The sequence below is a fragment of the Punica granatum genome, chromosome 1, assembly GCF_007655135.1.
Source record: "Punica granatum isolate Tunisia-2019 chromosome 1, ASM765513v2, whole genome shotgun sequence".
Lineage (NCBI taxonomy): Eukaryota > Viridiplantae > Streptophyta > Magnoliopsida > Myrtales > Lythraceae > Punica > Punica granatum.
The window spans coordinates 7,725,689-7,783,779 of NC_045127.1; the positions used below are offsets into that span (position 1 = coordinate 7,725,689).

The window sequence follows — 58,091 nt, forward strand, 5'->3', positions numbered from 1 at the left end:
TTGCTACTTTTTTTTCTTTTTATACCTCTCGTGATATATTACTTACGATCTCAATGAGCTTGTTTCTTTCTCTTGAGAAATGCATGATTTGTATATGTAATAAGAGAAAAGCATGAATTGTACGACAATGTTTGGTTCGAGTATTAGTAGATTACACGAAATGTAAAAATCAAAGGGAAAGTTTAACTATGAAATTTTTTTCTTGAATTAAAAGTTGAAATGTGAGATTGTTTTGCTTGGTAAAATATAGTGAATTAGGAGAAATGCGTGTAATAATATAATATATTATTTATTTTTATAGAGATGATTGTGGGTTTTACGACTGCAATTTTTGTTGTGATCTTACAATTTCACTTGTTTTAAATGTGTCTTTTCCGATCGCACTGTAATGCTTTAACTTGAGAAAATGACTATGATTGTTAACATTTACTATCTCTATAAATAAACGCAGTAAAATATTATGTAATGTTCGACCTTCACATAAAAAAAATGTCCTCTATATGTAATAACAAGATTATGCAGGGACGGATCTAGGAATTTCATTTTAGGGAGACGAAATTCAAAGAAAATTTGTATCGCAAAATCAATGGAACAAACTAATATAATTTCATTAAAAATTTGATAAACTCAATAAATTTTTTATAAAAAATTTGTAACTTTTTTCGAGTACAAGGGCGGCCACCGCCACCGCAGCCCCAAACAGATTATGACAGAACTTATCAAAGAAAGTAAAACCAAAGATTATTATGATAGAAGGAGACAGCCTTTTACCACAGGAGTCAACTAGTAAAAGGTTCAAACTGCGGTCGGCAAAAATTTCTGTTTCATTTTGGGGAATTTCTTTTTTTTTAACATAATTAAATTATCAAATTAAATCTTCTTAGTAAAAATGTCAATTATTAAATACTTCAATCCACTTCATTTAAACACTCCCTCTCTCTCTCCCCCCCCCCGTCTCTTACCTCTTCCTTCCTCTGTCTGTCTCTCTCTCTCTCTCTCTATCCCCTCTGAAATCGTGTTCTGGTGCTTCTCTCTCTCTCTCTTTGAGTCGCTTGGAGCAATGGAGCCGCCGCTTTAGAAGACATCCACGACTTGAATCTCAGCGCTGTCTCTCACTTCCTCGTGCTGAGCGCAAAGTTCCAACCTTTGGTTTTATCCGTTTTCACACCGTTCATTACTTCTGCAGCGAATCTTCTGAATCTTCTCTTCTGCTTCATTCATCCGAAAGTAAAGCTGGCTGTGATCCTTTCACGAAGTCGCCTGCTCTCTGAAGTCGAGGCAGCTCGAAAACCCTAATTGCCCTCCTCCTCTCCCTCAGCTCAGGGCAGTAAAACCTTCGCCAACCGATTTTTTCCTTTTGGACATGGAGAACGCGTCTTCCTTAGCCGTCTCTTCTGCTTCAGTGGAGGTAGCCACCGCCTCCTCCTTGGCGGAGCCGTCGCCCAAGAAGAAGCGCAACCTTCCCGGAATGCCAGGTGATAATTCGCGAAAACAAGGAAAACCCACTTTCGTAGCTAAACCCTCCATCAGCCTCTTCTCTTCTCTGGCCGGAAGTTGCTCTCGACCACCGACAAAAATCTCTGCATAACTCAAATTCCCGGCGAACCTGCCATTTCTCCTCCTCAACCGACAAAAATGTCATCGTTTCAGCATTTTCAGCTGAAGATGCAATCTTACCATTCCCCCCCCCCTGTTTTCCATTTTCTCGGAAAACGAAATCGGAGAACTGGAAAAGGGAAGAACTTTTCCGACACGAAAAAGGGGTTTTTTTTAAACTCCCTTCTTGTTTGTGCGTGGGCTGTTTTCACTTTTCCTTTGGCGCGAGGAAAACATTTTCTAGTACTCTGTCCGACGATAATGTTTTTGTTTCCTGCAGATCCCGACGCGGAGGTGATCGCCCTGTCGCCCAAGACTCTGCTGGCGACAAACCGGTTCGTGTGCGAGATCTGCAACAAGGGGTTCCAGCGGGACCAGAACCTGCAGCTCCACCGGAGGGGCCACAACCTCCCGTGGAAGCTGAAGCAGAGGACTGGGGGGAAGGATCAGGTGCGGAAGAAAGTGTATGTTTGCCCCGAGACAACCTGTGTGCACCACAACCCGGCCCGGGCACTTGGGGACCTCACGGGGATAAAGAAGCACTTCTGCCGGAAGCACGGCGAGAAGAAGTGGAAGTGCGAGCGGTGCTCGAAGAAGTATGCGGTCCAGTCCGACTGGAAGGCCCACATGAAGACCTGTGGCACCAAGGAGTACAAGTGCGATTGCGGAACCCTGTTCTCGAGGTCCATTTCCACTTCCAAGTTTCAAGGTTTTTCTTGCATTTTCGATGTTTCTCGTGAAAATCGATTATAGGGCAGATTGGGAGATGCTGGTCGAGTTGAAATAAAGGAGAATTTGTGTTGGTCGATGTGGTGATTCTCATGTTATAACCGCTCAGCCGGTCCTTATGAATGAATTGAGCGGATTCGGTAGATTTACCAGTAACTCTCCTGTGATTGGAGCGGAAAGTGAGACTGCTGATTAAATTTTCCTTGTACTGGTCAATAGGAGGGACAGCTTCATAACCCACCGAGCGTTCTGCGATGCCCTTGCGGAGGAGAGCTCGAGGGCCCAGAACATGGTGCAACCACTGCCGGAGGGAAACCTTAATCGGGCAAAGGCTGCCAGCAATGTGGCTTCGCCTCCGCCTCCGCCTCTCACTCCGTCCACCACAGTGGTCTCTCCGGTTCTGTCCATTCAAAGTTCAGGTAAAGAGATAGTTAATGCCCCTCTCGGTCGACAAGCTGTGCGAGTGCCTACCTTTATAATATGCATTAAATTTATTAATTAGGTACATTTGGTCCATTCAAAGCTCATGTTAGATCCATCTACTGGGTGTTTTTATAGATATTTAATTTTGTCTGGTCTTGTTGTCGCTCTCTTGGACATTGGAGTAGTTGGTGTCGACAGAGAGAAAAAGAGAGATTTTTAAAAGTTAGTTTTCGGATTTGGATTCGATTAAAGGGCAGTTAGTTGTTGGCATAATGCATGGGTTAGTTAACTCTCGACGATGGATCTCCACAGGCGGCAGACTTAGTTTCTTAACAATAGTTAAGGACAACCAATAGGGGGTGAAATGCCGGAATTACTAATGTGAAATGTGAAAAGAGGAGTTGTGTGGTAATTTCAATGGTGTATCTCGATTACTTCGGGACCTATTGTTGATCTTGATGATCAAAAAGTAAAAGAGGATGATATCTGAGGTTAAAGGGCGAAATTATTGCTGCTTTTCTGATTACTGTTAATTATTGTTTTGCGCTTTTCGGAAAAGCTTGCGAGTTTTTTAAGCTGTTTGGTAGTGTTAGTTCTTTCCAGCGAGCACTTGAAAAGCCCCTTGATTTCAAAAGAGAGCTCTCCTTTTGCTGTTCTCTTTTCTTCCTCAACAGTTTTTGGGATCCTACTCGATTCCCCTTTTCGGTCGACTTTTCTGGTGTCCCCTTCAGTGGTTTGCTTTACCTGATCTTTTATCGGTTTGGTGGCTGTAGATTTGCCCGAGAATGCCACTGATGTTTTGCCACCTGTACCGGCCGTGGCAGCTCGAGCAACTAGCAGTACTGGCACCGGTGGAGCCCCTGTAGATGGTGGTGGAGGAGGCTTTGGAAGCACATACACGAGTCCAACCCAGCTGCTGCCACCACAACTTCTGCCTCAGAGGTCGCCCTCTTCGCTCTCCAACATGGTCTGCCCAGCGGTCCTCCCGGATCAATGTGGCTCACTGCCTTCACCCTCCACTACGGAGCCTACCTCACTCTCTCTGTTCCTCTCCAGCACTGCCTCATCGATTTTCTCGAGGCCGGAGCAGAACCCTCGCCTTTTTGCCCCCTCTCTTCAGCCCGCCATGTCCGCCACCGCGCTGCTCCAAAAAGCTGCCCAGATGGGGGCAGCTGCCTCAAACTCATCCCTGCTGCGTGGCCTCAGCCTAGCAATGTCATCAACATCCTATAGTAATGATACCACTGCTTCCACCTCCAATGCTACCCACTGGGGTGGCCACCCAAAAGCCGAGAATGATGATACTGCTGGTCATGGGCTCGGGCTCAGCTTGCCATCTCAGGAAAGCTCCGACATGTCTGGTCTTATGATGGGCCAGTCTTCGTTGTTTGGCACCAAGCCTATGACGCTCGATTTTCTTGGTCTGGGTATGAGTCCCAGTGTGGCAACCACAACTGGCCTCTCAGCCTTCCTCACATCCCTGGAAGGGGGTTTCGGTGCTGCCCCACCTACCTCATTTGGAGGAGGTGGGGGTCCACAGAGTTCGGTTCGAGCAGCATGGGATGGCGAACTGGAAAGAAAGCCCAGCGGGACCTCCTTTCTTTAGTCAGGCTCCAGTAGTTCCTGAGCTTCTACATTGCGGTAGAGGGTCCTTTGCCCATAATATGCTCGTCGGTGTAGATTGTTAGTTTAGTATTATTACTCTGCTGTGGGAAGAGGATCTCAAGCTCCATCCTCGCCCAGTATAATTCTCTGGTGATCCGGGAAGGTCAGGAAGCGCATATGAAGACAGTTTAATTTTGTTTAATATTATCATGTTCTCGTTTATTATTTTGTCGAAACTCGAAACGCTAGTTTTTGCCATTTGTAAATATATATCTTGAAGCCGCCCTTAAACAAAATTCATTACTATATCCGGTTCCCTTTGATCTAATTTTAAGTGTGGTCCATCTCTTGGAGTATTCGATCCGTATACGCATGCTTTTTATTTTTTTGTTCATGCTTGAAGATCAGATCGAGTGTGGGACTACAGCTGTTACGAGGTCTCGGGTTTGAGCTAATTGTTTTCGATTAATCGGTTTTCACCGGCCGTGATAGTTTCACATTGGGTGGACAAGAGGAGTTTTAGCTGGATGGTGTCTTTTTACGTCTTCATCGTCATCATGGGGGGCCGAGCGGAGAATTTCTCACCAGCAAAATTCCGCTTTTTTAGCAAAGGTCCGGTGCCCAAAGTCTTCACAAAGGCGTTTAGGATAATGATGGAAGCTTTGAAGAGGTCTCTTTTGCTTGAAAACGATCTCCGGATGCCCTCTCATCGATGACATGGTCATATACGGTTGGACGGCGATATTGGACAGCACGCTGCGGGCCCCTAGTCGCTGTCTCGACCCGAATTTATTTCGATTAGGTCAAAAATGTTACGATCAAGATGAGCAAAGTAATACTTGCTTCTGTGCCCGACATGCGCGTAGACTTACGTATTCATATGGAACTCTGGGAGTCTTTCAATGATTTGCGTCTATATAGTTCCAACAGTGATCCGATAGATCGAGGTAGGATTACCATTATTCATCGAATGATACAGACCCGAACAACTCGATATTTATGCGCCGAGCCCTACCATAATTAGTTGGCAGAGGGCAATGTGGGGGCCGTTCCTCCTTTCAATGGAGGGAGGGGGCAATGGTCTTGGCACGGCGGTTGCTTCATCCTTCTGTCCATCTTAAGTAAGTAGGGCCCGGCGAGCACTGACCTTTCCTTTTCCATCTTTATTTTCCACACTCCGTCGAAATCTATCCATAGTCCAAGATATGTGAATATAGAGTTATTCACCATGTTTACGAATATAATTGGAGTTAGTTTATCGAGATTAGGTTAGTTTGAATAGGTTTTTAGTTTATTTTTATCGCTTGCATTTTTAAAGAGTTTAGGAATTTTTATTAGTTCTTGGTTTGTTTTTTAGGTGATTTTGAGAGTTCGTTTATTAATCGATCTTTTGCAATATCTAAGTTTGCCATGTTTTTTGACAGGTCAACTCAAGTTTTTGGTGCAAATTGTATGTGGATGGAGAATTTATCGAGTTAGAAACGTAACGGTTCAGATGGTTCTTTATTTGGAGTTTGGACGAAAAAGATATGACAATTTGAAGTTTGGCGCGCGAAACTGTTTTATAGATCCGAGATGGCCCAGGCCGCGAAATTGAAGCCTATGCCACCCCAAATCATTCCACTCGCCCAATTTTCGATTTTTCTAATATTTTGTGTGGGTCCCGGGCATATTTAGAGGAGAAAATTAAAAGATAGATATTTGGATTTATTTGAGTTAATATTCTTGGATTTAAGGAAGGATGATCCTTGAAAACTAAATTAGGAAATTGATTTTTGATTATTGGGAAACTAGATTTGGAATTCCATTTGTAGTTTTGAGCTTTCTCCCTATTTAAGCACATGGGGGGGTGGGGGGAGAGTGGACAGCAGTGGAGAGCAAGAAGAAATCGACTTGGGTTTTAGAGAATTTTCTTAATACTTTTGTTGATCTCTTTTGAATTTAATGTGTGTTGAATTTGTCTACGTGTTTTCTAACTCTCATGGGCTAATTTTATATGCAGAATTGCAATTGAACCCGCATGTTAATTTTTTTATTTTTGTTTGATCTGATGAGTTTATGATTCTAATCTATTTAGTTTTTTTCCTGCTTAATGCTAATAATTGCTTGATCACTAATTGTATTGACCTTAATAGTCTAAATGAAATTGAATGGGGAAATTTAGATATAGATTAGGGGTAGCATAGCCTAAGATCGGCTTTGTTAAATTCGAGCAATGAGGGCCTCATCGGGGTCCACCGTCACCCTATAAGGTCGCTGGCGACCTCGATAAGGGTTCTGGTCATAAATTCTCGTTTAAATTAACGAAAAGGTTGAGGCGTGCTAAAATTGATATCAAATTGATAGATCGTGCATTTTTAGGTCGAGAAAAAAAGTTCGTGCTAGAATTAATAAAATTTGAAAAATTTGTGTTTTTTTAGGCAGTTAACCATATAGTTTATTTCCCTACTTAATACTTGCAATTGCTTGATCACTAATTGTATTGATCTCAATAGTCCAAATGAACTCATAAGGGGGATTTTAGATATAAATTAGGGATAGCCTAGCCTAAGATCGGCTTTGTTAGATCATTTTGAGTGTAGATTCGAGTTTACAATTGATTTGTGGTATAATAGAAATATATCTATTCACCTTAGGTAGCCGAAGGGTTCATACTTAATGAGTTTGCATGAATTCGATAGCCATAGAAATATAGAGGATCGGTTAGTATAAATATTTTCTTGAGTGATTCGAAAGAATCTTAAGAATAGTTAAGAACCCATGTTAGCAGATAGGATTTTAAGCGAATTAGAGATAGAGGGAATTACTCGAGTTAGCTATGTGTTTTGAGAAATTGTAATTCTAGGTTAACTCACTAATTAATTTTTCGGTTGTCTTTAATTTACATTGTATTTTTAAAACCGGTTATAATTTGCTTGATTTCGACTAAGTTGTGAATTTTGATTGCTAGCAGAGTATTAGTTCAAGTTATCATGGGAACGATACTCTATTCATCACTTGATTACTTGTCACGATCCGTGCAATTGCAGGATTTAAAAACCGTCAAACAATGTCTCTGTAGTTAGAAAACAGTGCCGTCTCGGAATCAAGAGATTTCGAGTTCGATATTTGCTAGTAAGATTTCTCGTGCTTCTTTATTCGCTTTTCCTTTTCTTATAACAAGTCGATGGGGATGGCCTCTCTTGTCCCCCGATATCTCTACAAAGAAAAGTGTAATACAGTGAGATCTCGCCTTTCCATCCATATACGTGAGGATCTATGCTGCAGTAAATGGTCTATGGACGCGCTTCACCCTTGGGCTGGCGATATGCTCGCTTTCAAAATGAATGTGGATCATAAGATGTCAATCACCGGTCCCGTGTACTTTTAATGTTTTGATTTAACAACTGTGTTTTGATCTACATCGCCAAATACGTGAGGAAGTGTCAATCGAATTGCAACAAGAGAATGAGTGATAATTGCTCGAGTATTTCCATAATTATTCTTAATTGTGATAATTTTCTTGATTATTTATGATTACATCATTTGAGTTAGGATCATTTAAGATTTTGTCTTCACTGCACCACATAGTGAATATGTGTATCGCCAAACTGGGGAGGTCTTGACCTTATACCTCGGTGAAGATTCGAGATGTGTTTGGTTTTAGAGTTAAGTAGAGTTGAGTTTTGAATTTAATTGGTCTGTTATGTTGTGTTGTTGAATTATGAGAAAAAAGTGAAATAGTAATGAATAGTTACGAGAATTTAGTATTAAAAAATGAATTAAATGATTAAAAATTTTTAAAAATGAAAATAATAATAATTGTGTTGTTAATTTTTATTGTGTAGTGAGTAGGGTTAAAATTTAAAAAACATAACTCACAAACCAAACACAGTTGTCTGAAATTGTTTCTACTTTCTAGAACTGCCAGGGAAACAGGCATTGTCATGCCAACCGCACCGATTTCAATAACAATTGGGCTCCCCCTGCGATGGGCCGGATCGGTTGCGGTATCCCTGGCTTTGTTTGGTCCGCCGGCAGTGTTCTCACATCAAACGAAAAACAATAACAGATGGAATCTCTGTCAAAAGTGATTCTCCACTTTAATAACACTTCATTCTTCCCTCTTTCTATTTTTTTAACCAATTGGGCGTATTACAGAAATTTTAACATCATCGCATCCTCAGTATATATTAGTTCGGGTGATTCAATATCTTTTTTTCTTTAAATAAAATCTTATATTTGAGTATTATAAATAGAAAAATTTTGCTACACATTTTTTAGTGATCTTAGGATTTATTGGACTTTTGAATATTAACACGTGCACAGTAGAAAAATATTATTGTATCTTTATTTTCTCGATTAGAAAAAAGACTTGTATGTAATAAAAATGTGGAAGAACTGAAATAAGAGAGTACAAGCTATTTCAGTGACCAAAATCGAATGTAGAATATCATAATTATAGACAATGACCTGCCATTGCGCCACACTCCGTTAAGAGGGCATTTGGTATGGGGTAATCAATTTGAATTGTTGGGAATATGATATTAAATTCTCTAGGTCAACTAGATTATCATGTTTGGCTAAAGCTTAGCAATCACTGTATCCAAAAATACTTTCCTTATCGGAATGATGACTATTTAGATTATGAGTAATTTTAAAAGTGAGAATCTAAATTATCAATGATCTCAAATGGTAATATATCAAAAGTCACTTAACTTATTTATCTTCCTCAACCCTCGTCAAAAAAAAAATCAAATCTAGTTTTTCATATGAATAAAAAGGAATTAAACCGAAAAAGGAAAAAAAATTTCAAAGAACAGCGCGAGAATAGGAGCGTCCCATTGGCTAAACTTTTCCGCCCAAAAAGGACGAAAACGGGAATATACATACTCCGTCGAAAATAGCATTCGAATGACTACAATACCCTTATAAAGATCTGAACAACTGAATCCCCTCTTCTTTGTATTTAAGGTCAAAACAGTCATACCGTAGTCGGTTAATTTCGGAAAATTCAAAGTAAAAGAAAACACCGTCAGCTTCAGCCGTCACTTTCTCTCTTCTAGGGTTTGGGTTCTGTCTGTCTGTCTCTCTTCTGCGTCTCCTCACCAACGAATTTTCTCGAGTCCCATTTGCCATTCAGAGCGACTCACATGCTTCGCCTTCCTTTTGGAAGGTTAGGGACAGCTCCCACGCATCACCTACCCAGCTTCGCTCCTCATCTGCTAAAGCCTCTGTTTCCAAGGTCGAGCTTCTCCGTCTACTTGGGGGCTGCGCAGTTCGATCATCGATTGGCTGGTTCCAGCTCGGCTTTGTGATTCCCGATAGAAGATTGGCTGACTGGAGGTACGATTTTTGATCCTTCAGCGGGGAGTAGTTCTTGTTTGGGGCGTTTATTTCGGGTTCTGGCTGCCGCTATCATCCGCTGTGAAAGTTCTCTGTAGGGTCGATTCAGTAAAGGGCTACGGATGCGTCTCCATGTTTTAATGTTAGATTGGTTTTCTGGCTGTTCTGGTTTTTGGGATGCATAACTTAGTGGTCGAGCCTTTGAAGTTGTCGCAGGTTATTGGTGCTTGGTGATATACTGAAGGCTTAGAGGGTGGATAGAGACGAGTGTTGATTTTCTTGGAGATAGATGTATCGTGAGTTATGGTAACATCTTTTGTACATAGGAGTAGAGGGGTTCAACTTCGGAGAGGAGGTGCTCTGTTCGATTGGCGAAGATGCCTTCTTCCTATTTCTCAAAACTAAGGTCTGCTGTTCAGAATGGTATTCAGAAATCGGCTGTAGGGCATGATGGTGGTGTGCAGAGTTCGGTGGAGGTTTTAGTTGGGCAAGGGAAGTTGTGGTTCGGAAATTCAAGGTTTTTCCACTCCGTACCATTCTCTGCGGTATCCGAGTTGAATGTGCTTTTGCGGCCGGGGACTGTTTCTCCTGCAAGGTCCGATTCTCAGTTAACTAATCGGAGAAGGAACGTCTCTGTTGTTGGGGCCCTGTCTCGCACGTTTTCGATTCCATCAGTGTCAGGTCCCACATTCCAGGTCTGCGGATACCATATTGATCGTCTACTCTCCGATTCTGACCAGTCGGTTGAGAGCTCCAAGTTTGAGAGTAAACCGATGGCTTCTTGCAGTTCCAGAACTCTGCCAAGTGATTTCCCCGTAGATAGACTGTTCTCAATGCGACAGAACATCTCGGCATCAAAGAATTTTATTGTAGCTGCTTCTTGTAATAGCAGCTTTGACAGCTGTAAAAGAGCCAGCATGAGTTTGATAAACAAAGAGCAGCCTAGTAAATATCAAATTTATGGATACTTTGTCTTCAATGCTGCAAAAGGGAGATGGAACTTGAGCCCGAACGTAGAGTCAGGGCTCCAAGACTTATATTTATCATCTTGTAGATATTTCTCTGCTGGTACTGCTCCTGATGTGTCCTTCGACAGTTCTTCCCGTGATGAGCAGCTTGCAAGTTCTACTGTTTCATCTGAAGAGTAAGGACTTATTTTAATATAATCTCTTTTATTATTTGATAGCGATGTTTTATATATAATCACTTTGTTGGTGATTCCACTATTATTTGTGACTCGACATATTATCGTTCTGTTGGTTTCTTGATGGTATCCTACTAGACAATGCAAAATACAGAGAAGAGAAACTTAGTTGTAAGCTAGAGCTTCCCTTGCTCAGTGTCTGGTTGTGATTGGAATAGTTTCAATAAAGTAGTTTCTTATTCCACTTAGAGGTTTACATTCATAATCATGGTAGAGTGTGTAAACGTTGCCAAATCCGGGATAAGGCATTTAATGGAGTATTTCATGTTTATTGCTATTGGAATTACATACTTGAGAACTTAAATGTTGATATTGTTATCTGATGATGGCTACAGAAGAAACTTTATGGGAAAAGACCTGCAACTAGTGTCGGGATCTTGTTACCTCCCTCATCCTGATAAGGAAGAAACTGGTGGAGAGGATGCCCACTTTATCTGTTCAGATGAAAAAGCAATAGGTGTGGCGGATGGTGTTGGTGGATGGGCTGATTATGGTATTGATTCTGGGCAGTACTCACGGGAACTCATGTCTAACTCAGTATCTGCTATTCAGGAGGAGCCAAAGGGCTCTGTTGATCCTTTCAGGGTTTTGGAGAAAGCCCACTTCAGCACGAAGGCAAAAGGCTCCTCAACAGCTTGTATAATTGCACTCACGGACCAGGTAAGATGGTTCTGCTTTGTCCACTTCTTTTGTTAAACTATCTTCATATCCGTTGCTCTAGCATCAGATTAACACTTTGTTGGATTTATTGTGAAATGCTATAAAGTTCCTCAGTTCATTAGTGGTCTATATTTAAACTTAAGGCATTTCATGTTAAGATTAATCCTCCGAATTTTATAGTATCAATGAGTTTATTTGTAGAAGATGTTTAAGTTCCCAGCCAATGGCATTATAATTCATTAATGCTCTGTGTATTGTTTGACCTATGCACCTCCTTAGTTAGTTTAGTGGTGAGGTTTTTAAAACATTTATGTATAATGGCTTAAACTTGATGATTCGCTCATGCAGGTGGAGGAAAAAGTGATAAATAATACTGAGTTCAAATTTTGAGGCACTGGTCCTTTGTCATGGTCAGCGTGGCTAATGATGTGCTTGTTTGTCTATTGTTTTAGGGCCTACATGCGATTAATCTGGGGGACAGTGGGTTTATGGTAGTCCGAGATGGCTGTACTGTCTTTCGGTCTCCTGTGCAGCAACACGACTTTAATCTGACATATCAACTTGAGAGTGGGTACAGTGGCGATTTACCAAACTCTGGACAGGTCAGTTTGATATATTTCCTGCTATCTCTACTAATTTTTGACATAGATAGAGTTAATAACACTACTGTTGATAATAATAATTCGTCTAATGGTATTAGAATAATAATCTGTTTAATTTGCCTATTGTTTGAGCTGATGATCATCTTAAGTATATGGGCTTTGGGCATGGATGATCTAAATTTGTGAATATAAATGCACAAAAGATCCCAATTTCAAGTAATCATGTGAATATTTTGATCCTTTTCCTGACTGTATCTATTCATAACCTTCTTTGCTTAATTTTTGCGATCTTGTCTCTAAAATTCCTGACATGGTTTCATTAGCGTCTTGGAAATCATACTGGATGTCAGAAAATGTGAAATATCCTTGGGACTACAGAGATGTATGAATACAATTAATGTTTTAGTCAAGAAAACACTCATAATATTTTACGATATCTTAAATTTCCCATGGTCTCTTAACATATAAACAAGTTAATAACCTCTCTTTGGTTAGGTTTTCACAATACCTGTTGCCCCTGGAGATGTCATAATCGCTGGTACGGATGGATTGTTTGACAATCTGTATAATAATGAGATCACAGCTGTGGTGGTTCATGCCACGAGGGCAGGCTTGAGCCCACAGGTGACAGCTCAAAAGATAGCAGCATTGGCCCGACAAAGAGCTCAGGACAAGGATCGGCAAACTCCCTTCTCAACCGCTGCACAAGATGCTGGGTTCAGATACTATGGTGGCAAGCTCGATGACATCACTGTGGTCGTCTCATACATTACCAAGGCAAAAGATGTATGATACTCTTATCTCCATTCTGTCCACACAAGAAAAAATTGCATTTTCTTCTCCCGCCATTGTTTCCATGTGCTGTGCCTAAATTGTTTACCTAGGAGCATGATTAGGTCTGCTGAACCCTTGGCTACGATTGCCATACAATTGTCTGGGATCATTTAGTCCAAGAAACTTCTTTTAGTAGTTTTTATCACATTTTTCATAGTAGTCGAGATTAGTCTCTTTGCTTTTCTTTTATCTGAGGTCCAGTAGTCTATTGAATTAGTTCGAGAGACTCAGTCTGAGAACTTGCCAGTCAATGCACTGTTTGTCAACTTTTTCTTTTTCTCCTGATATCGATCTCCGGTTCCTGATGCTCGGTTTTTCTTCTGCAGGAAACCCAGTCTTCACCTTGAGATCTGGATCTATGCTCCTTGTAGCAAGTAGCATAGGACAATATTACTCATCGGTTTTTGTTGTGCTTCCAAGCTTCCTGGTTTTGTCATTCAAGCTAAGTGGTGTTGGTTATTCTCCTGTAGTAGTGTACACTACTACGACGATGGAGCTATCTTTTTGAAGCAAAACCTCTGTAAATAGTTTGTCAATTTGTAATATAGGAGACGATGGTAGTGAAGATTGATGCTAGTGACGAACTCTCATCAGCGGCACGAGCTTCCATCTTCTATCCCTGCAAGCTTTTTTCTTCTATCTCATTGGTGAGAGTAACTTCTGGGGTGCTATTTGAGCAAAAGATAGTCTCATCAGGTGAAATGTTTGATTAGAAGTGGAGGATAAGATCATCTCATAGTTGGAATGTTAGATTAGAAGGGGAGGATACCGGAGGCGCGATGTTCAAATAAGTGGTCCGGGCATTATAAAGCAATCTGATTACTCACGCGAAACATCGGAGCAGTAAGGCCTTTCGAGTATTTTTCATGAGCATGTCACCACCTAGAAAGCTACCTCCTACGTAAATGATGAGTAAAAGGTTGGTTTTTCTTGGTTGGGGGAACGAATCTTGGACCGAGGCAGTCGCGTCTTTAGCGGCTGCTTCTTGTCAAAAAGGGGGATGTAGTGGTAGCGGTTGGGACGGAAATCCAAAGCATTGCTTGAGGTGATCTCTTCCGGCCCGATTCTTCGTCGCATCAACCCAACTTTTTGCTGTTCGGTCCGTCTGTCGAACGTCGTTTTCCATTGAAGCCGATCGATTGTAATTTACTGAAAATGGATTCAGATCGATTACTCCCTTGGATTTAATTCCGAGAGGCTTCTGCACATGGGAATTAATCTGTCCAAAAAGGAGGTGAAGCGACTAATTATGTGCTTTTAGAGAAAGGCTTCAAAGAATCTTCTTCACAGTAGAACATTGGAGGGGGTCCAGTCCATTAATTTAGGGGGTTCAATTGGGTTTCAAATTCCAACTCAAGCATATAGGGAATAAAGCCAACTATTCCTTCCTTCTTGACATGAAATGCCTCAAAACATAGCCCTGCAAAAGCGAATGTGTGCGTATGTATATGTCTATCAATTTTTTTTTTGCCCAAGATGAATAATGATGATCCCGACCCTCTTCTTACCCACTCTCCCGTAAACAAAATAAAAATATATATATATATATATATCTTTTTTAGGTTCATTAATTCTATTACATGAAAATGGAAAATCGAAATCATTTCTCCATACAACTAGCAAATGCCTCGTTTTTGCTTTTTATCGGGTACTTTATATGGTTTCCCACGGGAAAACTTGTGAACTTTTTGTCTTCGAATTGAATGGCCTCCTTCCGATATCACGTGCACTAATATCCTTCCAAATAAAATATAGTTTTCTTTTTTAGCTCTTTTTTTTTTTCCTTTTAAATTAAAGAAAAAGTTTGGCTGAATAACAAAGAATCGATGAGGAGATGTCTACATCTTCAGATGAATCACAATTATGGAACTCCTACTTTACTTTCATACCCAATACACTGTTCCCGACTGTGACACTGCAAATTATTTTCATTTTTATTTGCTCCTAAAATTGCAAACCCACATTTCCATGGGGCCCACCTGCTCAAGATGAATAATTATTTCTGGAAAATTTTTCCACTTTTCCTCTCTTCTTTACTTTTCTCTTGAAAAAAATTAATAATTGACGGAAGTTGTCCTTTCTGGAGTTAAATATATTTATATCTGTTATACTGTTACTGTTAGGTGTGGAGGGGAAGAGGAGCCCGTGCGGGTTGTCCGGTTCAATACAAGCTTTAATGCTTTGCAGTAAAGCTCTGTCACGTTCTACTTTGCCTTCTTTCAACCCGAAAATCGGATTCTCCACGAGTTCGTCCCGAAGTTCCGGACCGTAGATATGTCGTTCGGATCGAATGGTCTGCTTTGAATCACCCCGTATCATGACTATCTATGAACCATAGATGTTATGATATCTCTGCATAACTCATAACAGTCATATTGGTACGATGCTTGAGACTAGTTATCATGTTAATGTACATTGGGTTTGTTGCCTGTTCCGGTTCAACTTCAAGTTCTAAGTCCATTGTGCTGTCGTAGCTAAACCATCGATCGTGGCCTGAGCTATAGACATGTCCTCGAGCCAAATTTTATTCCCAGTGCGGGCATTGTTTCATGAAATCTTGCCTGGCTTCATACTCTCTCTAGGCACAAAACTCATGCCAATCTCAGGTCACTTTCAAGTCAAGTTTCGATTTTCCGCATGTTTATAAGATGGATCGGATTACTTATCTCATCAACGTGACGTAACAACATCAATATATTCGTTTCAAATTTTATTCCTAAAAGGGATTCGAGTATAATAGTAACGTAATAAATAAATAATAATAAGAAACATGCGTCCCGTCATTATTATTTATCGAATGTCAAGTTGAAAGTTAATCTCAATCAATCAACTACCACTCTTGTATAATTCGAAAAGGAATGAAAAACGAGCTATGCAAGAATGTTTCAACCTCGAGCTCAATAGTTTTCGAACTAATTTATGATCCATAATTGCTGGAGATCAAGTGAGTAGCCATCATAGGGAGGGATGACCAAATCAGCACGAAGATGCTAATTGGGGCCTTTATGGGAGAGGGAGGGGACCCATAGAGCAGCTGTACCTGAACAAGTAGAGTGGTGGCAATAATACATAACTCCTTATCTTCATCATCACCATCATCATCATGATTATCATCATCATCATCATCATTTAAAATAAAAATTATGGAAAAAAAAATCATCAGGGAAAAAATCTATTGTAGGGTCTTCCTCCAATACATCAAAATACAATGTGCAAATTACAAACTAATTAATAAAGGAAAAAAAGAGAAGATCTCACTGTATATTCAATATTGGCGTTGTAAATAAATATGTAAATACTTCTTTTTTTCTTTTTTTCTTTTTCTGAATAGCATTGTAATATAAATATAAGTATGCATGTATATATATACTCATGGGGGTTGACGGCTGTCATTTTATGCACCCAGAATACCAGCAGGGCATGAAAGTATAATAAATAATAATAAAAACAATTCCATTAGTTTCTTCTTCCATTTCTCATGAAAACTATGAGTCATCATAATGCATCAATTGAGACTAATTCGCGTCATATCGGCTTTAATGTTATTTCCAAAAGATGCTTTTTGGTACGATCGGACCCTCTACAATAGAGATGAAATCGGCTCAAATGAAGTGTGATCTGTCAGCTGCATCATAGTTTGTGGTTATTGTCGGCTTTTATTTACGTCGTTTCTTTATTTTATTATGGTAGTCATTTATTTTAAATTTTTTCCCCATTTACCGGTATTAAGAAATTTGATATGCCCGAGTCTTTATATTCTTTTGCTCCTTCCCTTTCTTGTCCTTTTATGACCCTCTATATAATTGGGGGGAGAGAGGGAGAGAGAGAGACCGAGGAGAGAGAGAGAGAGAGAGAGTTCCGTGATCTAAGCAGTGAGAGAGAGAGAGAGAGAGAGTAAAGAACAGAGCTAGAGAGAGAGAGAGGTTCTCGTTTTTTGCCTTTTGGGGAGGTCTCTCTCCTGTGAACGTGAGTGAAGACTCAGATTTCGCAAATTTACGATTTTTATTTCCATCTTGTTCTTGTTTTGCTAGAAAAATGAGGTGGGTATCTCTGTTCTGAGCCCAACGGGTGGGGGAGGGGGGGACTGAGCTCTGTGGTGTGGTGCTGCTCCTGAGTGTGAAGCTCTCTCCTGCTTTGCTCCCATGGCCTCCTCTGAATCTGTAAGCAATCTCCACCCTCGAGTTCATCTCTGTATTGAGAGCTCAGCAACCGAACTTGCAAAGCTTCAGAGGCTGCATTTGGAATTGGGAGGGGGGGGGGGGGGGGGGTGGTGTTGGTGTCTGTGTTGGGCTGTTTGGTTTCTGTTACTCTCTGCATTCTGTAGTTAGATCTCTGCTTCCATTTGGTAGATCTAAGTTGACCCTTACTGTCTTTGACAAGATTTGCTTCTTTCTTTAGCTTCACCCACTTCCATTTTCTCAGCAGAATGCTGCTAATTGGATATTCTTGCCTTCCCTGGAAGGCAATGGAAATCTGGGCAAATGGAAAATGAGGTTTTGTCATAATGGTTTTAACATCTCACCAAGAAATTATTGTATTTTGTCAACTGCCCTTTAGCAGCCCTGCACTCTCTCACCTCCAGATTTCTGTGGAAGACTAGGTTGTGTTTTTTACATGTATGTTCTTCAGGCAATGATGTCTCCTGTTTCGACTTCAATCTACTCATGAAGATAATAAATCGTCGTGGGTGGTCAATTCTCATTAGTTGCTACTTTTGATGCCTGCAATGATCACCACTAGGCCACTCTTTCTGGGCTGAAAGTGTCACGATCAATCATTTGATCCTCAGCATTTGTAGCTGGTAGTTAAGAAGCTTTTAAAAGGTGTATATATATATATAATTTATCATTTTTAATTGGACATTGCTTGCTGTTTATCATGAACTTTTTCCTCGTTATTATTCAGAGACTATGTCAAAACTTGTGATGCAGTAGGAAAATTCTGTAAGTTGACTGGTCTGCAGATTCTTTTCTTTTCTCCTATGAGACAGATGACATGCCCAGCACTCATCATTGTTCTTTGACTTAAAGAGTGCACAATGAGAAGCTCATTATCTAATATTCCTGCTATGATTAAAACCCCCCAGCTTGATGATTAGAGGGGGGGCAAAAAGAAGGGCTCAGCTTATTTATCTTCTGAAGGAATCCAAGTTATTTATATCAAGTTTCTAGAAGAAATTTCTATCATCTTCCCATTCTGTACAAAACCCAGATTTTCTAGTACTCATTCATTCATTTACACCTGATGTTGCATTGGAATTGCTAAGAGAATGTTTGTTCTAAGTTTAGTTTGCTTATGTGGCATGAAAAAAATGTGGTTCAGCTTGACTGCTCAGTATGTAGAGAATGATTCATGTCGCTGCAAGGAGACCTACATTTATCTGGTATTTCTTGCTTTATAATCGTTCCTGTGGTCCTTTGTCCTGGAAGAGAAAGCTGGGTCTGAAGTTTGAAAGAATTACTATCCCAAAAGCTAATGTAGGCGGTTGCACTGATTCGTCTTAAGAAAATTTGGAATCTAATGTAGGCACAGGTTATTAATTTGGGTCATTAATATTCTTTCCAATATTAATATCTTCTTGAGCAATTTTTCCCTCATTTTCATTAGGTCGATCATGTTATATTTTTCTTTCTTCTTGTTTAGCTTCTTTATCTGTCTGCCTTAAAGTCTTCTTGATGAGAATTCAATGCTAGAGAATGTTCCAGTTGCATCTTCGTTCGTCCCCTTTAATGGTGGGATGCTATTGTATAAATCCATTTTGAGCTGTCTCATCAACTCGGCTCTCTTTTGGTGTTCGCATTGAGTTGATGTCCTCTGAGTTGTGTCCTCACACAGCCGTTCTAAAAAGTTCAATTCCTCTGTACAGGTTCGAAGTAGGCTGTGCTGACAAAGATTTCTGTCTCATCCTGTAAAGAAAAGTAATGGAACTGGCATCGAAGAAAGGATGGAAGTCCGTGGTTCCTCTGCGATTAAAGGGCAAATCAGCCACTCGTTTTTGTTTCCTCCCCAAATCAAAGTCAGTTAACTTTGGTCCAGGCAACACGCCAGTTTATCTAAATGTGTACGATTTGACTCCGATGAATGGATATGTTTACTGGGCAGGCCTTGGGATTTTTCACTCCGGTGTTGAAGGTAAACAAACTATGGTGATAAGTAGTCTCAAATCTCGTCGTTTGACTTTGCAACGTCATGTTGGCTTCCAAATACCGCACAGAAAAGCAAATATATTGAACTGTAGGATGAGAGGATGAACCGCAATGTTTTCATAATTATGTTGACCAACTGACCATCAGGGTTGAAGGTGTTAAGTTGAGCTTAACGATTCTTTTTTGATTTTCTACAATACGAGTTGGCCGAAGCTTGCCTTTTACATGGTTTGAATTTCACATTTATTCACATTCCAAGCCTTATCCTGTCGAGTACATCATCTTAACTATATTGTGCTTATAAGTCAAGAAGCTTTTTATTGCTTTCTAATTCTGCTTCCTCTTTCAAATTCAAACAATTTTCTAGTAAAAGAGAATCGGTTTAACCCGTGCTTTAACTTTCCAGTTCTTCTGTGTGGTGACTTCATCCAGTACTATGATGCTTTTCATGGAACAAGCAGCTTCCTGTTATCAGTTCTAACAGCTGAAGCTGCGTGTTCAATGTGGTTTTGAAAACATGAGCGCTACCTCTATTGACAGGAGGGGGAAAAAGAATGAGAACTATTGTATTTTTTGCTTCAAATGGAGTCTACTAGTGAATCTAACCTTTTCGACTTTGAACATGCTCTGCAGTTCATGGGGTAGAGTATGCGTTCGGAGCTCATGACTATTCGAGCAGTGGGGTTTTTGAGGTTGAACCTCGGCAATGCCCAGGATTCAAGTTTAGGAAATCCATATTCATCGGGACGACAAGTTTGGACCCAATACAGGTGAGGCAGTTCATGGAGCACCAAGCAGCGAGCTACAACGGCGATACGTACCACTTGATCTCAAAGAACTGCAACCACTTCTGCAAGGATATCTGTTATCAGCTCACGGGAAAGCCGATCCCTAAATGGGTGAATCGTCTCGCTAGAATAGGTAAGTTCTTAATCCTCATCACACTGTTGACTCTGTGGAATTTGCATAATCTTTTGATATATTGTTAATAGGTAACTCAATCCTTGTCTTTCGTTAAGGATTGTGATATTGTTATGATTTCCTAGTTAATTAATGTTGCGACCCAATTCAAGGAACAATTACTCTTTGTTCGAAATCGTAGCTTGTGGTTCATAGTCTCCTACTTTTCTTCTCTGGAAGTATATATTACCGTGGGTTCAATACAAATATCCTTTTATCTGCTCCCTGGCAGGTTCAATCTGCAACTGCATTCTCCCTGAAGCCTTAAAGATAAATGCCGTTCAGCATGACCCAAACTGCCAGCCCTACGAGAGCGAGAAGAGGAGGCTCACAAGTGCCTTAAGCTGCCTCTCTTCCATATCAATGCGTCAGAAACAGTTATCGACTTCCTCCCTCTTCCTCCGCTCTCCCCTACGAGGCTGTCTACCCCCGTGGGAGTTGAAAAGGTCCAACAATGGGTCACTGAAAGAAAGGTGATATAACTCGGATGGATTTTGAGGGCCTTTCCCTCTAATCATAAATATATATATATATTTTTTCTGAGTTATATTAAGCAAAGTTAAGTCCGGAAGCGCCGGGCTATTTGGCGACTCTTCTGGCTGTAAAATGTAAAATTACCTGTGGCTGCTAGGGAAGTTGAGGCGACTGCTGCTTGTGACTGTGAAGTTAGGATGATAGATTTTTTTTTAATCTTCTTTTTTTTGGGGAAAAATTTGTTCACAAGTAGGTATGTTGTGCTACTAACCGCCAAAAGAAAACGTATCGTTGTGTTTTTCTTTTTATCCTCGCTATTTCCTATATTGATTCAGCTCGATTGATGGCTTAAGAGATTGCCTAATGTTTGTTATGTTAGTATTTTCAATGCTAGAAGAATGAAACGATGCTGTAGTTTGACGTTCCGAGCTGTATATCCAATCTGGTGTGCTGTTGAACCACTCTTCGAAACACCCTTAAATCAACTTTATCGGAGAGGCGGGAAATGTGAATAGACCTGGATATGAGGCGGTAGTTTTCGTATTCTAAAAGCATCGAGACCCTTTGCCAGACTTTCTATTACCAGAATGCCCGCTGCTCTACCTAGGTTTGGTCACCACACATCCAATCCGAATACTGGAAGGAGGTCAACAACCGCCTGAAGCGGCCAGGCTTGGCCTCGGTAGGTCGGCGAGACAGAATGTGGCCAGCTCCATTTCTAGGATGACCCAATCAAAGGATGAACAAAAAAAAAGGGCAAGCTAGTGACGAACGAGAATCATAAATTTGCAGACAAGTCCTATCAGAGACTGAAGCCTAAAGATGACCTATTTCAGGATCCCAGATTGGGTAAGATCTGATTTATCATTAAATACCAGCAAATAGAAGAAACTGATGTACCTAATACATACATCATCGGGGACAAAATAATTAACGAATGTCACTAGTGTAACTCCCGAATTGGGACCATCCAATTTCATTGTGTTTCAAACAGACTGAATGATAGGACCTCCTGAACTTCAAAAAAGATTTGCCCCTCCAGCTCCAGAAACGGAATCCGAGATGAGGCTCATTTTCGAATTTTTGCTATATATTTCTACTTTGTTTTGATAATTAAAAAGAATAGAATCGCACAACTTAATATACAGAAGGCGTATCCACAGATTAGCATGGGGAAATCAAACCTGCAGGGACATGAAAGAGAAGCGCTTCAGCATTTCATTGGGTGTCTAGTCAAGGAAAGTCGAGAAAATAGACAGGAAAAACGAAAGGCTGCATTATCCAGTGAACTATTCAGCGTTTCCCTCAAGTCGCCATACAATGTCAGCACACTTGTCACTAGAACAGGAAATGAAATAGTTCGGTCTTTTTAACTCAAAAGTTGCACCAGACAATCATTTGCAATACAATGTCAGCACACTCGTCACTAAAATGCAAATTGTAGTAGTTGGTCTTTTTAACTCAAACTCAGACCAGATAATCATTTGGGAGCGAGGGGCCATGAAATTATCATTCTTCTTTCTGATGCAAAACACTAGGCAGGCTAGTATTACCATTGAGAGCGGCATGATATATTCGCTTCTCAGCGAGCCCAATGTCCGATAAGATCAAACTGCCCTGCAGGCAAAAAAGCAGAAGCAGCCAAGCAAATACTCAGCTAGTAGAAATTATAACTCACAATTAGGTGATTACCATATTAACATAAACATCATGCTAAGATTGCTTTTATATTTCCATGTTAGATTCATGATCCCATTCTGAAGCAAAAGTTTATGAAGTTTAAGAAATGTTCACCTCAGAAGCCATCAACCTTCTGACATTGTTAGCATAGAGTTTTGCATCATCCTTTTCTTGTTGTGAAGGGGAGTACACAGGTAAGCGGGTCACTTCTATGTAATTTATGAATTGGCAAAGAAGAAAAATCACATGGCGCACCTGCAAATCAAATCCAATGAGCTTTTTTTTTTTTAAATGTGCAAATAATCACGTCTTCCAATTAAAAGAAAAAAAAAAGGCCATACATTCAGCAGGAAGAAAAAGTGGTAGATCTACAAGGCCGATTTAATTGAGCAACCACAGTCCTCCGATGACTATAAAGGCTAATGTAGTGAATTTGGAAAGCAAATAAACAAAGATTGAAGAAACACGAAAATCTTTCAATTTAACAGCTGGTTCAGAGCTCTAAATTCAAGTAAAAAGACATGCTGAAGAGGATATTATATCACCCTTTCATTTTTGAGACTCATCAGTCTTTTTGAGCATAAATATGAAAAAATTTAGATTAATCTATGCAAAGAATTAAGAATCAGATTTAAGGATTAGACCAACCCCAGATATAGAATCCCAGGCAGGACTGAATCTTTTGTAGGGATATCTTAAAATCACTGGTAGAACAGGAGCCTTCGACAAAAATGCCCCAGTCTTAAATGGAAGTAAGTAGTCCCCGTTCGTGGTTGTACCTTCTGTTAAAATGATTGAAGAGAGGTCAGAAAGCTGTTGCAACAATATATGACATACTACTTTTTCCCTTAACTTAGCAGCTGAGTGCAATTAAGTATCACATGTGACAGCTTATTCGTAAAGTTTTTCGGGGAGTAGTATAGCAGGAAATTTTCTTTCATTGGTCTTTATAATCATTATGGTAATAATAGAGGAAGAGCATTAGAAAAATAAGGACAAAAAATTCCAGAGGAAAAATATCATCGATTGTGCATGCGATAAAAATATAATCAATTGACTACGGTATGATGACCTGGAAAAAGCATCATCATTGGAGCATCTTTATTTTGATGAGCTTCCTGGACCCTTTCAGTCACAACACCTAAGAACAAATAAAAATACAGTTAAGATGGGTAGTCTCAATACAAAGTACCAATACCAGTCAAAATGTTAAACTTGGAATAAACTTGCTTCGACTATATATGAGGTAATGGCAATCTCTTCAAGGAAGTTTTTATTAAGGGAAATTAAAGAAGGAAAACTCTAATTGATACTTTTATGCATTCACAGACATATAAAACATGAAAACAGTGTGATCGTAGATGAAAATAACCAAAAAGAAAGGTAAGTTTCATACAGGCCATCCAAATCGAATTAAAGACAGTGAGGGAGCATGCCGATGCAACTATTTAAAAGTCAGCGGAGCACGTCAAATATTAAAGACAGCTAAAATATGCACTACCACATCATAAAAATCCTTACACTTTTCACATGAAGTATTTTCCTGATATCCTTAGACCCATTTCATAAAAATCAGGTAGGTATTGCATCTCATCGGGTGACAATTCACGAAAACAATACATCAATGCACAACCACCAAGTAATATATTGTATTGTGGAAGCAGGAGGTGAGGTATCTACATCATAGCTCATGCACCAACAAGTAGATACGAGATGCACTTGTATATATGTTGTATGCACCTGAAACTCCCTTGAAATCTGATGATTTTGACTCCCGCTGAACATAAACACAACCGAGGCATTTACTGTCAAAAGAAGTTCCAAGCATGTGAGCACTACAGGAATCATGTGTACAGAAAAACAACGGCTCAACATCATGCACAGGTATACATGAGAAGACATAGGAAAAGAAAACTTGGACTACATTCAATGCAGGCTATGTGAAATGCGAACTAACCTGATGAGACCAACTAGAGGAAGTTTAGCCACTGATCTCTTCAGCAATTACATTGAAAGAGAAGAAAAGCAAGTGTCAGTGAACAACAACAGGCATTGGTTACTATGTATATATAAAAAATTAAAAACAAATAAATAAATAAATAAAGCATAGCAAAAGTAGTTTGTTTGAGTTGCACATTGATAACAAACCTTAGCAACAAAGCTAGGAAAAGAAGACGACATGTGATACAATATATCTATGTAAGATACATGGTTAGATATAATTGCCCCCGGCCTTTCATTCTCCTCAGGTTGTCCATTGCCATTGTTCTGAAAAGTCCAGAAAAGCGAAAAGGACTCAGAAAGTGAGAAAGGAAAGTCCAGAAACATAAGGATACCTAATTTGAACACGGCCAAAGCTTCAGTGACGTGCATATAACGCAAAATCACGGGGAAAAGATAGCGAGTTTTGTTATAACATTGCAAAATCCAATACTTCGGAGCAAATCAAGAAGTACAACAGGAATCATTTCCACACAGCTGAACTTTTGGTTTCTAAGCATTTACTTTTCCCCGAGGATGACCAAGACATCTCGTTTAGAATCCATGAAACTGTCCTTAAAATTAACACATTAGTGACCGACCATACAGCGAGACAACCTTTTCTTTCTCTTCTTTTCTGGGCTCAAAACTATCGTCCCCAGCTCTTGACCCAAAAAAATAGGGGGACATTTACTGCGTCATCAAAAGAATGGCGTGTCATCTATGCAGTTGGACACGAAATACAGACATTTGTCATGCCCTGGCATTAACCTGAACAGCAAGTCAAAACCAGTAATTTATCAATCTAAGAGCTCCAAAAGAGACATCTCGCCAACTATTGAAGGACTATCTTTGATGGGTTCATATTACTGACTAGTAATGGGAATGATTGGTAACAGAACCTATCAGCTCGAACATCATCAAGCAGTCAGATGGTTCAGCTCACACTTACTGCTGCTCAAGCAGGACATAGCAGAAAAAAGCCCCCCTTTTAATGCTTTGTGCAAAAACTCAGAAGAATACAAAAGACATGTCAAAGCTCGCAAAGGAAACTTTTGCTTTCATTTATCAAGAAATATATATATTTTTTATTTTCAATTAAGTACCTCAGTGCCCGACGACTTCTCTTCGCCGCGGCTATCAGAACGATGAGTTTCGCGAATCCAGTAGAAGCCCAGCACGAAGAGCAGAACCCTAGACAGGAACCTTCCGGACATCACGATCACGGCCCTCCTCCAGCCTCCCATGTGGGCGTAGTCCTCCTGCTCGTCCTCCCCCTCCCTGTTCGGGGCCTTCAGCGCCGTGCACACCCGGCAGATCAAGTAGTACACCACCAGGACGGTGAGGGCCAGCACCACCCGCATGGGCACGAGCGTGAGCATGGCGATCCCTAGCAGCACCTTCTCCCTCAGCGGCAGCTCCCCACGGCCCATGCTTCCGTACGCATCCTTCCGCACGTACGCCGCGAACTTCTTCTCCAGCTCCCGGAGCTCCGAGGGAGTGATCCCCGCGGGCTCGTCCGGCTTCAGGAGGGGCCGATCGTCCTTGGCCGACGCCGCGTCGTCGGCCGCGGCGGACGACGGGGGCTGAGGCTCCGTCTCCAACGGGGGCGTCGGCGGCTTGGAGCTGAGGTCCTGGAGCTCGCTTTCCATTATGAATGAGATTCCGATTCTTCTCCTTGTTCCTCCTCCTCCTTCCCGATTCAGATGAGGGTTTTGGATCGGATAACTAACGCCATCTTCGCTTCTGGATCTGACGATCGTCGCTTAGCTTCCATGGTTCCGTTCACGGAGCCGGGGAGTGGTTCGCTTGAGTCCTTCAAATACGCGACCGCAATCCCGTTGGTCCCATCCGGTGTTGACGCGTGCACGACATCTCGATGAGGCAGACCAATGACCCGCTGGATTCGCCATCAGTGGGCCCCACTTACCTGCGTCTCAAGAATCCAACGGTAAGCGGGGCCTGGGAGGGAATCTGGCGGCTCGTCGTTACGGTTCACCGTAACTCTCCGTGGGGGCTTCCGTAGATTAGTTGAGGCGGGCCCTCCTCTCAGATGCGACGATTAAGCTGTCATCCTGTGATTGTAGGCTTCTTCAGGATATTCGGGGAATCGTTAATCAGCTCAGTTCAAATAAACAGGTTCCAGATTGAAATGACAATCGATCGATTTACTTGAAAGATGCAGCATAAGATAAGATCTGTTGACAAAGGAAATCCCGTCTTTTCTTCTTTCTTTGATCTTTTTATTTTCTCTGAAGTTCGAATTTTACGGATAAATGTTCGAAGCTAATCAAGCAGTGATCGAGCGAAATTAAATGACCAACTCGGTCTAAAGTAGTGTTTGATGAGACTTATAATTAAGTGCTGAATTTTTAACATTTTAAGATTAAGATGACTTAATCCATTACGGGAAACGCTTTGTCTAACATTGTATTTTCGATGATGCCCACTGTAGATAATCTAAAAACAAGAGCAAACTATATCGCAGCCAACAAAAATAAGTACTTCAAAGAATTTTGTCATTTAGAAGGTAACTAAAAGATACTCCAGCCAACACTAAGCAGACGAAAGAACTTTTTTTTTAAGAAAAGGAGTCTAATATATTTATTAATAACGAGACGTTGGAAACTCTCAATTATAGTTAGTGAGTTGAGTGGTGACAACACCACTTACATCAGCATACAAAATATTATGAATCCGAGAGGTGAGAATCAAAATACAGTACATTATGACAATCAAAGAAGTCGTCACGAGTAGTCTTGACAAAGTGCGGTAAACATTTAAGTCCACGAATCTCCTGAGGGTCCTGCAATCAGATAAGGTGAGCATGAGAAATAGATTGTCATGCAAGGATCCAGAAAGAAATTAGATGCCTAAATTGTGAGCTAGGATAAACCCATCCCAAAGTGCCCGACATTTCGCAAGTAAGCTGTTTGTACTATCAAGGGATTGACAAAATCCATGGACCCAGCCTCCCAAATGGTTTATTATAAGGATGCCTCCCGTGCCTGCTTTGCTTGGTGAACCCACCGCCGACCCATCGGCATTTAGCTTTATCCATCCTTCGGGTGGGGGGCACCAAGAGACTGGCACAACAATCCTTTCACAAGCTCTCGTAATGAAAGTTGAAGAGAAGAACTCAGCAGAGAGGTCAATGCAATATTGATGTAGTTGCCCAGGAAGAGAAGTACGATAAAAAACAGTCTTGTTCCTTTGCTTCTAAAGACTGAGAAGAATTGGCTGAATCCTCACATACATAGTGAGGTGAAATTGATTGAAATAAATAGTCGTATACAAGGGTCTAATTATGGAAGCTAGTTCTAGATATGAAAACAATATATATACACGACTAAAATACATGAGTTATAAATAGCAAGCATTGATGGTGATGATTCATGCTAATCTTCTCTATTACTCCCCCACAAGCCGAACGGGGACTTCGCCACGTGAAGCTTGAAGCGGATGTCAATGAAGCGAGTGGAAGATAAGCCTTTGGTGAGTACATCAGCGAGTTGATCATCGGAGTTAATGAAGTGAATAGAGAGTTGCCTGCTCATGAAGAGCTCCCGTACAAAGTGATAGTCAATCTCAATATGCTTGGTTCGAGCGTGAAAAACTGGATTCGCTGTAAGATATATCGCAGAGATATTGTCACACCAAAGAGTCGGAGGATGACATTGGGAAACTCCAAGTTCCCGAAGGAGAGACTGAAGCCATAAAATTTCAGCGGTGGCATTGGCAAGACTCTTATACTCAGACTCAGTACTCGACCGGGCGACTGTCCTCTGCTTTTTGGAGCTCCAAGAGACGGGATTGGAGCCAAGAAAGACTATGAAACCACTGACAGAGCGACGATCATCAGGATTACCGGCCCAATCAGCATCAGAAAAGCCATGAATAGATGAGATGGAGCCCGGGCGAATATGAAGACCATAAGTAATTGTACCCTTGAGATAACGGAGGATACGTTTCACTGCCATCCAGTGAGCAGTAGTTTGACAGTGCATAAACTGACAGACCTGATTTACTGCATAGGCAATATCAGGTCTAGTGAGGGAGAGATACTGAAGGCTGCCTACCACACTTCTGTAGAGAGAAGGATCTTGAAAGATATCTCCATCATGAAGGGAAAGTCTGGATCCTGAAGGGACTGGAGAGCTAATAGGCTTGCACTCCAGCATAGAAGTGCGAGCAAGAAGATCATGAATATACTTGGACTGTGTCAGATAGAGGCCAGTATCATTAGTTCGAGCCTCCATCCCAAGAAAGTAGTAAAGGGGACCGAGATCCTTCATGGCAAATTCCCGGTGTAAGGCAGTAATTATGGAATCAAAGGGTGCACCTGGAGTTCCTGTCAGGATGATGTCATCAACATAGACGAGAAGATAGACATGATAAGTAGGTCCTCGTAGAATGAACAGTGAGGGATCAGCTTTAGAGTCTGAGAATCCAAGTCGCTGAAGATATGTATTGAGGCGCTGGAACCAGGCCCGGGGGGCTTGTTTGAGCCCATAGAGAGATCGACGGAGTCGACAAACATAATCAGGACGAGAAGCATCTAAGAAGCCAGGAGGTTGAGACATATAGACTTCCTCAGTGAGATGCCCATGAAGAAATGCATTCTTCACATCCAGTTGACGAATTGGCCACTGGGAGGAGACAGCAATAGATAGTACTGTTCGAATGGTTACCGGCTTGATGACTGGGCTAAACGTCTATGAATAGTCAACTCCTTCTCTCTGATTGAAACCCTTTGCCACCAAACGAGCCTTGTAACGATCAATGGTGCCATCGGCCTTCTGTTTGATACGATAAACCCATTTGCAGCCAACCACATTCTGTGTAGAAGATGGGGGGACAAGATCCCATGTATGATTCTGGAGTAATGCCAGATATTCCTCTTCCATTGCAGCTCGCCAGGTGGAGTGTTTGCGAGCTTGTGCAAAAGTTTGAGGTTCCTGCAAAGCAGCGGAAACAGAGAAAGCAGAGGGATGGCGAGATATAGTAAACCGAGGAGGAGGCAGTGTACCATCCTTAGATCGTGTTGTCATCCTGTGAGTATTCTGAGTAACAGGTGCAACATCATTACCCTCAGTAACCTCAGCCGAAACTCCAGACTCAGTGGACTGGTCATGAATCTCAGGAGCAGGAACATAAGACTCAGGAGGGGAAGTGGTAGGACCACTAGACTCATTTAGTGGAAAAGAAACAGATGAGGGAATGGGGATATAGGTAGAAGTAGTGCTAGAGGAGGAGGGAATAGACATACCAGTAGCAAGTGCAGGACCAGAAGAGAACCGACTGTCAACCACCGAGATAGGCTCACCTGTCCTAAAAGGAAAAGAACGCTCATCAAACACAACCTGAGTAGATATGAAGATTCGACCAGTGATAGGATTTAGACATCGATACCCTTGGTAATGATAAGGATACCCAAGGAAGACACAGGGCTGAGATCGAGGTTCTAATTTGTGACGTGTGTAAGGTCGTAAATAAGGATAGCAAAGACACCCAAACACTCGTAAGTTAGAGTAATCAGGGGAACTACCATGAAGCACCTCAAATGGAGATTGAAAATTAAGAGATTTTGTAGGTAATCTATTAATAAGATATACTGCTGTTTCAAAGGCAAAATCCCAGAATTTTGGTGGAATGGAAGAGTGAAAGAGTAATGTGAGTCCCATATCAACAATATGACGGTGTTTACGCTCAGCAGAGCCGTTCTGTTGGGGAACATGAGGACATGAGATACGGTGGAAGATACCATTGTTCTGCAGTTCAGATTGAAAATCTGCAGAGAGGAATTCTTTTGCACCATCTGACTGAAAATACTTGATTCGACGTCCATGGAGATTCTCAATTTGAAGACGAAATGCTCGAAAAACACTAAGGACATCAGATCGAGATTTAAGGACATAGAACCAAGAGTATTTACTGTAATCATCAAGGAAATGAATGTAATAATGATGACCAGTAGAAGATGTGATTGGTGCAGGACCCCAAATATCGGTATGAATAAGCTCAAAAGGAAAGGTGCTTTTGTGAAGAGTAGATGGAAAAGAATTATTTATTAATTTTCCTTCTTGACAGGCGGAACAAATATGACCAACATGATCATTATTAAGGGAAAAGGAAGTACTTAAGGCACGACGGATTATTGGAAAAGACGAATGTCCCAGGCGTTGATGCCAGAGAACACTGGATCCGGACACAGAAAAATGGGCTTGAGGATGGGTGATATGCCTGTCTCTCGGGTGAAAACAGTAGAGTCCATCTTTAACCGGTCCACGCATAAGCTCCTGGCGTGTATGACGATCCTTCACAATGAAACAATCTGGGTGAAGCTCAAAAAAGCAAGTATTGTCTCTAGCGAACTTAGATATGGAAATGAGATTTTTTGAAATATGTGGTGCATAAAGAATATGATTTAAGTGTAAAGGACGTTGAGAGAGTTTAAGACTTGAAGAACCAGAGGCAAGGACTGGAATTGATTTACCATCACCCACGAGAATGTGATCTGAATGTGAGGTGTCATCATGAAAATTGAGGTTGGATATGTCAGATGTGACATGGTGTGTTGCCCCTGAGTCCATGTACCAGTCTGAATCATGAATTCCCGGATAGGCACCATGAGTCAGATGAGCCTGTGCTCCAGAAGACTGACAGAATGGAGCGGTGTGTCCTGGACGGTTGCAGATTTGGCAAATAATCGTTGAATTGGGCCGAAACCCAGAATTTCCAAAGGTAGCTGGGCTTCTGGTAGAGTGACGGGCTGAATTGGGCCGGCCAGAAGTGAACGGCCCAAAATTACCTTGAGGCCTGAAAGAATTACTGCCCTGAGGCCCGAAAGGACCTGGGCCGAAGGAACCTGGGCCGAAGCGCGGATCTCGGATTGAGCCCGAGTTGAACTGACCCGGATAATTCTGACCCGAGTTCGCCTGCCCGGCCTGAACCAATCTTCTCTGCCCGACTTCTCCCCCAATCTGAAAATTAGGGTTTCCTTCATACGTTCCAGAGAGAAAATCACCCGAGCCTCCTGAGCCTCCCGATCCTCCCGAGCCTCCTTTGCTGACGGAGTTCTTCTTGCCGCCGTAACCCTTCCCGGAGTTCTTCTTGCCGCCATTGCCTCCCTTCCTTCCGTCCGTGTAAAGAGCCTCTATGGGTCCTGCACCGAGCAGACCCGAGAGCGGAGCTCTCGAAGGTGCGGAAATCGTCTGGCTTCCCTGAGCGTAAAGGCGACGCTCTTCGTGTCCGACGAGAAGAGATTGAAGTTCATCGGTGGTGAGGGTAAGCATTCGTTCCGACTGTGCTAAGACTATCGGTTCCCAATCGGGGCCGAGACCTGTGTATATACGTCGATTAATGTCTGCTGATGTTTTTGGTTTTCCGATTTGGGCATATCGAAGAGCATGCTCTTTTACCGTTCCGATAAATTTAGCCATTGGTTGATTGCCCTTTTTCAGGTCTCGCCACTGTTGGTCGAGAAGATCTTCCTGGGCGGCGGTCTGGGTGAGAAAAGAAGTCGCAAGGGAGGTCCATGCCTCCTGTGATGTCCTGGCAGTGAGAATAGTGACACCGATCTCCTCTGTTACTGCCAACATTACACAGGTAAGTGCAAAATTGTCTCTGGACTCCCACCTGAGATAGTCAGGATTAGCTGCTATGGTGCCTTCAGCTGCTGTGATAGTTTTGTTTGGTGCAATTGCTCGACCTTCAACATGGTCCAGCAATCCATAGGTAGCGAGTAGAGGAGTCATGATACCTTTCCAATAGAGATAGTTTCTGCCATTGAGTTTGACAGGGATAGTAGGAATACTAGAGGGTGTTTGAATGATAACAGATGAGGATGAAGAGGAGATGAGTGAGGAATTATTGTCAGCCATAGAGAATCTGAGAAAGAAAAGCTATGGGAAGAATTACAGATTAGGATCAGGAAGGATTATAGAGCAGCACGGGTGTTATCCCGATTTCAGGCTCTGATACCATAAAGACTGAGAAGAATTGGCTGAATCCTCACATACATAGTGAGGTGAAATTGATTGAAATAAATAGTCGTATACAAGGGTCTAATTATGGAAGCTAGTTCTAGATATGAAAACAATATATATACACGACTAAAATACATAAGTTATAAATAGCAAGCATTGATGGTGATGATTCATGCTAATCTTCTCTATTAGCTTCCAAAGAAGCCAAACTGCGTAAGAAAAAAATGATCTTCCATGAGATATTAAAGGAGTGTGACTCATAGGAGTAGCAGTTTAGTTTCACCCACTCCACAATAGGGAGAGAGATAGTTCCCTCATTTTGACATAGGAATACCCAGGTCAGCCCAAAACTTTCGGGCCACCTCGCATTCCTTGAGGATATGTGATATGGTTTCTAACAAATGGATACTCGAAAGATTTTTGCTAAGTAGATACTCGAAAGATGCATCAAATTATCTATAAATACTTATTCAAAAGATGAATTGGCTATCAAATTGAACCTTGATGTTGCGTTATATCCAATAATATGCTACAATCGTTGACAGACCATTCAAAGAGTGAATAAGCAATTTGGTCCCTGAGATTCGAATGTAATGTCAATCTAGCCCTAACTTTTTTTTACATCAATTGGAACCTTCTGTTTTAAAAGTTACATCAATTTAGTCCTTGATACATCATTTAGGTCTCCAAGTTTTCATGGATACATCAATTTTTGCCCCCTAGATAAGGGGTTACATCATGGAGATCCCCGGGCACATCAATTAGATCCCTGGAGACAATGGCAGTTTTTGTGGCTGACGACATTAAGCGGCCGTTAACTATCACAAGCACTAACCTTATGTAACATAAACAAAAAATGATGTAGCCAAGGGTACTTTTTAATTATGGTTACATCAATTTGCTCTTCACTACCCTGTATCCGTCTTATCTTTCTTCTTTCCTGCTCATTTCACAGACACCTTCATCTTCCTCTCTTCCCTCTATTGAAACGCGACCCCTGTTCCAGTGTTGCTCTCCATATACATTGCGCAAATCAATCAAGAAAAGAAGTGTGGGAGCAGTATGGATGATGATTAGGGCGACCCTAAGTTTGTCTACATACTTAGGTATTGCTCTTTGTTTCCTTGAAATCCCACGTTGATAGACTCAGGAAAAAATTGACATTTTTCGTTGGTTTTCATCATGTACCATATCTCTGTCTCTGTTGTGGTCGTTTTTTGGTTTCTATGATGGCATTTTGAAAAAGCTGGGTTCTTTAGGGTTTACAGGACTAGTATGTTGATGCTTGCAGTGTGCAATTGTGGAAGACAATTGATGTTCATCTTCATTATAGTGGATAGTTTGTTGGGAGCCCTAGGATGAGTTGTAATGGTGGTGATTTATTTTCTTTTAAGAAAGATAGATGTTGATACACTCACAGACTGTGAGTCACAGTTGTTAGGAATATGAGAGTTACTGCCAAACAAGTATGGTAGTACCCCCACGGCTTGCCATTACAGGGATCCCACTTTTAAGACCCTTGATTTGGTCATAAACCCCTTTGAAAATGACCTGGATACTAAATACTTGATAGATGTATTGCAAGATTAGACTGAGTTGCATTTGTACTATGAGCATGACCACATAGATCAGCCTGAGGAACTCATTGAAACAAAGATTAGAGATGAGTGAGGCTGAAAGGAAGAACATGAAGGTATGAAGAAGAAGTAGGAAGAAGAGCTTTAGAGGATGGAAGATGAAGCTTCAAAGGAGCAGGAAGATCTTTAGAGAAGGCAAGAGGAAGCAAAGGCAAGTGCAGTAAAAAAAAAGAAAGAAATCAATGGCTGTGAAGGCAAAAGGCAGCAAAGGTAAAAGGAAGCCAAGTTACATAACAAAAGACAGGTTTAAAATTACAAGTTATGTTGAATGGGATGGGATAGAGGCTGCTGATGGTCATGGTGTGCAAATGTTGAGTGATCATGATCATCTTGAAGGTCCACCAACAAATGCAGTTGGTTATGTTGAGGCTGAAGAATAGAAGTTATATGATGGTTATGCAAGTACATATTTGGAATCACTTAGAGATGAAGACGAGAAGGGACATGATCACTACCTAATTTTTAATGAAAATGGGGAAATAATTGTTGGAATGGAGTTTGAGAATCATCATGTATTCAAGAATACAATTAGAGACTTAAACATTACATGGGGAAGAAAAGTTAAATTTGGTAGGAATGATGAGGTCAGAGTGAGGGCCCACTGTGTTGAGAATGGCAAAGAAGGAAGGTGCCCCTGGAAGATTTATTGTGCCTTAAACAAGAAATTGAACATCTTTCAGGTTATTTAATATGTGAATGAGCACACTTGTGCAAGAATGATAGAGATCATGATAGCAACAAAGGAGTTGGTTGTAGAAAAGTTGGTTCCCAAGGTGATGACACAACTAGATATGATTGCACACAAGTATTTGATTATTTCATTCACACCCAAAAAAGTTAAACTAGTTGATGTAATAGTATTTAAGGTCACCAAGCTGGCTAGATAAAAGATTTAAGGTGAAGACAACCAACAGTATAAACAATTGAGAGACTATGCAGATTAATTGTTTAGGTCCAACCCAGGTTCTAGCGTATACTTGTAGGTGGCCCCTGAGACACGTCACTTTCACATGCTATATATCTGCCTTAAAGCATGTAAGAGAGACTTCTTCGAAGAATGCAAACCTATGATTATGTTAGATGGTTGTTTTCTCAAGGGCTATTATGGTGAACAACTATTATCTATCGTTAGTCAGAATGAAAACAATTCATTTTTTGTGATTGCATTTTCAATTGTGGAAGTCTAATGTAAAGACAGTTGGAAGTGGCTCTTGAAGAACCTTATAGCAAATGTGAGAGATCCTGGGGAGAAGAACTACACCTTCATCTTAGATACTCAGAAGGTCAATTTAATATGTTTAATATTACTATTTTGGTCTGTTTAAATGAATTTGTATAGATCCTCAAACCATGTATTTGTTTTAACTGTGCAGGGGTTGGATTCTACTTTGATTCAATTGTGCCAAAATGTACCACATAGATTTTGTTGTAGGCACATCTGGGCAAACATGCAAAAAAAGGGAAATAATCAGGCTTGAAGAAAGCCTTCTAGAGATCTGTCAAAGCAACAACCACACAGAGGTTCAAGCAGTGTTTGACTCAGCTAAGGATGATATATGCTGTTACAGCAGCAAACTATTTTGAGGGAATACAACTTGATAAATGGAGCATACATGCCTTTGACACTAAATGCAAGAATTATAACTTGACCTTCGGCATGTGAGAACAATTCAATAAAGAGCTGTTGAAAGTGAAGGACAAACCAATAATAACCCTGTGTGAAGGAGTGAGAGAATACATCACAAGGAAGATTATGAAACAATAGACACTGTATGCCAAAACTAGAGGATTATTATGCCCCAAGGTTTAGGCAAGGTTAGAAGAATACAAAATGGCCTCTAGATGTTGGATTCTATTATGGTCAGGAGATCCGCTTATGGCACTGTTTAAGGTAACATGCCCCACATACTCTAGGTGTGAAGTTTATTTGAGGAAGCACACATGTTTTTATCGAGTGTAGGACTTGATAAGGGTACCTTGCAAGCATGCGATTGCTGGCTTGCAATACAACTGTTAGAGGCCAAAGGAATAAGTGCATAAAAGCTTGAGGAAAGAAATCACTGAAAAGACTTATACTCCTTTCATCAATCCAACAGCTGGCTAGGAATACTGGGAGAGTACTGATTATGAAGCTGTCATTCCTCCGCAGATGAAGAAACAATTAGGAAGACCCACGGAGAAAAGAAAAAAGGGTTGAAGATGAGCAGAGGAAGAATGCTATAGAGCAGCAGGGTAACCAAACCAAGCTAAAAAGGAAATTGAATACCTTTAGATGTTCGAGGTGTAGACAGACAGGCCACACTAAAAATAAAATAAAAATGCAAGGGACAACCAGTAAGATATGAAGGTGGTGGTGTAGGGTCAGCTAAAATTCCTTTCGGTGTTGGGACAAGTGAAGGTCCATAAGCTAATGTGGAAGAAATGGACATGGCACATAACTCAATCCCAGCCATCTCAATCCTCTCAACCATCTGAACTGGAACCATCATAGATACTTTTGCATTCATATGTCAAATGCATGATATATTGAGTAGTGTTGATTTTAATTGATTTTCTTTCAATCTTTGCTCCGTGTATAGGTTCTTCACATAAATAACTTTGTCCCTGAATCTCTTTTCTCAACAATGACACCAGTTTTTCAAGCCCCTGCAATGAGGTCTCCCTCAATCAGGTCCCCATTTTACACTTCCATGACAACAGAGACCATGGAAGTTACTAGTTCTGGAACTATTACAAGATTCGCGGCTTTTTTTCATCCAATGGGACCTCCTCAGTAAAGGGGAACTCTTTACTCTCTACATTTTATGCAGATGATCAATGAAATGAAGTTGGTTTAATTATATTAGGATGAATGTCATGTTTTTGTGTTACTTTTTGGTTTAGTCAATCAATGAGAATCATTACATGTCAGTTTCGTTGGATGTTGTACATATAATGTAGCAGTATGATTACTTGTTATTTTGCCAAAGATCCAAATATTTTGTATTTTGGTAAAGTAATTTGTTTTCTCTTTTGTATGAACAATGTGCGAGGTTATTATTAATGTAGTTATCTTTTGACATTCCATGTTGGTTTGCAAAGCAGCAAATTAGGTTTGCTTAACTCATATTGTAAAACGATGATAAGGACCAAGTTGATGTAATGTCCATACTGTACTAAAGTGCCACTGCCGAAGGTGCGCCAAAGAATTTACCAATAAAAGAAGGCCAAAATTAGGCAGAATGACCAATCTAATATAACGCTGGATCTATTTGATGTAGTGTTTTCCATGTTTTAACGGAGTTAGCAACACTATTGGACGAAAATAATTTGAAGGATCAAATTGATAGTGCAGGGGACCAAATTAATGTAGCAGTAGGACCATAATGATGTAACATTGTAACTTGAGGGACCTTTATGATGTGATCAGGACCATGTTGATGTAACCAAAGAAACTTGGAGATCCAATTGATGTAATTTTCAAAACAGAGAAATCCAACATATGTAAGAAAAAAAAGTCAGGAACTAAATTGATGTTACATCCAGATCTCATAGACCAAATTGCCTATTCACTCCCATTACAAATGGGTCCAATTCGAATCTATTGGCAATCTTGTATTATTTATGTTTGGAATTCATTAAATTACAATTACAATAATTCAATTTGCCCAAAAAATTACAATAATTCAATTCAATTGACAAGTGCTTATTTTATTGAGTTTTAAGCACAAGTAGTATTTTGTGAATTCTTTCAAAATTATGGTTAAGCTGATTTCTACGGTTGGAAATATGATTTTCACCGGTAGTTTGATAGGTGCTTATAAAAATTATTTCAGTTTATTCTCTATTTTAAGCATTTATTTTAATTTCAAAAATTCCAAATTATTATTTGCCAAATGCTTTTGCCTATTCTTAAATCGACACTTATTTTTCAGTAATTATATTTTAACATTTTTGTTTTAGCAAGAGCATTTCCAAACGGAACCTTAGTTTTGTTGTTTGGAATCAAAATAATATTAAAATCACTTACACCCCGTTTGGAATTCAATTCTTATAGGAATTTAGTTGATTTTTCAAGTTTTTTAATTACTAACCACAAGCTTAATCCCGCTTGCTAAGTATTAAAAATTTAATTAGAGTAATCAAATATATGCTAAGTCAATATTTGATTTGGGTTATTCATCTTATCGGTACAATCACTGTCTCTAGAACAAAGAAAATCAAATTATGCAAATGAGCAAGAATAGTAACGATTCGACCCATGTAAATTGATTCAAATAATTCGATATTTGTTCCGTTTAAGTAAGGTATTGGGTTTGAGTCATTGTAATGTAAAAAATTCATACTGAAAAAGCTTTATCTCTTGGTGGACCGACTCAGCTTGACTGAATTAGTCGGAGACTAATTAGACTTGTGGATAACAAGGTTCACACTAATAATAATAATAATAACAATAACGATTCTCGCATTTGTGGAAAAAGCCATTTCTGAAAACTCCAATTTTGAATCTTTGATCATCTTCCCAAACTAATGAATTATCATTGCCATACAATTCTCAAACCCAATCCTTCCCTCGAAAGAACATCGAGCTAAATGGTATGAACATCGAATCAGGACTTCGGTTGCACATTCCCATGTACATCGGACGGCGAATAATCGTACTCCTCAGTCGTCGGATATGAAAACAAGAACAACATTTATTCCTTGCAAGATGCCATTATTCGAATGAATCCAGTATATCATTGAAATCGAATCCGGCGAGTTCATTTTCTAGAAAACTAAGGTTTCGATTTCTAGCAGGAGATCCAGTTCTTATGAGTACTAATGAGGGCCGATAAGAGCCCGGCGCACGACACCAGTAGCGGCCTGGACAGCTTCCCTTTCCCGTCCCGGATATCGGCCAAGGCCATCAACCCGTCCGCTAAATCCTGAACGATCGACAGCCTCTTCATCAGCTTCTTCTCCCTCAGCTTCTTCAGCCTCTCATCCTCCTCCTTGTGCCCGATTCCCCTCGAGATCGCGATCTCGATCGAGGATTCCAAGCACGCCTCGTCCTCCCTGATCCCCCTCAAATCCCTAATCTTCAAGCTGATGCTCCCGATGTACCCTACGAATTCCGACCACGCGCTGATCTTCTGCAGCTTCGGCAGCCATCCCTTGTCGATGAGTCCCGATTTCGCGAGCCACACGAACTGCTCGACGAAATAGTAGAGCCCCTCGCCTCCGTATGCGAGGGCCGCGAGGGCGGCGTCGTGTCTGGACTGGAAGTGGGAGGCCCTGAGGGAGTTGACGTCCTGGACGAACTTGCCGAGCCGGAAGGCCTTGCGGCTCAGCCCGACGCTGGACTCGAAGCTCTTGAGGCGGCGGGCGAGGGGCTCGTCAGGGTGGAGGGCGGAGGAGGAGAGGATGATCTTGGAGGCATACCGGGAGATTTTGAGGAGCTTGTCGACGCCGTCCCGGCGGCCGAGATATGCCTCGAGGTGGAGGAGGAAGTCCCTGTCGCAGGGCTTCGCTGAGGGAGTGGAGGTGGGTTTGGGATCCGGTGCCGGCGCCGGCGCTGGCGGTGGCTCCATGTGAAGAGCTTCGGAGTGTGAAAGGAAGAGGAAAGGGGTTGAGACTCAGACGGAGACGGAGCTGACGGTACCGTACAAAGCAAAAATGAAAAATGAAAAATGCGTAAATTGACGAATAATATTGAAACGGTTAGACATTCGTTCTATTTAAATAAAATATCGAATTTAAGTACTCGTGAATATAAAAAATTCAAGAATTTTATCTCTTAATAAACGATTCGAGTGAATTAATCATGTATTAATTGAACTTCTAAATATCGTGATTCATATGAAAAAAAAAAGCCAAAAAATGTTTTCCCAATCTTGGATGAATTGCCGGAATTGTTTGAAAAACGTGGGGTTGGTGAAGGTTGATACGACGTCGTATGGTGAATGTGGTGGTGGAGAAAGTGTTGGGAGAGGTCGCGTGCATATAATATAGCATGGATGATAGTCAATAAAAAAAATCAGCAAAAAAAAATAGCATGGATGAGCAAATGGGTGATTTTTTTCAAAATAAGATCTAATGTTGCTGACAAGAAAAAATTATTAGTCACTTGAGTATCCATTATATGTAATTTATAATTATAAATATAGTGCATTACACTATCAAATTGGAGCTAACAAAACGTTTTACTTGTTCATAATGTGGGGAACAATAAAATAATAAAAAAAAGAGTGAAGAACTATCCATTTTCCACCAACAATTAATGATAATTTTTTGGTGACAAGTCTTTTTAGTTTCATACATTTTTATTGTGATTTAGTTTAGATGTTGATTCATATTTTTCAATTGAGAGCCGGATTTTACACAATAATTCTATAAGCCAATCCTCTTTCTTATTTTTTATTGTAGAAACATTGACATTATTTGGCGATATTATTGAAATTTTCATATTTCGCCTTTGTATTTCTTAATTTCTTATTTTACATATGAGTCTTGATGCCTGAAAAGGAAAAAATATATATATATACATCATTTCATTTGGCTTGATTAAGGTCTAAGCTTTAAACATGATCTTCTACTCTCGACAGATTAACATCAAATTAAAGAATCTAAATGTTAAGATTTCCATGTGCTCCATTATTTTCTATCAATTTATTGTTGGGCAGAGAAATTAATGGTGATGTATGACAAATCTTACCTTAAACTGAAGAAGTGAAATAATCATATAAGTACCAACGAGGGATTGGATCCGCATGCAAGTTGACAACAAGCAGTAGGCTAAGTCTAGGGTTCGATTCTCTTGGGGGTCGACATCTGGGGTTTAATTGGCGGGCCTTAAGCCGTACAATACACTGCCCGGTGAACTAGTCGGTTTCTACGGCGCTAGACACCGTCGACAGTAAAAAAAAAAGAGAAAAAGAAATAATCATATAAGTAATATACAAACTTGGGTGAAATTTAAGAGGTGGAGACTGGGGAGAGTATTATCTGAAACAATTGAATGCAAAAATTTGATTATATGTAGATAGTTTACATAATATATCTTTCAAATTTCCGTATTTAACGATTTTCATAAAACAAATAGATATTATAACTCAAAATTATCTCTGATCTCTGTTTTTTTTACATAAACCGAAAAAAAAGAAAAAATTATCAGAAAATTTTCCGTCCGTAACACCAACACGATTTGAATCATCGTTGGTAAAACATTCTTCAAATTGTTACTTAACGATAACTTTTCCTTCAATTCAACAACACAACATTTACTTTTTTTAATCTTTTTTTTCAAATCCTCTCTCATATTTTTTTATCTATTATTTAAATTAATTTTTTAATAATAAATTCTCTCAACTATTCAATATTTTTTTATCAATTTCAAAACTTTTTTCTTAGTTCAACAATACAATCCTTATTTTTTTTATCTTATTTTATAAACTCTTTCACATATTTTTTCCAATTATTTATTCCTTTATCTTCTCAAATCAAACTTAATTTTGTTATCAAACGTTACGTAACATTCCTCAAAGACATGGAAAATGTACTCGCCACATCATTGGCGATAATTCCCTGTCGCCGTAGGCCCGCACATAGCTGATCGCTGCTGTTATTTCTTCATCTTCATTGGCTTGCGTGCCTTACCCAAATCAGAAAGGCGTAGATCAGAGGAGGTGGGACCAGTCAAGGATGGAGGTGGGACCAGGCGGGGCCCACTTCTCTACCTGGGGCCCTCCTTCTTAAGCGGACGCTTTTTATTCGGTCCAATAAGAGATGGGCTTGTACTTTTCAGCCACTCATGTTATTGGGCTTTCTCTTTTGGGCCGGTCGTGTGATCGTTTCAAACGGGGTTAGAGCGGAAACTTCACCATGGAGCCATGATGAGGCCCCATGGACTGATTCAATTCAGTGAAATAAAAGTCGTAGATTTGGTGGATAATCGTCCCCAAAGAAGGAAAAATAAAGAGCCAAAAGGGGGTTTCAACTCTTGTCAACCGGGTCATTGGTCAATCAGAAACGATGCAGAAGAGGGTCCGAGGTGTTTGCCGATGTACATAATTGCTTTCAATTGCTCAATCCCCTGTTCGAGATGAAACTTGCCGTCTTTCTTAAAGATTGTTAAATAACTCGGAATTTATGTGAATGTCTCGAGCGATAAGCATTTTGTACCGGTGGCGGCGCCGAGCTGTCGGGTTTCGCTTAGACGTCGTGGCTTGCTTGCTGATTTTTTTTTTTTAAGAAAATGTTAACTGAAAATTCTATCTTTGCGCTCTAGAGAAATTGCATGATGTAATATAATGACCTAAAACATCGTCAGGGGAAATCTCCGATGGTCTTACTATTTTAAAGTTTATTATTTATTTGTGGACCAAAATCCCAAGATTGCTAATTGTGTGCGAGCGTCAATTTTAACCATGGTTAAGCGAGGCACTCATTATTTATAACTAATCTTAAATTTACTCAAAGAGCATATCTCTTTCTATAATTTTTTTTGGGTTAATTCTGGTCAAACAACTAAAATCTTCCAACAAGACAAATCTTCTAAATTCCTAACGAAATTTATTCCGTCCCGATGGGAATCGATCCGGGACAATATAGCCGATTAAAAATATAATATAATTGACTATATTTATTCCAATCGACTACATTTATTTTGTATTCGATTTATGTTATTCTGAACCTATTTAATCCCAGAACCGGATAAGCTCCCAGGAGTCCTATTAACGCAATTAATGTTTGTTGCAATGTTTCCTGTCAGTTAGAACAATAAATAATCGTGGGACCGTACCTATGTCATTATTACGGGTCATATCTTAACTTCATACGTCTGGAAGTTAATATGTTCTTTTCTAGAAACTAGTTTTAATTCCAAGGCTTCACGTACGCCTTACCCTTGCATGGGATCGGATGCATACCATACACTTCGTGGCGTCCAAAGGTTCTTGCTGTAACCGTCGGCCTCCTTTGCTGCGCCACGAAGGGAGAAATACACTCAATCACCCGTCCTAACCTTAGGAGGTTAAAATGAAGTTAATATATCGAGAGCACCTTTGGTATGTATCGCTTATATGTTACATGCTTCTTACATTTCTGAAATTGGAACACGTGATGGATCTTTTATTAGTTGGCGTATTTTTATGATCGAGCGTGTAGTTCCATATTTAATTTTACAAGGACATAATTCGTTTTTGTTTTTTTATACGCCTCGATAGCCAACGCTATTGCCTTGAAAACGGAAAGAACAAACTCCTCGCGACTATTAGGTTGCGTTTGGTTTTATAGTAGAATTTTAAAATCAGATTTTGATTTTGATTTTGAGTGGAATAAATGGGACCTACCCTTTGACTTTGTATGAATTATGTTGTTTTGTTGTGAAAAAAAATGATATAAATGGAACCCACTCTTTGACTTTGTATGAATTATTTTATTTTGTAGTGGATAGAGTTAAATTAGAATTGTGATTTTAAAATAAAATCTCGAAACCAATCAGACCCTTAATATCGAGATTAAGGATTAGCGGCCGTATCGTACCGCCATTTCGAACAATTGTACCATAAAATGTTGGAATTTCTTTTTTTCGGCAAATATTTTGTTATTGGATAAACAAGACGGAAACGGAAATGGGAAAAAAAGAAAGAGGGTGTGGGTCCCAAATATTGAGCTTTATGGAGCAGAAGTCAAAGAGGGCAATGGCGAAGTGACGGCGTCTGTGACCGGAATCCCGAAACAGGACATCTGCGCCCGCCACGTGTCACCGTCACTCCCCCCTCTCTCACCTCAGCTCAGTGTTCACGCAGCAACTGTCCTCCCCTCCTCCTTTTCTCGTTTTATCCGAGCGGTGGCGATGAAACTTCCAAACAATGGCGGGGAAATGGGCCCCACGGGCACTCTCCGGGACTGCATCAGCTCGGCCATTGACGGCTCCCCACGTTGGCCTTTCTAATCGCGATTAGGGAACTATTTCATCAGCGCCACCCTCCATCAAAATCCGAACTGTGTGCGGGCCTAAACCTTAACCATAGTCGGGTCGATCAGAGGCAGCCTATAAATATCCGAATGTCGCCCTTTTGAGTAGTGCCTAAGTAAATGCGAGCTATTGGGGACTGGCTCTTCTCCTCTTTCTTCTCCTCGTAAACCGCGTGAGGTAACTCTCTCAGTCCCTTCCTCATTCCACCGCAGACCCTTCTGGGCTTCCTTCCTGTGGTTCAGTCCTGTCCCTTCAAGTTCGTTTCTTGATGCAAATGGGGTGGATTGATCACAGTTGGTCTCGGAGAAATCAAGGAAATGGGTACTTCGGGGAAGTGAATTTGTTGTTCTGCGTTTCCTGGGAATTTGGAAATTAGGGTCAATTTGGTCGGAGTTCGAGTGGATTGCCTGAATTGTGTTTTGTTTTCATTTGTTTGTGGGGCGGCGGTTCCCCTTGATGGTTTGGATTGAGTTTTCTTCTGCCGTTATCTCTGGGACTGAACAAAATTAGGGGGAATGGTTAAGCATGGGGTTTCTGTATTTGGAGCTCTTTGTAACGCTCGGATCGTCCCGAGAGGAAGACTTTTGTCGGGCAAACTATAGGTTTCTGCGATATACTGTTCTTGATCAAGCAACTCTTAGTTAGTAGTATTGGATAGTACGCTAAGGTGTTAATCTTACCTTTTTCTATTGGTTATTTACCTGAATATGCTTGATGAGCTAATAAAATGGCATATTCTGCTTCATGATCGAGCCCCGACACCATGCTCTCAGACCAATAATCTGGGACTTGGGTCCCAAGTTTTAGTAGGATAAAGCTGTTTGCATTTATCTATGACTTGCCCTGGATTCGTGCAAATTTATTGCTACTCAAATTTGGTCTAGAGATTCTCTCATAAAGGTGAATCTTTTCCTACCTTTTTTTGGTTTGTTCCTCTGATTCATTTTCTCGTCTTACAAGGTCGAAGCCCTTCCCCTTAGCACGCCATGTGTCCTCCAGCTGCTGCCCCTCCCAGGGACCTTAACTATAACTGTACTGTTGAAGAACTAATAATGCATTTGGAGAAATTGCAACATGGTTCCCCTCTTCCAAGAAATGTGATCATTGATGTAAACCCATATTGCCGCAGGCCCGAAAATTTACCTGGTAAGTTGGTTTTTGTACTTAAAATCTTGTGAGATTGAATTGCTGCAGGTTGAACTAAAGATTCCTTAATTACTGGGTATGTTTCTGATTTACTTATGCAGATAAGATGTGGTACTTCATTCACTCGGAGTATAACAAAGCAACAGAAGTCGGTGTCTGGAAACCCAAAGGGGAGCCCTCCCGTGTTTTCTCGAACACTTCTATTAGTGGCTGGAGGACAACTCTGGAATTCTTTGAAGGGCAAACTCCTCATTCTCCGAAGAAAACCAATTGGATCATGCAAGAATTCAAAGTAACTCCAAACAAAATAGAACATAGTTTTGATGGGTCCAGGGTGCATGAACCCAGTATGCTTTGCAAAGTCTTTCACTCTGCTGAAGACCTATGTGACCCTGAATTAGAGCCTAGAATTGGAGGCAATGATTCTTTATATGAGAAAAGTCTCAACCCAATCCCTTTGCTGCTCAGTACCGACAGCCGTTTTGAGAAAGGATCCACTAGCAATCATGAGGTAAAGAATTTACTTTACAAGCTGTAGTTGGTCATAAAATGAATCCCGTTCATGTGGTAGTTGATCTTCATGTTTGGAGTTTGTTACTTCAAAATTGCCACAGTTTTCATCCTAAAATCTCAACTTTTGATTGCCTCCTCAAGATTTCTTAAGATACTGTAAAAGAATTAAATGTATAAGATTTCGATGAATTGCATCCATGCTAAATTTAGCATTTCTATCCTATGACTTTCTCAATCTTTTGTTAGATCGCAAAGTTGAATTACCTTTGCTTATGCTAGTTCTGTACTTTTGAGTTGTTTAACTGGCTTAAGCATTGACTCTTTATATGAGAAAAGTCTCAACCCAATCCCTTTGCCGCTCAGTACCAACAGCCATTTTGAGAAAGGATCCGCTAGCAATCACCAGGTATAGGGATTTACTTTACAAGCTTTTAGCTGGTCATAAAATGAATCCCGATCATGTGGTAGTTGATCTTCGTGTTTGGAGTTTGTTACTTCACAATTGCCACATTTTTCATCCGAAAATCTCAACCTTTGATTGCCTCCTCAAGATTTTTTAAGATACTGGAAAAGAATTAAATGTATAAGATTTCGATGAATTGCATCCATGTTAAATTTAGCATTTCTATCCTATCATTTTCTCAATCTTTTGTTAGATGGAAAAATTGAATTACCTTTGCTGATGCTAGTTCTGTACTTCGAGTTGTTTAACTGGATTAAGTTAGATGTGCTCTGCTATGTACCATCCTTTGTTTGTTTGAAGACAGAAGTATTATTTTTGTGATAGTATCTAATAATAGTTTCTGTTGTTTCACAGGAAAATGATCAGTCCGATAAAGTCATAGCAGAGATCCCTCCAAATGATCCTGTTGCAGAAAATCTTTCCGACGATGATTGTATCTCTAGGGGTGACTACATAGAGCTGTGGGACCTTGAAACTCGAGGATCTCCTTCTTCCAGCTCGGACAACTCAAGCTGTGTGACGATGTCATCAGATGAATGTTTTGACTCCTTAGCTCTCTTGCAAGACTTGGAGCCTGCCAAAGATCCAAACTTGGAGGGAAGAGACATCTCGAATTGCCATCCCAACACCTCTGCTTCTGATCGACCAGACGTGGCTGTCAGAGGAACAGCTGCTTCAGGTAACATGAAAATGATATTTCTAGTTGCTTTCAAACGCATAGACTGGTCTGGTGAATGCAGATTACAGCTCTATTGTTATACTTCATGATTCCTCTTGAACTCTTATAAGGAGAGAGAGGTCCTGTTGATTTGGAAAACTGGGAGGAACTTTGAAGTTTTTGTTCTTCCTCATCGTAAAAGGGGCACTATGACTGTCTTTGGTTACGAGAATCTCGGCTGTAGTCATTTATGCATTCGTGCTCTGTTCCTGAAGTGAGTCCTTCTCTTATTGGCATCTTTTGCTGTCCAACAGGATCATTGATCATCAATGAACCGAGGAACCTGCCTGACCAAGAGACCCGCAGGACCGATCTTCCCTCTCCCACTTTAGCTAAGGGCAGGGAGAAGAAGAGGGAGTGCAGCCATGAGAATCCCTCCCCGAATTCTTGTGAAGCGACTCCATCGACTAGCAGGCAGTCTTCGGACTCAGAAGGGAGCAAGAAGGGCAACGGGAGGATCAAGAGACCCAAGAAGAAGTACCTGTGCTTCCTCCCATTTCAGTTCTTTTTCTGACAATCAGACCAGGGATAACAGCAGCTCAGGATTTGTCAGGTAGAGCAGATGATCTTTATATGATTTCTAGAATCTCTTGAGCAGTGAGAAATATATCATATTTAGGATATGTTTGTCCTTGTGTGTTGTGTATTATATTAGGGGGTGTTCTGTTTAATGTGTAGTTTGTCAGTTTGATTAGTAGCCCGGGGAAATTCTCCGGTTCATACCGTGATTTGTCCAGGAGGTCCATATGACCGTTAGATTAGCATGAGGTCCATTGATCCAACGGCTGTGAGGGCCTCGAGAACCGTACAGTTTACGGATAGGAGAAGTCCCCAAAGGCAGAGATAGGAAGTTAATAACCAGTTCTTGAATTGTCCACGCAATTTGGGAATGTATTCAGTATCTAATTTCATTTAATTCAAGTATTGATGATATATAATGCAGCTGTTATGTATGATTTAAAAAAAAAAAAATTCTTTTCTGGGGGAAAAAAATGGGTGATGATGTTCCAATCCTTGTTTCCTCTTTGTTTTTACTGGTTAAACAAAGGCATGAAAAGAGGAGGTCAAGGTAAATATATATGTAATGTAAGAAAGGAAAATGTTTATTACAAAGAAGATTATTAATTTATGAATATTCCATTGATCATTAGTCAATTACACGAATACTTTGCCAATTATGACTCAAATGCAATGTATTTAAGATAATAATCCCAAATGACTTGCATGATATTCACTCGCAAATTTTTTTAGAAAAGGCTACCCCCGGCTGATGTTCTCGTACTTTAATTTGATGGATAATATTTTAGATAATAATACAATCTTCGCTTCCCCGTTAGAAGTTCATATCTTGAGTTTAGACACGAGTGCGTTACCTTTCTAAGCCGAAAAAAGAGCTCAGACATAAGTGTATGTGGTCAAAAATATTGAATGAGACTAAAACATAGTGTGTGGTATATAACTTGCTGACTTATATCACTTCTTGTTTTCTTAGATATTTTTCTTGGCATTTGTTGCAGTTTCAGTCTTCGGACCTTACCTCAATATATTACTCTCAACCAATTAAGATTGTCAAGATCACTTGCAGAACTTTTAATCCTGCAACCGGCGACCTATTCCGATATCGAGTAAATGATCGGAAATGTAGGATCAAGGAAGATCGCTTGCAAGATCGTAAAATCGTCATGATATAATCGATCTTAACCCATGCATCCTTTGCCATTTAAAAAAAAAAAAAATTGGCCTATGCCTAGCCCATGATTCCGGCCCATTCAATCGTATGAAGATTTCACAATTTTTTTCTTTTGGGAATGATGAGTCTATGCCTTAAGCCTTCTCCTTCTGGCTTTCTTTTCTCTTCTCAAAATGTTTGATGCCGGAATATGTTATCTTCTTTTTTTTTTTTTTAACTTCTTGTTATTTTTATTTCGATACTGTAATTTGTGAACTATGATTTGTGTTTTTAGTAATTTGTGAACTTGTGCTATTTCATAATCTCATTTTGTAGTGGTCATATTCGGGAACTCAAAATTATCGATGTCATTATACTAAAAGCCTCGATTTAAAAAAAAAAAGAAGAAAATCAAAATCATATGAAAATGGATCATTTTTAAATAGTAAATAAGAGTTTTCAGTGTTAAATTCGTAAGAAATTAACATTTATATTTTCGTATATAATTTTTAATTACATATAAGATTTACAATTATCTATCCAACCCTACAATCTCCGATTTCGGGATCCTTTACGTTTCTAGGTGGATCGCAATCTTGGCAGCCTTGCACTTAATATAAGTTTCTTTAAAAAATATATAAGAATTTTTTCGGTGACCAATTTAAAAAAAAAAGAAGAAGAAGCTTTTTCTTAGGTTAAAAAAACTGATTTAGTTAATTTTTGTGTAACTTGGACAGGTGACATATTGATACTTTGCTACTTTAAAAAAAGTTTTTTTTTTGGGGAACTATTTGGCCTAAACCAAGAAGAAATGGAAAAAAAAAAAAACTTTGATAAAGGATTCCGAAGATGCGTTTTTGGGGGATGCAACAGACAGTACTATTGCCTGTGCCCCCCTAATCTGTGCCCAATTATTCCATAATTTTCATTACACACATCATCATTCGGTCTGAAAAGCAATTATTGATCAATGTCGGAATAATAGCGACTAGTCAATTAATTAATTAGTTAATCTATTAAATCACGGCAAAAGAGATGCTTTTTCAATTCTTCTTTTGACTTATTGAAGTCAAGCTTAAACCAAACATTTGACTCAAATCGAAGCCACTGAGAGTCTGAGACCATGGCTTCCATTATTATAGCACCGATTAGAGTCACGTCAATAGAAGCCCTTTCCATGAGTCGAAATTACTCTATTTCATTATTACGCGAAGAGTTGAAATGATCTTGTTAAAAAACAGTAAGAACGAGCCATTTCTATTTAATACTAATATAAATTTGGAAGCTCTCGATACCTAAGACCAGGCCTTTCTTTATAACATTAAGTTCCGCGAGCAACGACTTCTTGATCATCGGCACGCAGCAGCAACTCCACTCCAGCCCATTCCGAATCTCTTCCTGGTATCTCCTTTGGCGGGAAAATTAGGCGGGGATACTGAACAGAAAAGTCGAATTCCTCTTTCTTTTTCTCGAAGCAAATATAATAAATAAAAGACTGAAATTCTTCCAATTAATAAATTAATAAAGAGGATATCATTTTTTCCCTTTTTTTTTTACAGATAAAGAAATTATTTGAACTTCCGAAGGAATCCCATCGCAGGGATGAGACAACACCCAGGTCAGGTAGGTAGCTACAAGGTGGTCCCCACCTCCCGTCATCAGATACCGTTAAACTATCTCAAATACTAATTGTGTTTGGATCTCTAAATTAGACCCATGGCTGTCACATAAACGCCACGTTAAATAAAAATTCACTCATCAAAGAGAGAGATTCACTATTTCGATCACAGTCTCCAATTTCAAATCTTTTAATGGGTCTCACACACTTTATTTGTATTCATATAATGAATATGCAAAAAAAAAATTACTAATTATTTTTATTGATAATTAAATTTTATTAATTAAATTGTATTAATAATTAAATAATTATTTATTTAATATTAATCAATAATAATTAATTACGAATGCTTAATAAAATTCATAAAATAATTTGAACATCACATGACAAAAAAAAAACACGAGCAATGAAAAGATAATTATGTGAGCAAACAAAAAATACACGAGTAATGGAAAAATAAATTTAGTTAATATTGCAGGCATGTTCGACTTGCCAAATATATTCCACTAAGTCCGCCTGTAGCTCTCGATGGTGTTGTTTATCCCGAATTCGAATATGATTCCAAGTATATTTTTCATATGGAGCATATCTTTGTCGTCGTCGTTGAATTTGTGGTAAGCCGTTGGCGGGGAGATTATCATACTTCGAGCGCGGATCATCGTTCTCCAAGCGCCGATCGAAGTCGACATTATAGGTGTCCCTCTCATCCTTAACAATCATATTATGCAATACGATGCAAGCTCTCATGATCATTCCAAGTTTCTCCGCGGAACACAATCGAGCACGGTCATGTATAATAGCAAATCAAGCCTATAAAATCCCGAAAAGCACGCTCGACATCCTTCTATACCCTTTCTTGATATCTAGTAAATGACCATCTCTTCTCTTCTTGAGGTCGAGGGATTGATTTCACGAACATTAACTATTCATGATATATACCATCTGTCAAATAATATCCCAAGGTATAGTTGGTGCCATCGATAATATAGTTAACCTTTGGAGCACGGCCTTATAACACATCATCAAGAACCGGTGATTATTCTAAAACGTTAATGTCATTGTTGGATCCGGCCACGCCAAAGAATGAATGCCATATCCAAAGGTCAGGTTATGCCACCACTTCAAGCATTAAAGTTATGGTGACCCTAATACATATCGTGCCATGCCTTCGCATAATTTTTCCACTCCCAACGCATGCAGTCGATGCTGCCCATCATGCCCAAAAAATCGCGTGACGCTTCAATCCGTAATAGGCGTTGGGCATCTTCTGCATTAGGTCAGTGCAAACACTGATGGTCGAAAATTGAGATGATGCGTTCACAAAACTTGTAGAGGCATTCGTTTGTAGTGCTCTCTGCTAGCCGTAGATATTCGTCAATGGCGTCAGAACCTACCCCATAGGCCAACATACGCATGGCCGCGGTGCATTTTTGTAGCAAGAATAGGCCTGTTTTGCTTACGGCATCTCTTCTCTATTGGAAAAATGGATCAACACTTGAGAGGTCGTCTACAATTCGAAGGAACAAGTGCTTCCTCATTCTAAACCATCGTTGGAATGTCTCGGTAGAGTACACTGGCTTGTCAATGAAGTAGTCCTGAATAAGTTGCTTATGACCTGCTTCGCAATCCCTATCGATTGTCTTCCTTTTCAGTCTGGAGGAAGAGCTTTCACCAGAGGCGGCATGTTCCATCTTTTGAAGGAGGTTGTGTATTCATCGGAAGCATTTGTCTTCGTCTGCTTCGAAGCTTCACCGGAAGATTCCATAAGGGCTAAAAGTTTGGTTCATGGCGGAGAATATTTCGGTACAACACCATGTTGAATTTGACCTTTTCGATCGCGTAGTATAAATTATGAGTTATCTCCAGCATATTATCATCATTTGCTCTGCTTGCTCTATGACGCTCAGCTTGCATGTAGTATCCACAAAATGATGATACGTTGGTGGGAATCTTATGAAACCATTGCTTCAACAAGTTAGAGCTCTTTGTTGAGAAGCACTTGTGGTCGCCCTCCAGGCAATACTGGTGGGTCCTATTCTAAAATGTAGCGCCGGCTTGATCATCCCCGACCACGAAATCTTGCCCGACATTTAGGCACGCATTGATTAACAACTCATCATCTTCCCATTATTATCTTTGGCCGGTGCGGCTACTTCTATTTTGAGGTGTAACTTTTTCAACGTCATAGTCGATGCCATTCGGGCCATTGCTGAGAGTTGAGTGAATAGCGAAAGAGAATTCGTCTGTGGAGATTGACCAGACTCCATATTGGCACTTCCAGATCCCGAATTCATTCCACCCTTAAATTGAGAGGGCGAACCCGCAAATCCAATATTTGGGTTTACTAAGAATGCGTATGGTTGGGGATAATATCTGAAATTTGGATTTTGGGGAAGTTCGGATTGGGATGATTACGATTTTGGTTGTTGGAGGAGTCAGAAGGTTGGGAATTTGGATTTTGGGGGAACTTCGAATTCGGAATATAATATTCGAAACAATTAAATTGGTTTGGATCGACCTTTTTTTGTTATTATCATAGAATAGAATAGGAAATTTGGGGTGAGATTGAAGTTGATAATTGAATGTGAAGTTGAAGTAAATGGAAAATTGGATGCGAAATGGGATATTTATAGGTAATTTTTTTAAAATATAAATTAAAAAACAAAAAAAAAGGTCATTGTAGATTTTGGTCATTGGACTTCAACGGCCAAAAAAATTTTAAAAATAAAAAAGGATGGGGAAGCTGCTATGTGGAGCCCAATGTCACCACATGGTAGCTCCTCAAGTGTCTTTCGTTAGAGAGACGCAGGGCAGACAGTCCCCGAGAGACGCTTGTAGGCAATCTTACGTTTCATGTTGATACATTATTTTCTCGCTCTTCTCTTTTCCGATTTGTTTGTCCACCTCGTCACTTTGGTATCAAACTACCATATTTGCCCATCGATGGAAATTACTCTTGCATCGAATGATAACAATAATAATAAGGAAAATAGTCGTAGTAATAATAATAATAATAATAATAATATATTAGAAAAAATAACACCGTACAATCACAAGTTTGATGCAACAAATTGATTGTATAAATACAGTGAAGAATTTTAGTTGACAAACTAATCCATAACTTGAGGATGATATCAAATTTATAATCTCTTTATTAAAAAAGAGACATGCAAGTTTATTAAAAGAAAAAAATAAAGAAGAATAAAAAACCTGTTTAGCGAGAATCGAACAAAATAATCTATTGATTTTAGGCATAAGTATTTGTGAAATCCTTTCTATATATTTTATTTGGGAAAATGACACTGTTGGTCCTAATTGTTTGGCATTTTTTGACATTGAGTCATAAAAGTTTCACTTGAAAAATTAAGTCGTAAAAGTTTGGAAAAAGTGTCAGCAGTGGTCCTAAAAGTTTTGAAAAAGTGACACAAGTGGTCCTATCCGTCAAGTAGCCGTTAAGTGGAGTTAACACCGTCCGTTTCGGCGACGTGGCCGTTAATGCGATGAGGTGGCACGTTCCTATTGGATTGATTTTAAATCCACCCGTCTTGCTCATGCCGACCCGACTTCCTCCTAGTAATCTCGTTTCAACCCAGCTTGACTTCCATCCCGTTTCAAATCTGTCTTCTTTCTTTCTTTCTTTCTTTTTCTTCTTCTTCTTCTTCTTCTTCTTCTTCTTCTTCTTCTTCTTCTACTGCTGCTATGTCTTCCAGGTGAACCTTGAAGACTGCATAAATGAGGGACTCGAGGAGACTGCTGCATCACAAAAGACTCATTATGTCAGCGTTCACTACGCATCTTGGGTTGCCACACTCCTTTTGATATCCCTTTACAAGCTCATGTGCAAGCATAATGTTGTCTCCTATTTTCCTTCCTTCAACAAAAGCACACTCATTTTTTGAAATGAAATCAGGAAGAATAACTTTAAATCTGTTTGCTAAGAACTTTGTGACACATTCGTAGAGCATATTATAGCAAGAGATTGGTTTGTACTCAGCCATCTTTGAAGGATTAGGCACTTTAGGCACCGGAGTGACTGCACTGCTGGTAACTTGTCCTAATAATTTTGAACATTTGAAAAAATCTGAAAACTTCTTTAACAAAATCACTCTGGATAATAGCCCGAGAAGTTTTTAAAAAATTGGCATTAAAACCATCAAGGCCTGGGGATTTATTCCCATCCATTCCTTATTTCTCCTCAGTAATGGGCTCAATAAGAGAGAGCTTCAGGTCCTCTGGAATGGCATATTGAAGAATGTCCTACAGATCCTGCAAACTGCACCTATTAACGTTTATATCAGGGATACCAAGCAACCTTTTATAGAAATTGACAGCTTCTTGCTTAATGGCTTCCAGTTCTTCAAGTTTTCTTCCTTCAGAATCATAAAGTACCATAATATTATTTTTTTGTTATTCTAGCATCGACCATGCAATGTAAAAACCCTGTATTGTGGTCACCCAAAGATAACCAATTCACTTTCGACTTCTGTCTAAAGACTCTGAATATATTTCATTTTCCTCTCACTCTCCTTGACTCTATCAGATAGCTCAGAGAAGTGCTCAACATTAAAACTCCTAAGTATCTTATTCATGCCTTGCGTTATTTTTGTGTAAATATTGTTCATTCTCAATTCAACATACAGAAGCGGAACAATGAGTCTTTTGTGATACAACAGTCTCATCGGGTCCCTCATTTATGCAGTCTTCAAGGTTCACCCGGAAGACATAGCAGCAGCAACAGAAGAAGAAGAGGAAGAAGAAGAAAAAAGAAAGAAGACAAATCTGAAACGGGATGAAATTCAAGCTGGGTTGAAACGGGAGTAAGTCGGATCGGCATGAGCAAGACGGGTGGATTAAAAATCGATCCAATAGGATCGTGCCACGTCATTGCATTAACGGCCACATCACCGAAACTGACGGCGTTAACTTCACTTAACGGCTACTTGACGAATAGGATCACCGGTGTCAATTTTTCAAAACTTTTAGGACCATTGTTGACACTTTTTACAAACTTTTAAGACTTAATTTTTCGAAATAATATTTGTAGGACTCAATGTCAAAAAATACTAGACAATTAGGACTAATAGTGTCATTTTTCCTATTTTATTTATCACAATTCGAAAGAGAAAGAACGCACTTATCTTGAACAAAGGGGACAGGGGTAGGAATGTCATCCGAGGAACCACGATGACTTCTCCGCCTCAGGGTCAACCGGTCAACCGCCGGTAAACCCTCGGTGCCTGACAGATACTTCTCATGCCGACAACGAAACGCGAGGGGAAATCGAAACTTCACCAGCCACGTGGAGGGACTCCATTGGCAGTGCTCTAGTCGTCGGGATTCATAGCAGAGCAGGCCAATAAGATCACACCAGTCACTGTCCTCTCTGTCTCTCTCTGTCTCTCTTTCCTCTTCTCCTCTCCTCTGCTCAGAAGTCAGAGCTGTGCTTCCTCTCTGTGAGCGAAACCCAAATTCTGCATCCGATTCCTCCATCGCCGAGCTCCCAAACCCCCGAATTTGAACTCGGCAATGCGCGATCTCTCTCCCGGCTGCCGTTTGGTGCAGTAGCTCCCGGAGCTCCGCCGGTTGAGCTCCTAACTCATTGTGCCGGAATCTTCGAGTAAAATGCTGGAAGCGATGGAGAGGTCGGTCAATGGCGGGCTGTCGACCCTCCACAGCGGTGGCGAGAGCAGCGAGGAGGAGCTCTCCGTGCTGCCGCGTCACACCAAGGTGGTCGTTACCGGAAACAACCGCACCAAATCGGTGCTCGTCGGCCTCCAGGGCGTGGTGAAGAAGGCCGTCGGCCTCGGAGGGTGGCATTGGCTGGTAACTAAGTAAATGTGTCATGCTCCTCTGTCTGATTTCGGACATAATCATCAGTTAACCGTCGCTTTTTAAGAAAAGATCTTGCAATGTGGGATTGGAGGAGCTTCTAAATCACATGAACAGAAATGTTTGTTTGTTTGAATTAAAAAATGATGGATTCATAAACTTCTGTTATGGGTTTGATTTTTTTTTCCCCTTTTGAATCTTTTTTATTTTTTCTCGAATTATTCTGATTTCTATTAATCTATAAATTTTATGTTTTTTTTTTCCGATGTTAATCTTTTTTTTTTCTTTAATCATCTTATATTATCTTTGTTCTTTTTAAGAAATATTGGGATTTTCCTGACGGGGGATAATATGTTATTGTCATGTCTGGGATAATTTATGCATAACAGCTAATTCGCCGCTGCTTTTTTGTTGCTTCCGACATTTGTCTCTGGTTGTCACGCCATGTGATGGCAGGTCCTAACGAATGGAATAGAAGTGAAGCTGCAGCGGAATGCGCTTAGCGTGATCGAAGCTCCCACCGGGAACGAGGAAGATGATGGCCTTGATTTGGAGAATGGGAAAGGAAATGGGTCATCTGATATGGGTCGGTCCATGCATTAATGCATCTCCATGCTTCCTGTACTGTCATGAGCTAATAAGTAAATAATTAAGGCTACTTGAAACTTATTCCTCGAGTCATGCTTGAAGTTGGAACTTCTGGTACAGTAAAGAGGCCTTGCATTCAATATAGATGATGTCTTTCAACTTAATTAAAGTGCCGATCTTTATTGTGCATAGTTGTTTTTTTTCTTTTTTAATTTAACGTGCATCTACTATGTCTCGACTGGCTTAATATTTTTCAGTGCGCATTGCAAAACCATGAGGTCCCCCTCTAGAAATTTATATTCACTAGTTGTCATATTTTTTCTGCAGTGAAGGTTAAGAAAATTATGTGATTGAAAGTACGAACATGGTTGAGATTTCATGTCCTACTCACTGCTCTATACCTTAGCTTTTGCTGGAGCTCGAACTGCCATTCCCCCAATTATGATTTGATCTTTGTTTAGTATGACATCCTTATTTTGCACTCACCCATATTATTGTTCCTCTTAAGCTTGCTCGCCAGCATCAGAAGACACTCAAAAGTTGAATAGATCGAGGCATCAGATCCACAAATGGTCTACTTCATCCCAAAGGACTATGAGCCGGTCCCTCTCTTGTGATTCGCAGTCCAAGGGATCTATTTGTACTGCTCATGGATCCAACGTACGCCACCTCTGTCTTTACTTCTTGTGTTAATCACGTGTACTAAAAAACTTGAAATGCAGCTCTCCCTCAAGAGCGTAATGAAATTTTCTCTCTCATGTAGAAAATTGACCTCAGTAAATTGGAGACTGCCGCTCTAAGGAGATATTTGCGGCACTTTAATCTTGTAAGCCTTTCTATTCGCACCTGCTAAATAACTTAAAATACTAGTCGTCGTAGATTCCTGCTTCCTTTGTCAAAATGTATCCATTGTCGTAATGTTGTTTTTATCTAGGTTGATGCCATACCAAACCCATCAAAAGAACAGCTAATTAACACCGTGCACAGGCATTTTATGTCCCAGGTACTTGTCCAACTGCTTCCATTGCCTTCCTACTGTTGCTGAAAACTCACTCTATATGTACTCGGTAATTTTAACTAACAAGGTTCCTGGTTCTCTTCCACGTGCTCTTGAAGCAAATGGATGAGCTGCAGGTTATAGTTGGATTCGTTCAGGCTGCGAAGAGAATGAAAACCTCCTGCAGGTTACCCCTAGATAAATGACTATTCTCCTAGTCATCGACGATTGCTGACCCGAGATACCCTTTTCTTAGCAACTTAATTATCTGTACGTATCTATGCTCCGCATCGGGTAACTTATCCTGGACACCGTTTCTTAATTAGAGTTTTATTTCGTCTAGGTGTTATTCTCACCGTTTGGTAGCATGACGATGTAGATAAATGTGTGCAAACTGCTGACGAGATACCGAAGAAGAAATCCGTGCTTCGTGTTTCCTGCTGACTATGGAAAATGGGTATTTGTGTGAATGTAAATATATATTGCTCTCATTGAATCTTTTACTATTCTCATCTCATCTATCTCTACCTCTTTGTGTGCTGATGTGTATTTTGCAGTTCATAGACTGTCCAATTTGGTAGTTGGGCTCTTTAATGAATGAAAACAGTGCTTGGTGTGTTTGATATGAGTCAAGCCAACCTTTGATAGGAGGTGTAAATGTGTAGTTGCTGTCACCAACCTTTCCCCACACACACATGAACTCGTACAGACATCCGTGTTTTCTGGGTCCGTCGAAAATCTTGTGATACACGTCCTCCGTCTAATGT

The 58,091-nt window shown here is 40.2% G+C and overlaps 7 protein-coding genes across 12 annotated transcripts; 5 read left to right on the forward strand and 2 right to left on the reverse strand.

Annotated features, from left to right (window-relative positions):
- The first annotated feature begins 932 nt into the window (after window positions 1-932).
- Window positions 933-4,681, forward strand: LOC116214342 (zinc finger protein GAI-ASSOCIATED FACTOR 1-like). Of its 2 annotated transcripts, XM_031549772.1 has the most exons (4): window positions 933-1,475; window positions 1,877-2,279; window positions 2,545-2,744; window positions 3,522-4,681. In XM_031549772.1, exons 1-4 carry the CDS (start codon window positions 1,364-1,366, stop codon window positions 4,352-4,354), a joined length of 1,548 nt encoding a protein of 515 aa, XP_031405632.1. In that variant the 5' UTR covers window positions 933-1,363; the 3' UTR covers window positions 4,355-4,681. The 2 variants fall into 2 exon arrangements, with proteins under 2 accessions (XP_031405632.1, XP_031405626.1); XM_031549766.1 differs by lacking the exon at window positions 933-1,475 and having other exon boundaries at window positions 1,482-2,279.
- Window positions 4,682-9,382: 4,701 nt separating this feature from the next.
- Window positions 9,383-13,660, forward strand: LOC116212577 (probable protein phosphatase 2C 55). Of its 2 annotated transcripts, none has more exons than XM_031547225.1 (6): window positions 9,383-9,678; window positions 9,886-10,822; window positions 11,218-11,542; window positions 11,995-12,144; window positions 12,640-12,930; window positions 13,305-13,660. In XM_031547225.1, the coding sequence occupies exons 2-6, from the start codon at window positions 10,056-10,058 to the stop codon at window positions 13,323-13,325; spliced, it is 1,554 nt and encodes a 517-aa protein (XP_031403085.1). In that variant the 5' UTR covers window positions 9,383-9,678; window positions 9,886-10,055; the 3' UTR covers window positions 13,326-13,660. The 2 variants fall into 2 exon arrangements, with proteins under 2 accessions (XP_031403085.1, XP_031403084.1); XM_031547224.1 differs by having other exon boundaries at window positions 9,895-10,822.
- A 3,141-nt stretch (window positions 13,661-16,801) lies between these two features.
- Window positions 16,802-20,915, forward strand: LOC116201993 (deSI-like protein At4g17486). Of its 2 annotated transcripts, none has more exons than XM_031533504.1 (4): window positions 16,802-16,944; window positions 18,845-19,110; window positions 19,758-20,045; window positions 20,317-20,915. In XM_031533504.1, exons 2-4 carry the CDS (start codon window positions 18,900-18,902, stop codon window positions 20,559-20,561), a joined length of 744 nt encoding a protein of 247 aa, XP_031389364.1. In that variant the 5' UTR covers window positions 16,802-16,944; window positions 18,845-18,899; the 3' UTR covers window positions 20,562-20,915. The 2 variants fall into 2 exon arrangements, with proteins under 2 accessions (XP_031389364.1, XP_031389356.1); XM_031533496.1 differs by having other exon boundaries at window positions 16,805-17,138.
- A 488-nt stretch (window positions 20,916-21,403) lies between these two features.
- LOC116201979 (lysophospholipid acyltransferase LPEAT1) lies at window positions 21,404-26,233 on the reverse strand. Of its 2 annotated transcripts, XM_031533484.1 has the most exons (9): window positions 25,325-26,232; window positions 24,387-24,506; window positions 24,196-24,233; window positions 23,979-24,043; window positions 23,311-23,379; window positions 22,887-23,020; window positions 22,353-22,493; window positions 22,112-22,175; window positions 21,404-21,742 (listed from the first exon to the last, which is right to left on the reverse strand). In XM_031533484.1, exons 1-9 carry the CDS (start codon window positions 25,868-25,870, stop codon window positions 21,723-21,725), a joined length of 1,197 nt encoding a protein of 398 aa, XP_031389344.1. In that variant the 5' UTR covers window positions 25,871-26,232; the 3' UTR covers window positions 21,404-21,722. The 2 variants fall into 2 exon arrangements, with proteins under 2 accessions (XP_031389344.1, XP_031389337.1); XM_031533477.1 differs by lacking the exon at window positions 21,404-21,742 and having other exon boundaries at window positions 21,811-22,175; window positions 25,325-26,233.
- Window positions 26,234-38,494: 12,261 nt separating this feature from the next.
- Window positions 38,495-39,534, reverse strand: LOC116193242 (peroxisomal membrane protein 11A). Its single transcript, XM_031522049.1, has one exon. It carries the CDS (start codon window positions 39,393-39,395, stop codon window positions 38,616-38,618), a length of 780 nt encoding a protein of 259 aa, XP_031377909.1. The 5' UTR covers window positions 39,396-39,534; the 3' UTR covers window positions 38,495-38,615.
- A 4,128-nt stretch (window positions 39,535-43,662) lies between these two features.
- LOC116192311 (protein NTM1-like 9) lies at window positions 43,663-47,561 on the forward strand. Its single transcript, XM_031520836.1, has 5 exons — window positions 43,663-43,960; window positions 44,744-44,929; window positions 45,031-45,440; window positions 46,260-46,584; window positions 46,878-47,561. Exons 2-5 carry the CDS (start codon window positions 44,770-44,772, stop codon window positions 47,135-47,137), a joined length of 1,155 nt encoding a protein of 384 aa, XP_031376696.1. The 5' UTR covers window positions 43,663-43,960; window positions 44,744-44,769; the 3' UTR covers window positions 47,138-47,561.
- A 7,715-nt stretch (window positions 47,562-55,276) lies between these two features.
- On the forward strand, window positions 55,277-57,839 carry LOC116205090. 2 transcript variants are annotated; one of them, XR_004156468.1, is made up of 7 exons: window positions 55,277-55,733; window positions 56,196-56,325; window positions 56,836-56,987; window positions 57,091-57,153; window positions 57,262-57,330; window positions 57,444-57,594; window positions 57,668-57,839. XR_004156468.1 is itself a non-coding variant. In XM_031537595.1 (6 exons), exons 1-6 carry the CDS (start codon window positions 55,533-55,535, stop codon window positions 57,528-57,530), a joined length of 702 nt encoding a protein of 233 aa, XP_031393455.1. In that variant the 5' UTR covers window positions 55,278-55,532; the 3' UTR covers window positions 57,531-57,830. The 2 variants fall into 2 exon arrangements, 1 of the variants encoding a protein (XP_031393455.1); XM_031537595.1 differs by having other exon boundaries at window positions 55,278-55,733; window positions 57,444-57,830.
- Window positions 57,840-58,091: the final 252 nt, after the last annotated feature.

Coding starts and splice junctions, on each gene's coding strand:
- LOC116201979 (XM_031533477.1), bottom strand. CDS start 25,870: ATGGAAAGCGAGCTCCAGGACCTCAGCTCCAAGCCGCCGACGCCCCCG. Junction 24,234..24,386: donor TTCCTAGCTTTGTTGCTAAG/GTTTGTTATCAA, acceptor TAATTGCTGAAG/AGATCAGTGGCTAAACTTCC. Junction 22,176..22,352: donor GAAGGTTGATGGCTTCTGAG/GTGAACATTTCT, acceptor TTTTGCCTGCAG/GGCAGTTTGATCTTATCGGA.
- LOC116205090 (XM_031537595.1), top strand. CDS start 55,533: ATGCTGGAAGCGATGGAGAGGTCGGTCAATGGCGGGCTGTCGACCCTC. Junction 56,326..56,835: donor AAATGGGTCATCTGATATGG/GTCGGTCCATGC, acceptor GTTCCTCTTAAG/CTTGCTCGCCAGCATCAGAA. Junction 57,154..57,261: donor ATTTGCGGCACTTTAATCTT/GTAAGCCTTTCT, acceptor GTTTTTATCTAG/GTTGATGCCATACCAAACCC.
- LOC116192311 (XM_031520836.1), top strand. CDS start 44,770: ATGTGTCCTCCAGCTGCTGCCCCTCCCAGGGACCTTAACTATAACTGT. Junction 45,441..46,259: donor GATCCACTAGCAATCATGAG/GTAAAGAATTTA, acceptor GTTGTTTCACAG/GAAAATGATCAGTCCGATAA. Junction 46,585..46,877: donor CAGAGGAACAGCTGCTTCAG/GTAACATGAAAA, acceptor GCTGTCCAACAG/GATCATTGATCATCAATGAA.
- LOC116212577 (XM_031547225.1), top strand. CDS start 10,056: ATGCCTTCTTCCTATTTCTCAAAACTAAGGTCTGCTGTTCAGAATGGT. Junction 12,145..12,639: donor ATTTACCAAACTCTGGACAG/GTCAGTTTGATA, acceptor CTCTTTGGTTAG/GTTTTCACAATACCTGTTGC. Junction 12,931..13,304: donor ACATTACCAAGGCAAAAGAT/GTATGATACTCT, acceptor TTTCTTCTGCAG/GAAACCCAGTCTTCACCTTG.
- LOC116193242 (XM_031522049.1), bottom strand. CDS start 39,395: ATGGAGCCACCGCCAGCGCCGGCGCCGGCACCGGATCCCAAACCCACC.
- LOC116214342 (XM_031549766.1), top strand. CDS start 1,636: ATGTCATCGTTTCAGCATTTTCAGCTGAAGATGCAATCTTACCATTCC. Junction 2,280..2,544: donor TGCGGAACCCTGTTCTCGAG/GTCCATTTCCAC, acceptor ACTGGTCAATAG/GAGGGACAGCTTCATAACCC. Junction 2,745..3,521: donor TCTGTCCATTCAAAGTTCAG/GTAAAGAGATAG, acceptor TGGTGGCTGTAG/ATTTGCCCGAGAATGCCACT.
- LOC116201993 (XM_031533504.1), top strand. CDS start 18,900: ATGGAACTGGCATCGAAGAAAGGATGGAAGTCCGTGGTTCCTCTGCGA. Junction 19,111..19,757: donor TTTTCACTCCGGTGTTGAAG/GTAAACAAACTA, acceptor CATGCTCTGCAG/TTCATGGGGTAGAGTATGCG. Junction 20,046..20,316: donor GAATCGTCTCGCTAGAATAG/GTAAGTTCTTAA, acceptor GCTCCCTGGCAG/GTTCAATCTGCAACTGCATT.